The sequence below is a fragment of the Phyllobates terribilis genome, unplaced genomic scaffold (assembly GCF_046119375.1).
Source record: "Phyllobates terribilis strain yellow unplaced genomic scaffold, ASM4611937v1 Scaffold_2__4_contigs__length_985480577, whole genome shotgun sequence".
Classification (NCBI taxonomy): Eukaryota; Metazoa; Chordata; class Amphibia; order Anura; family Dendrobatidae; genus Phyllobates; species Phyllobates terribilis.
The window spans coordinates 479,228,915-479,301,003 of record NW_027362762.1 but is presented as its reverse complement, the minus strand read 5'-3'; the positions used below and the strand labels follow the sequence as shown (position 1 = coordinate 479,301,003).

The following is a 72,089-nucleotide window of genomic DNA, read 5'->3' as shown; positions in this document are numbered from 1 at the left end:
CTCTGACGCTGCGCAAGGTCCTGGAAGGGAGGAAGAGCGACGCTGACGTCATCGGAGCGCGATGCCAGGTCCTCAACCCCGACGATCGACTGCGGAGCCGCGGCCTACGGAAGAAGAGCATCGCAAGGTAGGCCACGGTCCACTAGGGGGGAGGAGGATGCCGGATACCGAGGGGAGCTCCACTGCCACAGCCACCACCAGCGCAACTGCTGCAGCAGTCATGCCATTCACTATGCCTATATCCCGGGGGCAACCTGGCTACCCCAGTACTCAGGGGAGTCACATACTCTAAATGACTTTAGAGAAAGACTGGATAGCCTCTTCCAGGTGTACCCCCTCACAGAAGAGCAAAAAGTGAGCATCTTGGTGGCCCAATTAATCGGGGCAGCCCAAAGGGAGGTAAAGTCCTGGCCACCTGGGAGGAAGAGGACTGTCAGAGAAATACTAGCCCGGCTGAAAGACACATTTGATACCCGCACCTCAGCCGAAATAAAGCTCAGATTTTACGGGTGTAAACAGCGGGCACATGAGAGTATAAGAGACTATGCTCTAAACCTACAAGAGGCCCTGAGAGCCATTAAGCAGGCAGACCCTGACAGCGTGGGAAATGAAGATAAGCTGTTGACTGAACAATTTATTGAGGGTCTACTGTGCAATGCCCACCGAACCCAGTTGCGGGCAATGGCCATACAGGACCCTGACCTGGACTTTGCACAGTTCAAGGACAGAGCCATCCGGGTGCTCCGAGAACCGGCACCAGGTGGCGCTGTGACCCACAGGCGCCCTGCTATCACTTACCACCAGGAGACGGCTCCCTTGTCTGCAGGGCCTGTGGGAGCTGATGCGCAGGCTTTAAACAGTGACCCGGCTACAGACCTGCACCATCAGGTCCAAGAGCTGACTAAGAGCGTTGCCGCGCTAACCAGAACTGTGCAGTCTTTACAGGTCTCTTCTCCAGGAAAGATCCAGCTGGCATCCGGACCGGAGGACGTCCCGTGGCGCCGACTGAGGAGGACCCCACCGGCCAGAGGAAGACCCAGTGACAGATACAACGAGGACGGACGACCCATCTGCCGCCGCTGCAATCAACCCGGACATGTGGAAGGTACTGTCATTTAAACGGGCACAACCTGGGGTAGAGGGCCAACCCCCAGGCATAAGACCATCAGGCCCATCAAACTGGCGTGATAAATACGTAGGGGGACGTCCAATCTTGCCTGTGGTACTGGATGGCATTCCTATGAGTGCCCTACTAGACACTGGGTCACAGGTGACCACCATCCCGTACGTGCTCTTTAAACAGTACTGGAATGACTCGGACATAACCCGCTACCCAGATGACGACCAGCAATGGTCAGCCCGTGCCGCAGGTGGGATTCAAAGAGGTGACCATTAAGATCGGTAAAGTCGAACTGGCGGCACAAGGACTGATTATAGTGGACATAGACCGTCATGAGAGTCACCCTAGAATAACCTTGGGAACTAATGTGATTGAAAATTGTCTTGCAGAGGTGATTCTCATTTTACAGCAGGTTGCCAAGAACGCCAGTTCCGGCCAGCAGCGTGTGCTCCAAAAAGAGATCCGGGCACTGATGAAGCGGCAACAGGTGGAACTGTCTGGTGGTGAGATAGGTAGCGTGAGAATGTGTGACCCGTTCCCTATTGCCATGCCCCCAAAAAGTGAGATGATGATTTGGTGCCGGGCAGCTATTGGTCTAAGAGGTAGAGACTACCAAGCAATGGTAGAACCCGTCTACTCAGACAGTAGGCCCACCATTTTGACAGCACGGGGGGTGGTCGATGTACGCCATGGGAGGGTGCCCGTTCGCATCATAAATATCGGGGAGAGAGAAGTACACCTGCCCCGGTATGCCACGCTAGCCAAATTGTTCACCATAAACCAGAATTCTGTACAGGCCGTGGAACCCTTGCCTCCATCTCAACCAGAGGAAGGTAACGGCTCTAAGAAACCAATGGAGGACTGGTGTCAGCAACTGCATTTGGTTACTGCCTCCACTCCCTCACACCAGAAACAGGGAGTCTATCGGGTGGTTCGAGAGTACGAGAGAGTGTTTAGCAAACACCCGCTAGACTTCGGGCGAGTAAAGGGGGTAGAACACCACATCCCCACGGGAGACCATCCTCCCATAAAGGAGAGATACCGACCCGTACCCCCGGCACACTACCAACACGCCAAGGGGATGCTTAGAGATATGAAGGAGGCTGGGGTAATCAGGGACAGCTGTAGCCCCTGGGCAGTTCCACTAGTCTTAGTGAAAAAGAAAGACAACACCATGAGAATGTGTGTAGACTACAGGAAGGTCAACCGTATCACACACAAAGATGCGTACCCGTTACCAAGGATAGAAGAGTCCTTAGCTGCATTAAAATCTGCTAACTTCTTCTCTACTTTGGATCTCACTAGCGGGTACTGGCAGGTTCCTGTAGCAGAGGCGGACCGGGAGAAGACCGCATTCACCACCCCGATGGGTCTCAGTGAATTTAACTGTATGCCGTTCGGGCTCTGCAACGCACCAGGAACCTTCCAACGGTTGATGGAATGCTGTCTGGGACACCGTAACTTCGAGACGGTCCTGTTATACCTGGACGATGTCATCGTCTACTCCAAGACCTACGAGGACCACCTGAAACACCTGGCAGAAGTGTTTGAAGCTCTGGCAAACTACGGCCTAAAGGTGAAACCCTCCAAGTGTCACCTCCTGAAACCAAAGGTGCAGTACCTGGGACACGTGGTGAGTGCTGACGGAGTGGCTCCCGACCCTGATAAGATCACTGTGATTAAGGACTGGCCAAGACCCTCCAGCAAAAAGGAAGTGCGGCAGTTCCTCGGGTTGGTAGGCTACTACCGAAGATTCATTCCCGGTTTCACCAAAATGGCAGCCCCTATGCAGGACCTCCTGATAGGTCAATCTCGGAAAGCCAAAAACCAGAAGCCGCCCTTTAGGTGGGAAAAGCTGGAAGAGGAGTCCTTCTGCCAGCTGAAGATGGCCCTCACGGGGGATGAAATCCTGGCATATCCAGACTACAGACAGCCCTTTATCCTCCACACGGACGCAAGCAACATCGGGCTAGGAGCCGTACTGTCCCAGATCCAGCAAGGGAAAGAACGGGTAATCGCTTACGCCAGCCGAAAGCTACGGCCCACGGAGAGGAACCCTGAGAATTATAGCTCATTCAAGCTGGAGTTCCTGGCAGTAGTGTGGGCAGTGACCGAACGTTTCAAGCATTACCTTGCCTCATCCAAATTTACCGTGTACACGGATAACAACCCGTTGACACACCTGGACACTGCAAGGCTCGTTGTCCTGGAACAGAGATGGATGGCCCGCCTGTCCAATTTTGAATTCACCATCAAATACCGGGCAGGACGCTCAAATGCCAACGCGGATGCCCTGTCTAGAATGCCGAACTTACCGGACGTAGGGGAATATCCAGAAGATCTGGAAGAAGTTGAGCTCCCTGCGTTCCACCGTCATGGGATTACCCTGTATTCCCACCGTGTGAAGGACAGGCGCTCCGTGACGTTCAATCCCTTGCCCCACTACAACTGGGCGGAGACGCAAGACAGTGATCCCGCAGTCCATTTGGTGAAGTAAATGCTGACCCAGGCCGATGCCCGTCTTGACCCAGATGCTCCGGAGGAGACCAAGCAACTGTGGAAGGAGAAAAGTAAGCTGTTCCTCTACAGGGAGAAGCTGTGCCGGAGAATGGTTAACTCTCGAACACATGAGTTGACCTGGCAGGTAGTGGTCCCAAGACGAGACGCGGCTATGGTTCTGGAGGCATACCACAACGGAGCAGGGCATTTCGGATGGAAGAAGCTGGAGTTCTTATTGCGTGAACGGTTCTACTGGGTAGGCATGAGAGGAGCCATCGAGAGGTGGTGCAGAGACTGTGGCCCGTGCCACCTGAGAAGAAAAGACCGAGCCAGCCAGAAGACTCCCCTGCAGCCCATCATCACCAGACAGCCACTGGAACTGGTAGCCCTGGACCATGTGAAACTGGCTCCAAGCAGATCTGGGTATGTCTACGCCCTCACAATCGTAGATCATTACTCCCGGTTCCTGGTGGTGGTCCCGGTCAAGGACTTAACGGCTCAAACAGCAGCTAGAGCCTTCCAGCAGCACTTCTGCCGTCCACATGGGTACCCGGACCAAGTGCTGACAGACCAAGGACCAGCCTTTGAAGCGGAGGTCTTCCAGGAGTTCTGCAACCTGTATGGATGCAAGAAGATAAGAACAACGCCTTATCACTAGTGTTGAGCCACCCCCGTAGTGTTCGAGTTCGGTTCGGTTCGTCGAACACCCGTGTGTTCGCCGAACTGTTCGTCGAACTGTTCGTCGAACACCTTCGAACACCGTTAAAACCAATGGCAGGCAAACAAAAACACATAGAAACACATAGAAAACACCTTCAAAGGTGTCCAAAAGCTGACTAACTGCTCAGAAGACACAACTAACACATGGAAAAGTGACAAGTACATATAGTCATGCGAAAATAAAAGAGGTGGAGGAGTAAAAGGAGAGGGAGACACAAATATAGGCATGTCATGCCCTTCTAAAATCCAAAAAGTGAGAAGCCGACACGTTCAGTCCGCTTCTGCCCGTGCCACCTCCGTGTCGCCGGGTTTGTGCCAGAGCCGCGGTGAACCCTGACGGCCATCCCCCCTCTCCCAATACTGGTGCCTGTCCGCTGGTGGGTCGAGCGAGCCCCCCTGTGGTGGAGGCAGCTCTAAGCTTTTTAATTTAAATTGTCTCTCTAATTTGAATGAATACACTTTAAATCCATTTACAAGGATCTATTGGAGGGCAAGTCTCATGCCAGCAGCCGCGGTAATTCCAGCTCCAGTAGCGTTCACTAAAGCTGCTGCAGTTAAAAAGCTTTTATAAGGATCGAGCTCGGCTGTCCACCGCAAGGCATCCTAGTGCCAGTCCCAGCCCCTATGCCTTGGGGTGCCTCCTGATGCTCTTCACTGAGTATCCCATGGTCCCGAAGCATTTCCTTTGAAAAAATTAAGTGTCTAAACTACAGGTGGTGTAGCTTGCTTAACAGCCGGGATAATCCGCTGACTAGCAGACACTGCTACTAGGCACAAAGTATTTCCTGGGCTAGATGCAGTTAAAAATTTGTAATTAGATACTCTCGTTGGATGCTGAGAAAGCATTCCATAGAGTCTCCTGGCACGGCATATATGATTCTCTTAAAAAGCTTGGGGTAGGGGTCTAGGGGACCCTTTTATAGCCAAAATCACCGCCCTGTATCGCAATACGTCACCTAGGCTGAAGATAAATGGAACTGTAGCACCCTGAGGGCTCGGTTGCTACAGACGTATTGCACCTCACCCAGAGGTGTGATATCTCACTCTCAGGTAAGGATGGAGTGTGGATCAGGACCCGACACCTGCATGCATTACACCACATTGCCGTGGGGCAGGGCGACCAATATGCCCCTGAGATGGGCATGACAGTCCCTGTCCCTGGCTGGAGTGGAGGGAGGGAACACTGAGGAAGGGGAACCCTGTAGTGCAGGAGCAGGGAGGAAGCAGTTCCTGGGTGCATTGAGAAGGGAGTATAAAAGGTGGGCACCATCTTAGTTCAGTGCAGAGAAGTCTGAGCAGAAGTGGCAGGGAGCAGGGGCTCTGCATGAGCTCTGCTCCGGAGGCGGGCCTAGTAACAGAGGCCCAGGCCTGGAAGAGGGAGAAGGAAGGAAGAGGAGCGGAGAAGGCTCCAGGAACGAGGAATGAAGGGATCCCAGGGGTGCGGACGGGCGAGTCGCCACCGCACGCCCGAATCCACCTGCGTGGAGGGGTCAGGCCAAAGGGGGAGACCGGTCCCCGAACTAGTGGAGGCAGGAAACAACCCTCAGCTAGAAACCGGAGGCTCTGACATTTTATGTGGCGCAGCCCCTCGCTACACCCGCTAGGAAGGCACCACATAGGGTCAGGGAAACTGGCGCCAAGTTTACCAAGAGGAGGCCCGAGGCAGCCGGACAGAAGTGTTGGTAAGAAAGGCCAGACAAAGGACACACAAAGGGGGTCCTGTGAAGTGCTCCAAAGTTATCTGGGAGTTGTCTGAGCCCCTCACCTGGTGAGCACAGTACGACGTGGGCAGCCGTTACCTGCAGACGTGGTCTGGATAATAAGAACTGTGAGTAAAGGCCCTGGACTGCATCACTGACTCCGTGTCGTTACTGCTGCTGCCCTGCACCATCACCCCCATCCTCCGCATACACTGCCCTGAGGCTATACTCCTCCCGTGGGGAGTTATGCTACGCTCTGCTGCACCCACAACACCAGCCTCAGCGGTCTGCCCTGTAGCGGTGGTTCACTCTGACCGCAATCCACGGGTGGCGTAGTCGGACATTTAAACATCAAAACCACATAAATAGTTCCGCCACTGGTTTGACCGGCCTGAGCCACGGAACCGGGTCGCCGCCACGAAGACTACAACCACCAGCATCCACCAAAAAGGGTCCGGCTCCGGGTGTCCCAAGGCCCAGGGGGTGCGTCAGAACATTTTCATCACCTTTCACAATCACCAATGGGACAAGGCAGGGATGTCCTCTGTCCCCTCTCTTATACATCCTAGTGACGGAGCACCTGCTCTCATCAATTCGCCATAACCCCAATATTAGGTGGATTGAGGTGGGAGGCACCGAGTACAAGTGCTCTCTATTTGCTGATGATGTCCTAGTATATATCACTCAATCACATATATCCATCCCTGCTGTTATGGCTGAAATAGATCACTTTGTTACATGGTAAAATTTTAAAATCAATGCAGCGAAGTCTGAGGCCCTCGATGTCTCCCTCCCCAAATCCATATAGGATTCCATCCAGTCCAACTTTCCCTTTGCCTGGCCCTCACAGGGTATCAAATACTTAGGAATTCCTATTCATAGAGACCTCTCCCATCTATGTTATCTTAATTTTGGGCCCTTTATTGAACAATTCCATACAGACCACGGTTGGCAAGTTAGAACTGTAAGATTCACTACGTGAACCACTGGTGTTTTGTGGAAAAGCACATGTACACTGCGTTCCAAATTATTATGCAAAAAGTGTTTAGGAGTGATAAGGGAAGAATTTGTTTGTTTGTCAGTTAAACTCATTGATGGTGATGTGTGTCAGGGCTCTTTATATCACTGTAAGCAATTGCAGACACCTGTGCTAATTAGTTTGGCAGGTGTGTCCAATGAAAGGCAAGACTACTTAAGAAGGCTCTCTCACATTATTAAGCAGCCTACATTTTCTGCCAAAATGGGAACGAAAAAGGATGTGTCGGCTGCTGAGAAGCAACAAATTGTGGAGTGTTTAGGTCAAGGCATGACTACAATCAACATTGTGCGATGATCAGGATGAAGTGTCTTGGCAATCAAGAAGTATGTAGCTGATTCACAGTACACACGTGTGCGTGCTGATAAGGGCAAATTGAGGACTCTTTCCTACAGGCAATTACGTCAGGTTGAAAGAGCAGCGGCAAAAAACCTTGTCATAGCAGCAGACAAGTTTTTGAAGCTGCTGGTGCCTCCAACGTCCCCCGAACAACAAGATGCAGGGTCCTTCAGAGGTTTGCAGCTGTGCATACGCCATCCTGTCGACCTCCTCTATCCACTTCACACAAGCAGAAACGGCTCCAGTGGGCCAAACATTACATGAAGACTGATTTCAAAACTGTTTTGTTCACGGATGAGTGCCGTGCAGCGCTCGATGGTCCAGATGGATGGAGTGGAGGATGGCTGGTTGATGGACACCCCACGCAAACACGGCTACAGCGCCAACAAGGAGGAGGTGGAGTAATGTTTTGGGCTGGAATCATGGGGAGAGAGATTGTCGGCCCCTTTAGGATCCCTGAAGGCGCTAAAGATGAACTCCATAATGTATGTGGATTTTCTCAAACAGCACTTCCTGCCATGGTTCAAGAAGAAGAACCGTGTATTTCACAGCAAGATCATTTTTCTGCATGATAATGCACCATCTCATGCTGCACATAAAACATCTGCATCTCTGGCTGATATGGGCATAAAAGGGGACAAACTTATGGTGTGACCCCCATGCTCCCCTGACCTCTACCCCATTCAGAACCTTTGGAGCATCATTAAAAGGAGTGTCTATGATGGCGGGAGGCAGTTCACATCTAAGCAACAGCTCTGGGAGGGTATTCTGTCCTCATGCAAAACAATTGAAGCAGAAACCATCCAAAACCTGACAAATTCAATGGACGAGAGAGTTCAGAAGCTCCTTTCGAACAAGGGGTCCTATGTGAAAATGTAACATCACCTAACATAAAGTTTTGAGTTGAAAACTGTTTGATTTCAGTTTCTAACAACCTGCTGATGCTTATAATTTCAAAAATGACCATTTTTTTGGTCTTTATTAAAATGAAAAGGTTGATCGAAAAGTTTGGGGGATCTAAGAGTGTGGCAACCCAGTAGTCATGATTACTTCGAATTCTGACAATATGAGGGTCATGCTGCAGGTAGTGCAGCAAGAAGGCACTTATGTGTCTTGCGCATCTCGGAGCCCCAAAATTATTTTCCGGGCTAGATGCAGCTAAAAATTATTTTTAATTTTAAATCTGGTGGAGCTTATTATAGATGGCCTAATAGGATCAGTGCTGCACACTGCTACAAAGCCCAAATTATTTTCCAGTCAAGATACAGATAAACATGATTAGTAATTTGAAAGCTTAAAACGGTTGGTAGGGTGATTTTAACCAATCATCAAGCTTTTACTCTCCCCAGGATGACACAGGGGTAGAAAAGTCGTTTCGGATCCATGATTTGTTCATCTTTATGAACGTGAGTCTGTCTACATTATCAGTGGAGAGCCGCGTGCGCTTATCTGTCAGCACACCACCAGCAGCGCTGAACACACGTTCAGACAGAACGCTGGCTGCGGGGCATGACAAGATCTCCAAGGCGTAAGTGGCTAGCTCCGGCCATTTATCCAGATTGGAAGCCCAAAAAGAGCAAGGGTCCAGTGACACAGTCGTGGCTTCAATGTTTACTTGGAGATACTCCTGTACCATCGTCTCTAGGCGTTGACTATGTGTCAGACTTCTTGTCTCCTGTGGCCTTGCAAAGGATGGGCTAAAAAAGTGGTGAAATGATTCCGAAAAATTGATGTTACCAGCAGATACTGTGGTTCTGTTACGGTTTGAGTGCTGAACACTTGACGGTCCCACGGTTGGCAAGTTGGAACTGTGAGATTCAGTACGTGCACCACTGGTGTTTTGTGGAAAAGCACATGTAAGATTCTGCAACAGTCTCTGCTGATACTCCTGCATGCGTGCATCCCTTTCTATGGCAGGAATAATTTCGGCAAATTTACTTTTGTACCGGGGATCTAACAGTGTGGCAACCCAGTAGTCAGGATTATTTCTAATTCTCACAATTCGAGGGTCATGTTGCAGGTAGTGCAGCAAGAAGGCACTCATGTGTGTTGCGCATCCAGGAGCACCAAGTCCCTGTTGTGTTGGTGGCGAGGTAACAATCATGCTTCCTTCCTCTGTCCTCTCCCCCCAACCTCGCACAACAGAAATGTGATCAAGGTCTCCCTCATCTGATGAGTCTTCCATCAGTTCGTCCTCCACTTCTTCCTGGGCTCCTGCACCTTCCTCACTAGTTTGGCTGCTACCATGCGCCCTGGTAAAACCATCTCCCCCACCCTCACATGCCTGCCGCCTTGGTGCTGCCGACCGTCTGGACCTTGCAGATGTTAGCCCTTCCGCATACAACTCCTCCTCCTCTACTTCCTCCACCTCCTCTTGTGCCACCACCTGACTCCGAATTCTGTTTAACATGTGCTCCAGCATGTAAATCACCGGAATAGTCATGCTGATAATGGCATCATCAGCACTAAACATCTTCGTCGCCATTTCAAAACTGTGCAGAAGGGTGCATAGGTCCCTGATCTGAGACCACTCCTCCAGCGTGATTTGCCCCACCTCTGGATCTCGTTGGCCCAGGCTATACGTCAGAACGTATTGCACCAGGGCTTGTCGGTGCTGCCACAGTCGCTGCAACATGTGCAGAGTTGAATTCCACCGGGTAGGCACATCGCATTTTAGCCGGTGAAGTGGCAGGCCCAACGACTTCTGTAGAGATGTAAGTCGCTGAGCTGCGGGATGCGAACGGCGGAAGTGAGCACACAGCGACCGTGCCCTCTGCAGAAGGCCATCTAGTCTGGGATAGTGGGCTAAAAATTGCTGGACAACCAGGTTCAACACGTGAGCCATACAAGGCACGTGTGTGACATTGCCCCGGCGAAGGGCCGCACCCAGGTTTGCAGCATTGTCGCACACGGTCTTCCCTGGTTTCAGGTCCAGTGGAGACAGCCATTCATGAAATTGGTTCTCCAGAGCTGACCACAACTCCTCAGCTGTGTGACTCACATTTCCCAGACATTTCAAAGTAAAAACCGCCTGATGACGTTGAGCCCTACTGCCAGCATAGTAAGGAGGTGTGCAGGATCCCTTCTGCGCAGTTAGAAAGCTTGTGGCATGACCAGACAGGCTTTGGGTGCAGGTGGAAGACCAAGAGGAGGTTGAGGAGGCAGAAGCAGTGGAGGAACTTTGACATAAAGAGGATTGACGCACAACTCGTGGGGACGGCAAGACTTGGACAGCAGCCCCTTGTCCTGCTGTCACCATAGTTACCCAGTGCCCAGTCAGCGACATGTAACGCCCCTGTCCATGCCTACTCGTCCAAGTGTCTGTGGTGAAATGCACCCTGTCACACACAGAGTTTCTCAAAGAAGCGGTGATGTTGTGTGCGACATGCTGGTGGAGCGCAGGCACACCTTTCTTTGAGAAGTAGTGCCGACTGGGCATCTGGTACTGGGGCACTGCGACGGACATAAGGTCTCGAAAATCCTCTGTGTCCACCAGGCGGAAAGGCAGCATTTCTGTAGCCAAGAGCTTGCAGATGGTGAAATTCAACCTCTTAGCTTTCTCATGGCTAGGAGGAAATGGTCTTTTACTTGTCCACATCTGAGGGACCGAGGGCTGGCTATTGTGCTTAGACGGGGTTGATAAGGGTGTCCCCGGCAAACTGCCGGTCTGTGAAGAAGATGCAGGCGGACATGTTAGGTTGCCTTGATCCAAAGGTGGTGCTATCGATGTCGGACAGCGCTCAACACCAGCTGGTGTTACCACCTCCAAAGAAAATGATGACCTGCCAATCACGCTGGCTGTTGCGGGTAAAGAGGTGGCAGGTCTGCGCCCCAAAACAGGTGTGACTGCTGTCCCCCCAGTCACAGAGGATGAAGAGGCCGCGGATGCACAAGATATGGCAGACGGTGGTTGGCCCGGCCGGCTAGGCCGCATTGTAGCACACTGAGCTTCCCACTGCAACTTATGCTTCATGTCCATGTGCCGGTTCATGCATGAAGTACTCAAACTATGTATTTTTTGGCCTCTACTTAGCTTTTGCTGACAAATGTTACAGATAACACGAGTTGGGTCATCTTTATCGATCTGAAAAAATGCCCAGGCTATGCAAGGCTTAGCACCCATGCAACCTGAAGAGCCACCACGACTTGTGGTGAGAGGCAGAGTTGTGTTTGAGGATGCAGTTGTTGACGTGCTTCCAGTACTACGTCTCTGTCCAGGAAGGCGCAACCTGACCTCGTCGTCACTAGCATCTTCCTCCACCTCCTCTGCTGACCTCATCTCTTGGCTGACTGTGGGTTGACAGTAAGTGGGATCTCCAACCTCATCATCATCACCCTGTGTGTTATCACACCCGTCGTCCTCAGAGCCAACCTGTTCCTGCCCTGACAAAAAACTAAAGTTGTCGCTCCAATCAGGTATTTGAGTCTTATCATCGTCTTCCTCATTGTCTCCACCAACAGGAGTTACAGTTTGGGAATGAGGGTCTACATTATGGTCAGAACCTTCTGCGTCTGGTCCTGGATCCGACTCATAAAGATTCTGGGCATCAGTGCAGATCATTTCCTCGTCTGGATTCACAGAAGCGCTGGAGTCGACCTCTGATTCCCAGGCTATAGTATGAGTAAACAGCTCTGCAGACTCAACCATCTGTTCTACCTCATACTCAGACGGGCAGCTGGAGATTTGGGAGCTGTGAGGAAGCAAGTGCGATTTGGGTGACACCTTTGAGGACTGGAGTATTTGTGATGTTGAAGTTGATGTGGAGGAGAGCCCACTTAAAGGAGCACTTGATATCCGTTGAAGCACCTGCTGTTTTTGTGCCTCATCTGGAATTTGTAGCAATTGGCGTGGCCGTAAGAAAGGGATCTTATCACATTGTCCGCTAAAAGAAGTAGACATTTTAGTTTGGCTGGAAGATGGTCTTTCTTCTGCAGATGTTACTGTTGCTTTAACACCTACCCCACGGACACAACCTTTTTTCCCCTTCCCAACACGCCTATTCCCCTTTCCACCAGCAGCAGGCCTTTTTCCACTCATTTTGGTGGTTAACTAATTCACAACTCTGGAGTTGTTTGCACAAATAAACAATGGATGGTAACCGAGCAGAGCTGAGTGGCCAAACTGTGGTATTAGGCCAAAACTATTGGCTGGGTTAGATGCAGAAAAAAATTATATTCAATTTGCAACCTGATGGAGGTCAGTAAAGATGGACTAATAGAGAAAGTCCGACACACTGCTAGAAGGCCAAATATTTTTTCAGAGCTAGATGCAGAAAAAAATTAGATTCAGTTTGCAACCTGATGGAGGTCAGTATAGATGGACTAACAGAGAAAGTCCCACACACTGCTAGAAGGCCAAATATTTTTTCAGAGCTAGATGCATACAAAAAATTATTTTGAATTTGCAACCTGATGGAGGTCAGTATAGATGGACTAACAGAGAAAGTCCCACACACTACTAGAAGGCCAAATATTTTTTCAGAGCTAGATGCAGAAAAAAATTATATTCAGTTTGCAACCTGATGGAGGTCTGTATAGATGGATTAATAGAACAAGACCCACACACAGCTAGAAGCCCAATATTTTTTCAGAGGTAGATGCAGAAAAAAATATATTCAGTTTGCAACCTGATGGAGGTCAGTATAGATGGACTAATACAACAAGTCCCACACACAGCTAGAAGCCCAAATATTTTTTCAGAGGTACTGTAGATGCAGATAAAAATTATTTTTAATTTGCAACCTGATGGAGGTCAGTATAGATGGACTAATAGAGAAAGTCCGACACACTACTAGAAGGCCAAATATTTTTTCAGAGCTAGATGCAGAAAAAAATTATATTCAGTTTGCAACCTGATGGAGGTCAGTATAGATGGATTAATAGAACAAGACCCACACACAGCTAGAAGCCCAATATTTTTTCAGAGGTAGATGCAGAAAAAAATATATTCAGTTTGCAACCTGATGGAGGTCAGTATAGATGGACTAACAGAGAAAGTCCCACACACTACTAGTAGGCCAAATATTTTTTCAGAGCTAGATGCAGAAAAAAATTATATTCAGTTTGCAACCTGATGGAGGTCTGTATAGATGGATTAATAGAACAAGACCCACACACAGCTAGAAGCCCAATATTTTTTCAGAGGTAGATGCAGAAAAAAATATATTCAGTTTGCAACCTGATGGAGGTCAGTATAGATGGACTAATACAACAAGTCCCACACACAGCTAGAAGCCCAATATTTTTTCAGAGGTAGATGCAGAAAAAAATATATTCAGTTTGCAACCTGATGGAGGTCAGTATAGATGGACTAATACAACAAGTCCCACACACAGCTAGAAGCCCAAATATTTTTTCAGAGGTACTGTAGATGCAGATAAAAATTATTTTTAATTTGCAACCTGATGGAGGTCAGTATAGATGGACTAATAAAGTCCGACACACTGCTAGAAGGCCAAATATTTTTTCAGAGCTAGATGCAGAAAAAAATTATATTCAGTTTGCAACCTGATGGAGGTCTGTATAGATGGATTAATAGAACAAGACCCACACACAGCTAGAAGCCCAATATTTTTTCAGAGGTAGATGCAGAAAAAAATATATTCAGTTTGCAACCTGATGGAGGTCAGTATAGATTGACTAATACAACAAGTCCCACACACAGCTAGAAGCCCAATATTTTTTCAGAGGTAGATGCAGAAAAAAATATATTCAGTTTGCAACCTGATGGAGGTCAGTATAGATGGACTAATACAACAAGTCCCACACACAGCTAGAAGCCCAAATATTTTTTCAGAGGTACTGTAGATGCAGATAAAAATTATTTTTAATTTGCAACCTGATGGAGGTCAGTATAGATGGACTAATAGAGAAAGTCCGACACACTACTAGAAGGCCAAATATTTTTTCAGAGCTAGATGCAGAAAAAAATTATATTCAGTTTGCAACCTGATGGAGGTCAGTATAGATGGATTAATAGAACAAGACCCACACACAGCTAGAAGCCCAATATTTTTTCAGAGGTAGATGCAGAAAAAAATATATTCAGTTTGCAACCTGATGGAGGTCAGTATAGATGGACTAATACAACAAGTCCCACACACAGCTAGAAGCCCAATATTTTTTCAGAGGTAGATGCAGAAAAAAATATATTCAGTTTGCAACCTGATGGAGGTCAGTATAGATGGACTAATACAACAAGTCCCACACACAGCTAGAAGCCCAAATATTTTTTCAGAGGTACTGTAGATGCAGATAAAAATTATTTTTAATTTGCAACCTGATGGAGGTCAGTATAGATGGACTAATAGAGAAAGTCCGACACACTGCTAGAAGGCCAAATATTTTTTTAGAGCTAGATGCAGAAAAAAATTATATTCAGTTTGCAACCTGATGGAGGTCTGTATAGATGGATTAATAGAACAAGACCCACACACAGCTAGAAGCCCAATATTTTTTCAGAGGTAGATGCAGAAAAAAATATATTCAGTTTGCAACCTGATGGAGGTCAGTATAGATGGACTAATACAACAAGTCCCACACACAGCTAGAAGCCCAATATTTTTTCAGAGGTAGATGCAGAAAAAAATATATTCAGTTTGCAACCTGATGGAGGTCAGTATAGATGGACTAATACAACAAGTCCCACACACAGCTAGAAGCCCAAATATTTTTTCAGAGGTACTGTAGATGCAGATAAAAATTATTTTTAATTTGCAACCTGATGGAGGTCAGTATAGATGGACTAATAGAGAAAGTCCGACACACTACTAGAAGGCCAAATATTTTTTCAGAGCTAGATGCAGAAAAAAATTATATTCAGTTTGCAACCTGATGGAGGTCAGTATAGATGGCTTAATAGAACAAGACCCACACACAGCTAGAAGCCCAATATTTTTTCAGAGCTAGATGCAGAAAAAAATTAGATTCAGTTTGCAACCTGATGGAGGTCAGTATAGATGGATTAATAGAACAAGACCCACACACAGCTAGAAGCCAAATATTTTTTCAGAGCTAGATGCAGAAAAAAATTAGATTCAGTTTGCAACCTGATGGAGGTCAGTATAGATGGATTAATAGAACAAGACCCACACACAGCTAGAAGCCAAATATTTTTTCAGAGCTAGATGCAGAAAAAAATTAGATTCAGTTTGCAACCTGATGGAGGTCAGTATAGATGGACTAATAGAATAATGCTATGCCCAAAAGATTTTACTTCACTAGGTGCAGTAAAAAAATTGGTATTCTATACACAGGTGGTATATCTTGCAACACAGATAGGCTACTCCACTGACTAACACACTCTGCAATAGGCCAAAAAGGATTAGCTTTGCTAGATTCAGCCAAATGCTGTGAAAAAAACTTGCACAGCACTGGCACAGACCTGCCTGGCAAAAACTGATAGGAACTGATGTAACCTAGTCCTGAAAAGGACTCCAATTACAATTAGTCTTTACTCCCACAACCTATCTATTTAAGAGCACAGACCTGCCTGATAAAAGTCGTAGGAAATGCTGTAACCTAGTCCTTAAAAGGACTGCAATCACAACTATTCCCTACTCCCAAGCTATCTGTATATTTGTGCGAAAATTGGCTTGAAATTAACAAGGTATAGCGCACACAGCAACAGCGGTGCCGTCTAACACGCAGCTGCAGCAGTGAGAAAATGGTGGCGACGGGGAAAATGGCTTGGTCTTATAGGGCAAGGACATGTGACATACACTGCCAATGACACATGCCCTTGCTTGTGTGAAAAAAAGCACTTCGCTCCGTGTGTGCGCTGCTGATAGGCTGACAGATTGCACCTCCCCACTGTAAATGCGGGAAAGAGAAAAAAAAATGGAGATCTTCATTGTTCCTGCAGAGATCCATCCCCTGCCCCTCCCCCCACCCCGCTGTACACTCAAACTGCGTATTAACATTAATTTTCATCATTACTGAGAAAAAATCCAGTTATGATTTTGGTGCACGAACAGTTATCGAACATAACCTCGAACAGCCGAATTTTTCTCAAATTGTTCGTGTTCGCCGAACGGCTCGAACACCGCCCAAAACAGCTCGAATTTGAGATTGGCGAACAGTTCGAGTAGAACAACGCTCATCTCTACCTATCACCCTCAAACCAATGGACTCTGCGAGAAGATGAACCAGGTGGTGATAGATCTGCTAAAAACATTGCCCCTGGAAGAACGCAGTCTGTGGCCTGAGAAACTGCCCGATCTGGTGGACCTGTATAACCACATCCCTGTAGGTTCCACCAACTGTACCCCGGCTTACCTAATGAGAGCAAGACCTGGTAAGCTGCCTATTGACCTGGATATGGGAGTCCTGACGCCTGAGGACACCTCGCCAGAGGCAGACTGGGATACAGAACGGCAGCAGCAGTATTGGAAAGTACAGGAGAGCGTCGAGCGAAGTCTGTCTCAAGCTAGAGAAAGGCAAGAGAAGGCTTATAACCAGTATGCTCCCGCTGTTCCCTGGTACCTGGAGAGCAGGTCTTGAAGAGGAAGAGACGGCTCCACAAGTTGGACGACCAGTGGGAGAAGGACCCGTACACCGTACTGCCATCAAGCCATGAGAACCCAAAAATCTGCGTAATCAGTAAGGATGGAGGAGAAACCACAGCCATTGTCTCCAGAGACCACCTGAAGAAGTGTCCCGAGCAGCTGCAAAGCCCTGAAGAAGATCAAGAAAACCCTCAACCCGCAGAGGAAAGGGAAGAAATGATCAGTACCGTACTCGGAGACTTCCCCCGGTCTTGGACACAAGTAAACGGCGCTGTCGTGGTACCCGTCCTCACCTTTCTCCAGCCAGCCACGCAAGTGCCTACAGAGGAACCGGTAGAGCTGGAAAAGCAGCCGGCCCAAGAGGCAGAAGAGTCCACACCAGCAGTACAGGAGGATCAACCCTCTGCTAGTAGTGAGCCTGCCGTGCCCCTAGTGAGCCAAAGAGTGCGCAGAAAGCTGCCCAGCTTGCCCATAACACCTCCTACACCCTGTAGTGCAGAACCAGTTAGTGAGCTCCATAGGTCCACTAGAGTCACTAGAGGTCAGATACCCGCTCGCTGGAGAATCTAAACCAATGCACTGTAAAGTTGACTGTTTATTGAAAAATGTTTATGGTTTATGTTTGTTGCCTGTTACTAATTATGTTTCTCAGTTACCCTGCAGATTTATTTGGACTAACAGGTTATGGACACTGGATAACCGGAACAGTATTGTAGATAGTTGCACCTTGGTGCCTCTTGTGAAGACGGCCGCGGAAGAGAAAACCTGTCTGGCGTGGCCTCCTTGCGGCCCAAAGTAGTTAGTCTACCCTTGCAGCCACGCCCAAGGACAACGCAAGGGGTTTGCTTTGGACAGGTCCCCTATTCTGTGCCAAGACTTCGCCTTGTTGGGTGATATGGACACCCGGTCACGGAAGCGCCGTGACCTCTACAGACTAAAGCTTCTTGTAAATATGTTGTCTTGTTATTGTTATACCTTGTATTTATGTTTCTTTAAAAAAATGTGTTTAGTCCCGGAGTACTAAAATTTACTAGGGGGGAATGCGACACCCCAGGGGTCTGGTTGCCGCAGTAATAGAGATATTATGTCTGAGAGCAAGTGGGAGGTTTCTCTGGTCAGGATCCCTAAGCATGCAACACGGGACCTGGGAGGGGAGGAATCTGCCCTTTTAAACTGGGTCTGGGGCGGGATTAGAGTAGTCAGAGCCTGGAGTTCAGTTCCAGACACAGGGAAAGCAAGAACAGGAGCTCTGTAGGAGCAGTAGCAGAAGTCCAGGGGCTGGAGCTGAGCAGAGTTCGCCCTGGACGAAGATACTAAAGCCGGACACAGGAGTCCGAGGCTGTGGGGACTGATATATACCCAGCGGCAGAAACCAGCCGGCAGGGGATTCCAGGTCCTCTGGCCATAGAAGCCCGGAGGCTCAGTCACAGAGACGGGACCAGCGCCGCCATCCAGGAGCGGAGGCTAACAGAAGGCCCCAAGTCACCAGCCATACGGGTGAGCACCACACGGTATACTCAGGGACGTGGGCTACTTGTAACCGCTGACAGCAAGGTAGCCAGGAAGAGTGCAGATAAACGGGGAGGCCTACAACTCCACCTGGCCAGGGGAACTCCTGCTTGCTCGCAGACTGACCAGGCCCCTTATACTAGCCAGTACTCCCGGGAGGGTCTGCCTTGTACCATCAGTAAAGACCCTGAACTGCACCACACGTCTCTGTGATTCCTTGCCGCTCCTGCACCATTAGCACTGGGACCCTCAGACCATCACTCCCATCATCTTCCACATTAGCTGCCCTGAGGCAATACTTCTCCCGTGGGGAGTCATCCCATACTCAGCTGCGCAAACAACATCAGCCTCAGCGGTCTGCAGCGCAGCGGCGGTCCCCACTGACCGCAATCCACGGGTGGCGTAGTCGGACACTTATTACAATACAAATAGACTGCCACTGGTTTGACCACCCTGGGCACGGACCGGGTCACCGCCACACAGAGACTGCAACCCCCAGCATTCTACAACAGGCCCGGTTCCGGGTTCCCCTGCACAACACAGGCCCAGGGGGCGCGTCACATACTCTGCGAAAGGGTTAATAGAACATACTCGCTCAACACTAGTCTGTACTGTATATATATATGGCTTCCCAGCCTGTGACACACAAGCCTAGGTTTCAGGATTCAAGGATATTAACCCCTTCCCGACATGCGCCGTACATGTACTGCTCTGCGGTAGTTGCGTTCCCGCAAAGAGCGGTACATGTACGACGGGGTGATTGGGCGGGGTCACGCTGAGCGCCGCCGCGATCACATGTGGGTGTCAGCTCTGTGTGAGAGCTGACACCCTGCAGCACCGCCCACGATCGGTGCTAGCACCGATTAGCAGGCGTTTAACCCCTGTGATGCCACTGTCAGTAGTGACAGTGACATCACAGGGCATCGCAGAGGGAGTGGGCTCCCTCTGTGATACCATCTGCACAACGCGATGTGATCGCGTTGTGTTGATGATCTCCATGGCGAACCCTGCTCCCAAGATGGCCATGGGGTTCGCCATATATACAAATATTTTTTAAAAAAATCCCAAAATAAAGAAAAAGAAAAGAAAATATATTAATCCAATAAATACATTTATCGTTGTAAAAGAAAATAAACAAAAAAGTATACATATTTGGTATCACCGCGTCCGTAAAGACCCAACCTATAAAACTGTCCCACTAGTTAAACCCTTCAGTGAGCACCGTAAAAAAAAAAAAATAAATAAGAAACAAGGCAAAAAACGATGCATCATACCGCCGAACAAAAAGTGGAATAAAACCCGATCAAAAAGATGCTTGTAAATAAAAATGGTACCGCTGAAAACGGCAACTTGTCCCGCAAAAAACAAGCTGCCACAAAGCTCCGTTAGCAGAAAAATAAAAAAGGTACAGCTTTCAGAATAAAGCAATGCCAAAATAATAATTTTTCCTATAAAATAGTTTTTATTGTGTGAAAGTGGCAAAACATAAAAAAATATATAAATGTAGTATCTCTGTAATCTTACTGACCCAAAGAATGAAGCTGCCTTATCAATTTTACCTCATGCGGAACGGCATAAAAAAAAATCCCCAAAAAACAATGCCTGAATTCATGGCTTTTATTCATTCTGCCTCCCAAAAAACAGAATAGAAAGTGATCAAAATAACTCACATGCCCGAAAATAGTATAAAAAAAAAGTCAACTCGTTCCCCAAAAAAACAAGCCCTCACATGTCCGACAGAGTCAAAATATGAAAAAAAGTATATCTCTCAAAATATGGTGATGCAAAAACTTGTTGTTCCAATAAAAAGCGTCTTTTAGTGTGTGACAGCTATCAGTCATAAAAATCCGATATAAATCTGGTATCGCTGTAATCGCACCGACCCGAAGAAGAAAGTCGTCTAACCGATTAAACTGCACGAAGATAGGCGCAAAAAATAAATAAAACCAATTCTTTTCCTGCTGCTTATTTGTTCAAAGATTGCAGTAAGGCTCGGCTCACATTTATCAGGCGCTCTGCGCTGAGCGCTTACACCGTGTAAATCTCTGAAAAACGTGATTCAGATGGAACCCTGTAATGAGGCAAATGGAGGCACTGTGGACGCCATCTGGCCTGTGATCCCACGGTGTCAGTCTCTTTATTAGGCGTGCATAAAAGTGCCGTCGGCCACAGTTCTGTGCACTTCTGTAAAGAAGGACAACACTGAACAGAGCCTTGATGGAGTCCAGAGTAACTCTGCTGCCTTATTATAGTGAATGGATCGCTTGGGGATTTAATCTGAATCACGTCACTTGGAGATTTAGATGGAAATAAGTGCTTAGCGTAGAGCTCAGGATAAACGTGATCCAAAATGTTATGTAAAATGTTCCCAATAAAAGCTTCAACTCCATTCACAAAAAAGCAAGACCCCACTCAGGTCCATCATCTGTTAACAATAATGTAGGGGCTTCCACATTACTGGTAGCACAAAGGCTCTGGAAAACAAAATGGCTCCTCGCCCTCCAAAAGAAATCAACAAATTCTGTGCTCCCAAATCCCAATGTTCCCCTCCCTTCTGGGCTCCAGTGTGTGTCTAAACCGCAGGTAACGTCCACATGTTTGGCATTTCTGTAGCGATGAGAGCCTGCCTAATTTACGGGTGCATGTCTCCAGAAGCACGAGCTGGGCATAATGTACTGGTAACCACAATGTACTGGTCACTACAACATACTGGTCACTACAACGGCAGTTTGCAATCTTCATTTAGCAACATCCACTGCTACTGGTTTGTGGAAAACACCCATGGAGTCAAAATCGTCACTGTACAGTCATGGCCAAAAGTATTGAGAATGAGACAAATAGTAATTTTTCCAAAGTTTACTGCTTCATTTTTTGTAATGGCAATTTGCATATACTCCTGAATGTCAAAGAGTGATCAGCTTAACAGCAATTGCTGTACTTGCAAAGTCAATATTTGCCCAGAAAATGAACTTTAACCCCCAAAACACATTTCAACATCATTGCAGTCCTGCCTTAAAAGGAGCAGCTAACATTGTTTTAGTGATTGATCCATTAATACAGGTGTGGGTGTTGATGAGGACAGGGCTGGCGATCAGTCAGTCATGATTAAGTAAGAATGACATCACTGGACACTTTAAAAGGAGGCTGGTTCTTGGTATCATTGTTTCTCTTCAGTTAACCATGGTTATCTGTAAAGAAACACGTGCAGCCATCATTGCACTGCACAAAAATGGCCTAACAGGGAAGAGTATCGCAGCTACAAAGATTGCACCTCAGTCAACAATCTATCGCATCATCAAGAACTTCAAGGAGAGAGCTTCCATTGTTGTCAAAAAGGCTCCAGGGCGCCCAAGAAAGACCAGCAAGCGCCAGGACCGTATCTTAAAACTGTTTCAGCTGCGGGATCGGACTACCAGCAGTGCCGAGCTTGCTCAGGAATGGCAGCAGGCTGGTGTGAGTGCTTCTGCACGCACTGTGAGGCGGAGACTCTTTGAGCAAGGGCTGGTTTCAAGGAGGGCAGCAAAGAAGCCACTTCTCTCCAGAAAAAACATCAGGGACCGACTGATATTCTGCAAAAGGTACAGGGAGTGGACTGCTGAGGACTGGGGCAAAGTCATTTTCTCTGATGAATCCCCTTTTCGATTGTTTGGGACATCTGGAAAACAGCTTATTCGGAGAAGAAGAGGTGAGCGCTACCACCAGTCTTGTCTCATGCCAACTATAAAGCATCCTGAAACCATTCATGTGTGGGGTTGCTTCTTAGCCAAGGGAATCTGCTCACTCGCAGTCTTGCCTAAAAACACAGCCATGAATAAAGAATGGTACCAGAATGTCCTCCAAGAGCAACTTCTCCCAACCGTCCAAGAGCAGTTTGGCGCCCAACAATGCCTTTTCCAGCATGATGGAGCACCTTGCCATAAAGCAAAGGTGATAACTAAATGGCTCATGGAACAAAACATAGAGATTTTGGGTCCAAGGCCTGGAAACTCCCCAGATCTTAATCCCATTGAGAACTTGTGGTCAATCATCAAGAGACGGGTGGACAAACAAAAACCATCAAATTCGGGCAAAATGCAAGCATTGATTATGCAAGAATGGACTGCTATCAGTCAGGATTTGGTCCAAAAGTTGATTGAGAGCATGCCAGGGAGAATTACAGAGGTCTTGAAGAAGAAGGGGCAACACTGCAAATATTGACTTGCTGCATTAACTCATTCTAACTGTCAATATAACCTATTGGTACTCATAATATGATTGCAATTATATTTCTGTATGTGATATAAACATCAGACAAACACTAATAAAAACCAGAGGCCAGCAGATCATGTGAAAATATAATTTTGGTGTCATTCTCAAAACTTTTGGCCATGACTGTACCTGTAGATAAATTCACAAAGGGGTATAATTTCCAAAATGGGGTCACTTGAGGGGGTATTCTGCTCTTCTAGCATGTAGGGGCTCTATATATGGAGTCCGCAAACTATTCTATGAAAATCTGTGCTCCAGGAGGCAAATAGCTCTCTGTCCCTCCCGAGTCTCACCGTGTGGCTAAGCAGTACTGTACAGCCACGTATGAGGTATTTCTAAATTTAGCAGAAATTGTGGGACAATTTTTGGTGCAATTTTTACCCATTTCCCAGTGTGAAAATGTAAAATTTGGGGCTGAAACAAAATTTCCATGTTAAAAATATAATTATTTTTTCTTCACTGCCCAATGGTATAAAATTACATGACCCACCTGTGGTGTCAATATGATCACTGCACCCCTAGATGAATTCATTGAAAGGTGTAGTTTGTAAAATTGGATCACTTATGGCGGTGTACAGCTGCTCTGGCACCTCAGGGGCTCTACAAATGTGACATGGCACCCTCAAACCAGTCCAGCAAAATCTGAACTCCGCTTCTTCCCTTCTGAGCTTTGCACTATGCCTCAAAAGTAGTTTTCGACCTCATATGGGGTATCTGCATACACAAGAGAAATTGCACAACAAATTTTGGGGTCCATTTTGTCCTGTTATCCTTGTGAAAATGCAAAATTTTGTGCTAAAAAACATTCTTGCGGGAAATTATTATTTTTTTTTTTAAGGAGGGGTGCAGTTTTTAGAATGGTGTCACTTTTAGGTATTTTCTGTCATATCGACCCCTCAAAGTCACTTCAAATGTGATGTACTGTATTTTTCAGACCATAAGACGCAATTTTTTTCCCCCAAATTTGGGAGGAAAATGGGGGGTGCGTCTTATGGTCCGAACGTTTCGTACCTGCGGTGGTGGTGGAGCGGGATCTCCCTCCTTCAAGGTGGCAGTAGCGGCAGCAAAGGAGGAGGAGGCGAGATGCTGCGGGTGTCTGGCTGGGTGCTGCGGGTGTCTGGCTGGGGGCCAGCGCGGGTTGGACAGGATGCGGACCGGGGCGGTGAGGGGCGCAGGTTTCCGGTGTGCGTGGCCTCTTCCTGGAGCTGTGATCCACAGGAAAATGGCCGCCCGAGCCAGCGCATTCGCTGACTTGTAGCTTGGGCAGCCATTTTCCTGTAGACCACAGCTTCAGGAAGATGGCCGCGCACACCGGAAACCTGGGCCGCTCACCGCCCCGGTCCGCAGCCATACACTGCCCGCATCCAGTCCAACCCCAGCCAGACACCCGCAGCCCCAATCCAGACACCCGCGGCCCAAAGCCACACACCTGCAGCATCTCACCTCCTCCGCCTTTGCTGCTGCCGCAGCAGCCACCACCACCGGTCCTGGTCCCCAGGCAGGCCTCGGCGGCACACAGCCAGACCTTGGTTCTGGCCCTCAGGCAGGCAGGCCCCTATCGCCAACCACTGGCCCCGGCCCTCAGCCAGGAGCAGGGCCCGACTCCCAGCCATGCACCGGGCCCCAGCCAGGCACCGGCCCCCAGCTAGGCATCGGGCCCCAGCCAGGCATCGGGCCCCAGCCATCTTTTCTGCTGCAGCCGCCAGGTTCCTGAGTGAGGGAACGGAGGGCCCTGCAATCCTGCTCCACTGCAACTCCCCGCTGCTGGAGCACCGGATTCCTGAAGGACCCTGCCTCCTGTGACCCTCGCTCTACCGCCCCCCAGGTAAGATACTGTACCTATTAAAACTATAAGACGGACCCCCATCTTATAAAAATATATATTTTTTCTATATTCCACCCCAAAATTTGGGGTGTGTCTTATTGTCTGGTGCATCTTATAGTCCGAAAAATACGGTAGTCCCTAAAAAAATGGTTTTGTAAATTTTGTTGGAAAAATTAGAAATCGCTGGTCAACTTTTAACCCTTATAACTTCCTAACAGAAAAAAAATGTTGGTTCCAAAATTGTGGTGAAGTAAAGTAGGCATGTGGGAAATGTTATTTATTAACTATTTTTTGTGACATGACTCTCTGATTTAAGGGCATAAAGATGAAAATTTTGAATATTGCAAAATGTTCAAAATTTTTGCTAAATTTACGATTTTTCCACAAATAAATGTAAGTGATATCGAAGAAATTTTACCACTATCATGAAGTACAATATGTCATGAAAAGCAGTCTTAGAATCAGGGGGATCCGTTGAAGCGTTCCAGAGTAATTACTTCATAAAGTGACAGTGGTCAGAATTAAAAAAATTGGCCTGGTCAGGAAGGTGAAAACAGGCTTCGGGGTAAAGGGGTTAAACTGCCCCCCTGGTTTGCAATTGTAGTGTGTGTGAAAAATGCTGTTATTAAGGTGAGGTTGTGCTGTTCTTGTAGTATATTACCGATCAATGAATTCACAATCACACTAACTATGCAAGTACAGCACTTCCTTTTGTATATCATAGTCTATTTTGTGGTATGTTCAGAATTGGATTATGACAACTGTACAACTATTTTTTTTACAAAATTTACATCTAGTGACATGAAAAAAGAGTAATTCAGCTGGCACATGTCAGCTGTTATATAACTGCACCTGCGCCTACTCTGTTCTTAACATAAAAGCAAAGATAAAAAGGATTCAGCGGGGATCTCACTGTCAGCTAAAATCATTTTCTGCATATTCCTATAATAGAGATATAAAGAATACAATCCACGCTGTTTTGATCCTGCTACACAAGTACAGGCAGATAATGACAAATATAAAGATTAGAGCAGCTCAGGATTAAGTTGCTACTCCAGTCATAATATGTGGGGAGTAACAATCTTTATACTCTAGATTTTTATGAATTAGGCAATTACAAAGGAAATGAGTCTGCAAAAACTTAATATGAGCATCACATTTAAAGGGGGCTTTTGTAATTTAGGGGCTCCAACAATCACAAAGTGGTTCCTAACTGCTGCAATCTTATCTAGCTGAGACGAGAGTAAAATGCACTCATGTACTCTAGATCCCTCACTTGAGGGCAGGGCAATGACCATCTCTGCTATACATGATTATTGTGAAAGATCAATTGGAATTGGTTCTCCACCAACCTTAATCTGATCCTGACAACCTCATAAATGCTTTTGCAGTATAATATGTTTTTAGGGAGTGCTAAGTAGAAGTCCCAGTCAATTTTTTGCAACTTACCCTCTTCCCAAAATTGTACTCACCAGTTTTCTGCCATTTTAGAGATCCCTGGAACAGACTGACTGCTTAGATATCAGACAATTGTTATTATGACCTACTGGGGAACTTCTAAAGGAATTTAAAGAAGTTGTCCACTACCTGGACTACTCCTTGTCATCCCCCACGCTTGGCCCCGATAAAATAAAAAAGCTTATACTCAGCTGGCGCCGTTCCTGTGGTATCGGCACTCGTTCTCCCCGGGGCTCTCGTGCTGTTGTTGTGACACGTGACGCCGCCCAATAAGCACTGGCATCACTATCCCCGCCTCCTGTCAAATTGAACATGAAGAGGGCGTCCGAGATCAGCTGTAGCCCGGACTTCCTCTTCATGTTCAATTTGTCAGAAGGCGTGGACAGTGACGTCAGCACTGATTGGGCGCCGGCATTACGTGTCATAACAGCAGCATGGGGGACCCGGGACCGCGATTGCCAGCACTGCTGGAACAGTGCCAGCCCAGGAGGTGATCTTTTTAATTTTATTTGGGGCTAAACAGTTATATCAAGAAGGGGATGTCCAAGTAGTGGCCAACCCCTATAAGGTATTTTCCTATTTCAGCATTCTGCACACCTTTGAGATGCCTGTGTTAAAAATAGGAGAAACAGGCAGTAATCACCCTTCCTGGGTCCAGCACTCTATCTCATTTGCTGCTCCAGCGATTTCTTTCAGGCTCAGCGGTAAAGTTGACGCGCCCCTGGGCCTGTGCTGAGTGGCGTTGCGCACGCGGGGGCCTACCCGGAGCCGGGTCCGATAGGGGTAGTAGTCTCGTGGCGGTGACCCGGTCCGTGCCCAGGGAGTCAAACTAAGTGGCGGTGCTTGGCATGAGATGTTATATTGTTCGACTACGCCACCCGTTGAATGCGGTCATGAGACCGCCGCTGCAGGGCAGACCGCTGAGGCCGGTGGTACGGTCGTGCAGCGTGGACGGTATAACCCCCAACGGGAGGGGTATGGCCTCAGGGCAGCGGACGTGGATGATGAAACACTCAGAGACGGTGCGATGTAATTCAGGGTCTTTACTGGTGGCAAAGATAGACCCTCCCGGAGTACTGGCTAGCGATCGGGGCCTGGTCAGTCCGTGAGCAGATGGGATCTCCCCTGGCCAGGCGGAGTTGTAGGCCTCCCCAACTAATTGTACTCTTCTGGCTACCTTGCTAGAGGCGGGTAAAAGTAGCCCACGTCCCTGAGTGTACCGTGTGGTGCTCACCCGTATGGCCGGTGACTCGGGGCCTTCTGGTAGCTTCCGCTTCACGACGGCGGTGCTGGTCCCTTGCGTGTGACCGTGCCTTCGGGTTTCTTGGCCAGAGGACCTGAAATCCCCTGCCGGTCGGTTTCTGCTGCTGGGTAAGGATTAGTCCCCACAGCCTCGGACTCCGGGTCCGGTGAGAACTCTTCAATCAGGGCGAGCTCTACAGCTTCCAGCCCCTGACCTCTTTTAGCACGGCTCCCACAGAGCTCCTGATCTCTCTTTCCCTATAGCTGCCTCACTCCAGACCAGACTGTGTCTCTGTCTGGGACTCCTCTTCTTCTCTTTCTCTCTTCTCTAACCCTGCCTCAGCCCCAGTTTATATAGGGGAAGTTCTTCCCCTCCCAGGACTGGGCAGGAGGTGTGGCATGCTTAGGATTCCTGACCAGGAGACCTCCCACCTGCTCTCAGACGTAATATTGCTATTACTGTGGAAACCAGACCCCTGGGGTGCCACATTCCCCCCTAGTAAAATTTAGTACTCCGGGACTAAACATATATATATATATATTTTTTTAAACATAACAAGTTATAAACAGAAACAGTACAATAAAGAAAAACACATTAGGATGGTCACGGCGTGTCCGCAACCGGGTGCAGTTTTTGAAGAAAACAAGGGTGTCCATTTCACCAAAGAACAGGGAGCCGTAACCAGGTAGGGGTCTGTCCTACCCCGAGTCTTTAACAGTCTTAGTCCTTTCCTGGGTTACGCTCCAAACATATATACAAAGGATTCCGGATAATCCATAAAAGACACCTATAAAATAACTAGAAATACATAATTATTTACAAGCAACTATAAACAGGTACATACAAATAAAACAGTCTAAACACTTTAGATCCTCCAACGTACGGGCAACTGGCCTCTAGTGGCCCTAGTAGACCTACGGAGCTGACTGACTGGTCCTGAGCTACAGGGTGTAGGAGCTGTCAAAGGTGAGCTGGGCAACTGTCTACGGGCTCTTTGGCTCACTAGGGGCACGGCAGGCTCACCATAAGCAGAGGGTCGATTCTCCTGGTCTGTTGTGTGGGGTCTTCTGCCTCCTGGACCGGCTGCTCTTCCAGCTCTACCTGTTTTTCCGTAGGCACTTGGGACGCTGGCTGGAGGAAGGTGAGGACGGGTACCACAACAGCGCCATTCACTTGTGTCCAAGACCGAGGGAAGTCTCCGAGTACAGTACTGACCATCTCTTCCCTTTCCTCTGCGGGTCGAGGGTTTTCTTGATCTTCTTCAGGGTTTCGTAGCTGCTCGGGACACTTCTTCAGGTGATCTCGGGAAACAATGGCTGTGGTTTCTCCTCCGTCCTTACTGATTGTGCAGACTTTTGGGTTCTCATGGCTTGAGGGCAGTACGGTGTACGGGTCCTTCTCCCACTGGTCGTCCAACTTGTGGAGCCGTCTCTTCCTCTTCAAGACCTGCTCTCCAGGTACCAGGGGAACAGCGGGAGCATACTGGTTGTAAGTCTTCTCCTGTCTTTCTCTTGCTTGACAGAGGCTTCGCTCAACGCTCTCCTGTACTTTCCGGTACTGCTGCTGCCTCTCTGTGTCCCAGTCTGCTTCTGGTGAAGTGTCCTCGGGTGTCAGGACTCCCATATCCAGATCAACAGGCAGCTTACCAGGTCTTGCTCTCATTAGGTAAGCCGGGGTACAGTTGGTAGAACCTACAGGGATGTGGTTGTATAGGTCCACCAGATCAGGCAGTTTCTCAGGCCACAGACTGCGTTCTTCCAGGGGCAATGTTTTCAGAAGGTCTATCACCACCTGGTTCATCTTCTCGCAGAGTCCATTGGTTTGCGGATGATAGGGTGTTGTTCTTATCTTCCGGCAGCCATACAGAGTGCAGAACTCCTGGAAGACTTCCGCTTCAAAGGCAGGTCCTTGGTCCGTCAGCACCTGCTCTGGGTATCCGTGTGGACGGCAGAAGTGCTGCTGGAAGGCTCTAGCTGCTGTTTGAGCCGTTAAGTCCTTGACGGGGACTACAACCAAGAACCGGGAGTAGTGATCCACGATGGTTAACGCATAGACGTAGCCACTTCTGCTGGGGGTCAGTTTTACATGATCCAAGGCTACCAGTTCCAACGGCTGCCTGGTGACGATGGACTGCAGGGGAGTCTTCTGGCTGGCACGGTCCTTCCTTCTTAGGTTGCATGGGCCACAGTCTCTGCACCACCTCTCGATGGTTCCTCTCATGCCTACCCAGTGGAACCGCCCGCGCAGCAGGAACTCCAGCTTCTTCCATCCGAAGTGCCCAGCTCCGTCATGGTATGCCTCCAGTACCATAGCCGCGTCTCTTCTCGGCACCACCACTTGCCAGATCAGTTCATGCGTCCGGGAGTTGACCATTCTGCGGCACAACTTCCCCCTGTAAAGGAACAGTCGACTCTGGGTCAAGGCGAGCATCTGGCTGAGTCAGCATCTCCTTCACCAGTCGGACAGCGGGGTCACTGTCCTGCGCTTCCGCCCAGTTGTAATGAGGTAAGGGGTTAAACATAGCGGATTGCTTACCCCTTACACGGTGGGAATACTGGATAGTCCCATGACGGTGGAACGCGGGGAGTTCAACTTCTTCCAGTTCCTCTGGATCTTCCCCTACGTCCGGTAGGTTTGGCATTCTGGACAAGGCATCCACGTTGGTATTGGAGCGTCCTGCCCGGTATTTGATCGTAAATTCATAGTTGGACAGACGGGCCATCCATCTCTGCTCCAGGGCACCGAGTCTTGCAGTGTCCAGATGTGTCAACGGGTTGTTATCTGTGTACACGGTGAACCGGGAAGAGGCGAGGTAGTGCCTAAAGCGTTCGGTGACTGCCCACACCACTGCCAGGAACTCTAGCTTGAATGAGCTGTAATTCTCAGGGTTTCTTTCGGTGGGTCGCAGTTTTCGGCTGGCGTAAGCAATTACCCGTTCTTTCCCCTGCTGGATCTGGGACAGTACGGCTCCTAGCCCGATGTTACTTGCGTCGGTGTAGAGGATAAAGGGCTGGCTGTAATCAGGGTACGCCAGGATTTCATCCCCCGTGAGGGCCATCTTCAGCTGGCGGAAGGACTCTTCTTCCAGCTTCTCCCATCTGAAGGGCGGCTTCTGGTTCTTGGCCTTCCTGGACTGGCCTATCAGGAGGTCCTGCATAGGAGCTGCCTTTTTGGTGAAACCGGGGATGAATCTTCGGTAGTAGCCTACCAACCCGAGGAACTGCCGCACTTCCTTTACGCTGGAGGGTCTTGGCCATTCCTTAATCGCGGTGATCTTATCAGGGTCAGGAGCCACTCCGTCAGCACTCACCACGTGTCCCAGGTACTGCACTTTTGGTTTTAGCAGGTGACACTTCGACGGTTTCACCTTCAGACCGTAGTTTGCCAGGGCTTCAAACACTTCCGCCAGGTGTTTCAGGTGGTCCTCGTAGGTTTTGGAATAAACTATAACATCATCCAGGTACAGCAGGACCGTCTCAAAGTTCCGGTGTCCCAGACAGCATTCCATCAATCGTTGGAAGGTTCCTGGTGCGTTGCAGAGTCCGAACGGCATGCAGGTAAACTCGCTAAGTCCCATCGGGGTCGTGAATGCGGTCTTCTCCCGGTCCGCCTCTGCTACAGGAACCTGCCAGTACCCACTAGTGAGATCCAAAGTGGAGAAGAAGTTAGCAGATTTTAAAGCAGCCAAAGACTCCTCTATCCTTGGTAAGGGGTACGCATCTTTGTGGGTGATACGGTTGATTTTCCGGTAATCTACACACATTCTCATGGTGTTGTCCTTCTTTTTAACCAAGACTAGTGGAGCTGCCCAGGGGCTACAGCTATCCCTGATTACGCCAGCCTCCTTCATGTCTCTAAGCATCCCCTTGGCGTGTTGGTAGTGTGCAGGGGGTACGGGTCGGTATCTCTCCTTTATGGGAGGATGGTCTCCCGTGGGGATGTGGTGTTCTACCCCCTTTACTCGCCCGAAGTCTAACGGGTGTTTACTAAACACTCTCTCGTACTCTTGAACCACCCGATAGACTCCCTGTTTCATGTGTGAGGGAGTGGAGTCAGTACCCAAATGTAGTTGCCGACACCAGTCCTCCATTGGTTTCTTAGAGCCGTTACCTTCCTCTGGATGAGATGGAGGCAAGGGTTCCACGGTCTGTACAGAATTTTGGTTGATGGTATACAATTTGGCTAGCGTAGCATACCGGGGCAGGTACACTTCCCTCTTCCCGATATTTATTATGCGAACGGGCACCCTCCCATGGCGTACATCAACCACCCCCCGTGCCGTCAAAATGGTGGGCCTACTGTCTGAGTAGACTGGTTCTACCATTGCCTGGTAATCTCTACCTCTCAGACCAATAGCTGCCCGGCACCAAATCATCATTTCACTTTTCGGGGGCATGGCAATAGGGAAAGGGTCACACATTCTCACGCTACCAATCTCACCACCGGAGAGTTCCACCTGTTGCCGTCGCATCAGTGCCCGGATCTCTTTTTGGAGCACTCGCTGCTGGCCGGAGCTGGCGTTCTTGGCAACCTGCTGTAAAATGAGAATCACCTCTGCAAGACAATTTTCAATCACATTAGTTCCTAGAGTTATCTTTGGGTGACTCTCGCGCTTGTCAATGTCCACAATGATCAGTCCCTGTGCTGCCAGTTCGACTTTACCGATTTTAATGGTCACCTCTTTAAATCCGATCTGTGGCACGGGCTGACCATTGCTGGCGATGATACTCAAGTCGTCGTCAGGGTAGCGGGTTATATCCGAGTCATTCCAGTACTGCTTGAAGAGCACGTACGGGATGGTGGTGACCTGTGACCCGGTGTCCAGTAGGGCACTCATAGGAATGCCATCCAGTACCACAGGCAAGACTGGACATCCTCCCACATATTTGTCACGCCAGTTCGATGGGCCTGGTGATCTTATTCCTAGGGGTTGGCCCTCTACCCCAGGTTGTGCCAGTTTAAAGGACAGTACCTTGCCATATGTCCGGGTTGATTGCAGCGGCGGCAGATGGGTTGTCCGTCCTCGTTGTATCGGTCGCTGTGTCTTCCTCTGGCCGGTGGGGTCCTCCTTGGTCGTCGCCACGGGATATCCTCCGGTCCGGATGCCAGCTGGATCTTCCCTGGAGTAGAAACCTGTAAAGACTGCACAGTTCGGGTTAGCGCAGCAACGCTTTTAGTTAGCTCTTGGACCTGATGGTGCAGGTCTGTAGCCGAGTCATTGTTTAAAGCCTGCGCATCAGCCCCCACAGGCCCTGCCGACAAGGGCGCCGTCTCCTGGTGGTAAGTGGTAGTAGGGCATCTGTGGGTCACAGCGCCACCTGGTGCCGGTTCTCGGAGCACCCAGATGGCTCTGTCCTTGAACTGTGCAAAGTCCAGATGAGGGTCCTGTAAGGCCATTGCCCGCAACTGGGTTCGGTGGGCATTGCAATGTAGACCCTCTATAAATTGTTCAGTCAACAACTTGTCTTCGTTTCCCACGCCGTCAGGGTCAGCCTGCTTAATGGCTCTCAGGGCTTCTTGTAGGTTTAGTGCATAGTCCCTTATATTCTCATGTGCTCGCTGCTTGCACCCGTAGAATCTAAGCTTGATCTCGGCTGAGGTACGGGTATCAAAGGTGTCCTTCAGCCGGGCTAGTATCTCTGCGACAGTCCTCCTCCTCCCAAGTGGCCAGGACTTTACCTCCCTTTGGGCTGCCCCTGTTAATTGAGCCACCAGGATGCTCACTTTTTGCTCCTCTGTGAGGGGGTACACCTGGAAGAGGCTATCCAGCTTTTCTCTGAAGTCATTTAGGGTATGTGACTCCCCTGAGTACTGGGGTAGCCAGGCTGCCCCCGGGATATAGGGCATGGTGAAAGGCATGACCGCTGCAGCGGTGGCGCTGGCGGTGGCAGTGAAGCTCTCCTCCGTATCCGACATCCTCCTCCCCCCTAGTGGACCGTGGCCTACCTTGCGATGATCCTCTTCCGTAGGCCGCGGCTCCGCAGTGGATCGTCAGGGTTGAGGACCTTCCGTCGCGCTCCTGTGACGTCGGCGTCTGCTGGGCTCCTTCCAGGACCTTACGCAACGTCTGGACGTGAGGCGGAGCTTCAGTTCTCGCGCGCTTTCGGAGTCCACGCCCCTCTTCTTCCCGCGCGGCGTCTTCAAGATGGCGTCCAACGGCGGGAAAACTCCACGGATGGCGGGAAGAAGGCAGAAGATGGCGTCCAATGGCGGGAAAACTCCACGGATGGCGGGAAGAAGGTAGAAGATGGCGTCGGATGGCGGGAATCTTCACTACAGGTGAGTTTAACAGTCTTTTTCAGGCACGCAGTACCCGGTGGTTGCGGGCACGGAATCCTGCCGACTACGTCAAAAGTTGACGCGCCCCTGGGCCTGTGCTGAGTGGCGTTGCGCACGCGGGGGCCTACCCGGAGCCGGGTCCGATAGGGGTAGTAGTCTCGTGGCGGTGACCCGGTCCGTGCCCAGGGAGTCAAACTAAGTGGCGGTGCTTGGCATAAGATGTTATATTGTTCGACTACGCCACCCGTTGAATGCGGTCATGAGACCGCCACTGCAGGGCAGACCGCTGAGGCCGGTGGTACGGTCGTGCAGCATGGATGGTATAACCCCCAACGGGAGGGGTATGGCCTCAGGGCAGCGGACGTGGATGATGAAACACTCAGAGACGGTGCGGTGTAATTCAGGGTCTTTCCTGGTGGCAAAGATAGACCCTCCCGGAGTACTGGCTAGCGATCGGGGCCTGGTCAGTCCGTGAGCAGATGGGATCTCCCCTGGCCAGGCGGAGTTGTAGGCCTCCCCAACTAATTGTACTCTTCTGGCTACCTTGCTAGAGGCGGGTAAAAGTAGCCCACGTCCCTGAGTGTACCGTGTGGTGCTCACCCATATGGCCGGTAACTCGGGGCCTTCTGGTAGCTTCCGCTTCACGACGGCGGTGCTGGTCCCTTGCGTGTGACCGTGCCTTCGGGTTTCTTGGCCAGAGGACTTGAAATCCCCTGCCGGTCGGTTTCTGCTGCTGGCTAAGGATTAGTCCCCACAGCCTCGGACTCCGGGTCCGGTGAGAACTCTTCAATCAGGGCGAGCTCTACAGCTTCCAGCCCCTGACCTCTTTTAGCACGGCTCCCACAGAACTCCTGATCTCTCTTTCCCTATAGCTGCCTCACTCCAGACCAGACTGTGTCTCTGTCTGGGACTCCTCTTCTTCTCTTTCTCTCTTCTCTAACCCTGCCTCAGCCCCAGTTTATATAGGGGAAGTTCTTCCCCTCCCAGGACTGGGCAGGAGGTGTGGCATGCTTAGGATTCCTGACCAGGAGACCTCCCACCTGCTCTCAGACGTAATATTGCTATTACTGTGGAAACCAGACCCCTGGGGTGCCACAATGTCATATCAACAGCGCTGCAGCCATTCACTGAGCTCAGCGGCTTTGCCGATGCGGATGGCATGAGGCGCTGATCACAGAAAATTCAACGATAATCAATTTGATATACTTCATACTGAACATGAGGGACCATTTGTGCATAGAGGCACATCCTGGTTCCTGGGCATCAAGGCCTGTCCTGTCCCTGCAGATCCCTACAATTCTGAGGTTATACAGAGTCGTAAAACAGCCATACACATGAATCCATAGTTTTACAACAGCTGGATTACCGCAGATTGGAGATCACTAAAATATCTGAATAAAATTGATGATTTTATTCAAAAGTTAGCAAAATGCCTTCACCTGGTGCTTTACATTTGGAATCTGTCAACAAATAAATGATCCTTATGATGGTAGCTGATCTTTATGGAGGTATACAAACATGCCGTCTCATGCTCACTTTATAACACCTGTTGTGCAACTTTAGTTCCCATATGGTATTTTGACTAGTGTTTCCAAAGTTATAATCATCATGTAATTACTGGTCTCTGATTTTTTTTGCAATAATCTATGCTGATTATATAGGAGAAAAATGTTTCATAAAAAAATCTATAATTTAAGGAGCAAAAATGATGATACTATAACAGTATATAAAGTAAAGGGCCAACATATATTCGGAAGGCCAAGTCAACTTTACTTGTCACTCCTCAGGAGAATATTATAAAAAGTTGCACAAATTGGGCACTTTTTCCAATGCGGGTTATAAAAGGGTGCATTTTACACCAAAAACTGGGAAAAAAAAGATGTTTTCTGGTATATTGTAAATGAAATTCATTTATTCATTGACAACTTTTTAGTATATGCTTTATTTCAGTTCCTTATCTTGATTAAAAGGGTTGTCCACCTTTGGGGATAACGTTTTGTTTTACTTAAATGCGTGTAAGTGGGGCTGACAATAAGTTTTGCAATTGGGTTTCATTAAAAAATTTGCACTGTTTGCGCTGCCTACTGCTGACTGCAGAAATAGATAACTTCTAATCCGTCAGTCATCCTGCTATGATGGTCTGATTGGGAATTTGTAGCGCTTTTATCTGTCTTTTTCTAAGCTCTTCTATTTTCTAAAATCATCCTTATGACCACAGACCACATCAAAGTTGAATGCGCAAGGAAACAAAGAGCCTGTAAAAGCCGAGCTGTGCAAAAATTTTAATAAAACACAATATCAAAATTGGTATTTAACCTAAATGAAAGCATTAAAGTAAAAAACTGTCAAAATTCTCTGATATTGACAATGTGAGCGGGCAGTCACGTGATTGCTGGGATTGCAGCCTTTTGTCCCAAGCCTACACAACCCCTTAAATTCGCATGCAGAGCCAATGACCAATCCACAGCGGAAATCTCACTTATATTTACAGACTTCATTTTATTTTCAAACTCCCTGGGTGATTTGTTCAGGTTTAATTTCAGACCATATAAACACGTAGTGACCCCAAATAGTACATCAACAAATACCCATTTCCTTCTGTTGTACCACCTTTATCTTTTGGCATCTCAGTTGATCCCTAGGTAAGGCGTGAGAATGTCTTTCTTATTGCTGTAAGGGAAATGCTTTGAATTCCCTATCACATGTCAAATTTTTTTTAAATTCTGATTTTATCAAAAAACTTCTGCTCTAAAACAACAGACATTGTGACATATTTTTGCAACAGAAGACAATAATGCCCCTAAACAACAGACAGCAATAATACTGACTGGGGAACTGTGCTATACACAACATAACCCATAACCTTATTTATGAAGGATTCAATTACTCATGTACTTTGAATATCAATTTCAGGATTTCTACTTGCGGTCAGTGAATGGAAACTTTCCCGTTTACAGCCAGAGGTAGTTAGGTTACATAACTTTCCATGATGCAATTCATAGATAAAATTACATAAAACTGGAAAACCCTTTAACCTTAGCTGGCATTTTCTGCATCTCCCATTTACGTATTTGCAATAGGCAACATGCATGTAATCATTGCAATTTATGCAGTCATCTATAGACAGGAAAATGGGGATTGGTGGGTATCAAAGTAGTGAACTCATACTGAGAAACATTTATACCCTATCCTGTGAATGGGTCACAACTGTTGACAACCAGGAGGCATATTTATACAGTTGCGAATTAGGATTATTCCATTATATAATAGTATTATCTAGAGATGAGCAGATAAATTTGAGGGGAATTGAATTGTACTTGAATTTTACCAAAATCTGCATTCACCAAAATTTGCTTCCATGCGGAATCAGCAAGATAGCAGCCACTGGCTGCCATTTTTCTAAACTATAAAGGCCATCAAAATGTTTAAAAAAAAACAAAGAAAAAACCTTATAATCACCTCTACGGCCCCTCTACCCTCTCCGCCACCTGTCGGACCTTGACGAACCTTCTGATCAGCGTAAACAGCAGTGAAATCTCCAGGTCTCAGCCATCAGACTGAAGATTCCTGGTTTTCTAGGCCCAGGAAACTTCTACGCATCCACCCTCAGCAGTAATTATAACAATTTTTCTATTTTTTTTACATATTACGTTTATCATGCTCTGTGGTCTGGAAAGACACAAGAGCATAATAAGGGACATTGCGTTCGAATTTCCCGGGAAGAACCATGAGAACAAGTGACTTCATACCATTTTTTTTGTATCTTCGTGTTGTTCATAGACATATGTTAAATGAGACTTTTCTACTTTCAAGGCATATTTATTTGCCCTTTTAACTAAATCTAAGTTATAAAATAACTAGAACAAATATACAAAGACAGAGAAATGTGATAAGACATGGTGTTGAAATGGTAAAAATGCATTTCTGCATCTTAAAATACAAATAACATAAAACATAAGCAAATATATACATATATAGTCTTGTAAAAAAAAATATAAACCAGCAATAAGAAATGTATAAAACAGAATTTGTTTTTTGATATTTGAAGGCCATTTAAGACAAAACTGGCAGCTGTTTAGCATATAAAAGTGTTAAAAATGTAATAATATTAATATCAGCAGCAAGGCAAAATGTAGACTAATGTAACAAACTGATGAGCTTCCAGACTTGTGCATAAGCAGCAGATCGGTGTCATATTAGTTAGTATGTGACCCCCACAGCATTGAGTATGCACAAATATTGGAGTATTGCTGGTAGATCTGCTTAGCTGAATAGCCAGGCAGCTTGTATAAAAGCAGCATATAGATGTAAATGGTATTGATATCTGCTACCCAAGCAGGCATACAGTATGTTGTAAAGAGTTAAAAGACCACACCACAATAGTACCATAGACTTGGCAGCTACTTAAAACTTTCTTTTCATGATGCATCAACTAAAATAAGTATTCATCTCCATTCTCAATCTGGGTGCATGTGGCCAACATCCATTCGGTTGTCTATTCAAGCCTTAAATCCACCAGAGTTATGGATACCATAAATCACTAATTCCATATTTTACAAAGTCTAATGTCATAAGACAGTCTTTTGTGACACAGAAGTCCCATGTCAATGTTCCCAAGAAGCGCTGGCTTCACAATACTTGGTGGTATGATGCACTGCTCACTTGGGTCAAGCGCAAGCATTGAGCAATGTTTTGAGGTTGGATTTGCTGAGGTCTTATCCCTTGGCTCAAGTCACAAGTCTTTTATGAGTGTCCAAAAAGAATGTTATAACTCTTTAAGCGTAACTTGTATATTCCCATTTATGTCTGTTAAGTCAATCAGGAAAGCCATATGGTTGCTGTAATGCTGGATGATGTTATTGTCCATGTTCACCAGGATTCTAAAGGAGAGAAGCATACAATAAATTATTTACAAAGTCTAATAGGGCTAACAATTGTCATAGAGATGTATAATCTAAAACATAAAAAATAAGCCACAGAAGATTTAATAAGGGACATAACTATAGTGAGTGCAGAGGTTGTAGTCGCAGCAGGGCTTAAAGGGAATCTGTCACCACATTTGACCTATCTAAACTATTAATATGGGCTTACAGGTTATAAACCGCTTAAAAAAGTCATCCCTGTATGCCTCATATCAGATGCCTTGTTCTGGATAAATCATCTTTTATCTCTTTATGTAAATGACCCCTTCCAGGCTATGGGGAGGACGCTCCCTGGAAGATAACTCTGCCTCCAGAGCTTATTATACATGAAGGGGGAGTTACCAGTGTGAGACAAGTAACTAACACAGAACAGGAGAAATGTAATTTGTCTTCTTGCAAACACATTTTTTGCAGCTCTTGAGCTCTGCTGTATTGTAACAATATTATACCCCTGTCTGCCTGTGAGGTGGAAGCTGAAGCTGAGAGGAACCTGCAGATGTATCAATGAGATCAGGAGAGCAGACAGTGGCCATTACACATCCCACTGGTAACTCCCCTTCATGTAAAATAGGGTCTGGAGGCAGCGTTTTCTTCCAGGCGGCGTCCTCCCCATAGTCTGGAAGAGGTCATTTACATATAGTGATAAAAGATTATTTATCCACAACACGGCATCTCATATGAGGCATACCGGTATCACTCTCTTCAGCAGTCTATAACCTGTATGCTCTTATTAATAGTTTAGATAGGTCAAATGTGGTGACAGATTCCCTTTAAGGGGTCCAAAGAGTCCCTCTGGCCAATACAAGAAGACCAATAGTATTAAAGGGCATCTATCAGTATGATCAACCCTCTTAAGCTGTCTACCTGGGCATGCAGGCATAGTAATGTCTTATTTTAGAAAAATCCATGGTTTTCTCATGTGTAAATGAGCTGTTCAAGACTATGGGCTGGACACTGATCTGTATGAGAATCTGCATCCAGAGCTTATTTTAAATAGAAAGGGGAGTTAGCAGTGTGATGTGTGATGGCTTCTCCCTGCTCTCCTGATCCCACTGCTATGTGTGGTTATACCTGACACATCTGCAGGCTCCTCTCAGCTTCCATCTCACAGGCAGACAGGGTTTCAATAGTATTGAAATACAGCAGAGCTGTGAGAGCTGCATAAAATGTGTTTGTAAGAAGACAAAGTTCAGTTCTACTGTTCTGTGTTAGTTATATGTTTCATATTGGTAACTTCTCCTTTTATTAAAAATAAGCTCTGGAGGCAGATTCTCATGCAGATCAGTTCTTGGCTCATAGGTCTGAACTGCTCATTTACATATCAGAAAAACGTGGATCTCTCTGGGATAAGACATCGGATCACAGATATCAAGATATTATTTTATTCAGGCTCCTATTACCTACATGCCCTTATAGACAGCTTAGGAGGGTTGATCCTACTGACAGGTTCCCTTTAAAGAACCGTGATAGATGCTTCATGTTACGCCATTGGGTAAAATGTAAACTAAATAAAGACCATGTTAAACCAAAAGGACTCTTTTCATATTTAAAGAGAACCAGTGACCAGGTCAAGAGGGGCCAGCTCTTTTTTTATTCCCTCTGTTCCTTTGACTATTGAACTTTTTTTCTTTTTTTTTTTTAAATCAGTCATACATTAATACAGAGATATGGGACTTTTATATAGTAGTCATTTTTATGGCCTTTACTAAGGGGGCATCGCTCACAGGTAATAATACAGAGCACCTTAAAGATACGCTCCCAAAGAATTCTGCATGTAATGCCCCCTTGATAAAGATCATAAAAATCAGGACTAAATAAAAAGGCTTATATCTTTGGACGTTATGGCCGTTTTAAAAAAAGCAACAAAAAGACCCCAAAACCCTGAATATTCAGGGAAGCGGCGGGAATAAAATAAGAGCAAAAATTGGCCACTTTTGACTTGGTTACGGCTTCTTTTTAAGTTCACACTGAGCCTGCTGAGAAGAATTTCATGTCTTCAAGATATCTTTAGGATGCATGACTTTTCTTGTGAAGACGATTGTGTAACATAGGGAGCCAGCTACTTTATTTCATTCTTCAATCTCATACTATTGGGAAGCAGACCTTTGGCTGGTGGCCAGTAACAACATTGCCTTAACTGTTCTTACAAAGTCATCAGGGCTTGCAACCCGATTACATCTTTCTGTCTTTAGCAAACGTTCATATTTTTAAGAATTCTCTACTTCCTGGTGTTGCAATTTTGGTAGTTAACCTTTGATTTTCTGGATATTAATATTTCTCTAAATGATTCTATGTAGCATAAGAAATTATATCTCGGTCCAAGCTTGTTAACATATCAAACAAACAGATATTTTTATTAGTTTAGTACAGATATAATAACTACACAGAAATAAATGTATTTATCCCCTTTTAGTGCACATTTACAAGAAGCCGCTAAGTTAATATATTGCAGAAGGAATGACGTTCTCAAAGACAGTACTATACTTGCCAGTACGATATGAGCTTTTTATGGGTTAAACATTCTTAAAACTCCACCTGACTCAAACATAACCTTTGATTTTCAAACACATATATCTCATCTGCCAAAAACATTGGCAATACAGTATTTCAGTTTATATAAAGTTTCCTTATTAAAGTTTGCTTGTTTCTACCTGCCCTTATCTGTTTGGAAGGTCTAAGCTGACAATTACAGAGTAGTTCTAGTGAGAATAAAAGTACAGCTTTCTAATAGGAAACCAATATGTCTGTACAAGTAAGACCAATATGATGAAAGAAAAAAAATCTTACCCTCGTTTACATTTCTTGTGGACCCTGCAAATCCTTTCTTCTGGTACACCATACTTTTCTGAGATCTGTAAAAATGTCAATATTTCAGCTATTAATGGGTCAATGCTTTCTTAAAATGGTAAAATAATCTATGGATAGTGTAGGGTAAGGGACAGGATTTAAGTAAGGAAGTAATGGGTGGTGAAAAAAACGCTGAAAAAACGCATAAAAAAATACAGCAGCTTTTTTTCAGCATTTTTTCAACTTTTTTGATGGCAAAATAAAATGAGGTTCTTTTTTTAAAAGAACTTTATGTACATGCAGAAATAGAGACACAAGGAGAGTGAAAAAAAATGCACAAAAATGCATCAAAAAAACGCAGCAAAACCTGCGTTTTTGACGCAGCTGATCTCCTGCCAAAGATACGTTTTGCTGCAGATTTGTGATGTAAAAAAACCCCAACAGTGAAAATAACCTTCAAGACAAGAACAAGGGTACTAAGTAGTCTTGAAGATCTCTGTTTATTGTTAGTAAACAAAAAAAAGTACACTTACCGCTTTCCGTAAACCTGGGAGATCTGGCGTTTTCAACATAAGGGCATCAAAAACTTCTTCCGTTTCTCTTCGTACATATAATAACACTACACATAAAACATAAAAAAATAATACAATAAATTACAAAAGAAGTCAAGTGAGGACCAAGGGGTAAGACCCTCAAAGTTATGGATTGAAAACCATTATTTTAAGAAGGGTGCAAAATTATTGTATGTCTTTTGGTCTAAAAAAATGTATACCTCTTTGAGAATCTCCTGTTGCCTGCTGCTTGGAAGGTGGTACATCAAAAGCATCTGTGAATGACGGACAACTTCTCTTCAATGCTAACCTGTAAAATACAAGTCAATATAAATGATACTTTAGCTACTTGTTAGGTATCAATGAGTGTAATAATTACACTTTATAATTTATAAAGAGTCTTAGAATTATTATACATTCTTAGGAAAAGTGACATCAGAGGAAGAATTCCTTACCTGTCATTATTATTTGTAACTGTCGGAAGAACCTGTGGTCAGCAGATAAGGAAAATGTGTCAAGTCACAATCATGAAAAAGCTGAAATAATCTGAGAATTATAACACATTCTCTAGTGCTTCCATGCTGTCTATGTTTAAAAGGGCAGCCATTGTGTTTTGTCCATAACTCTCCTAGCTAAATCCTACATTGAAAGATGTGTTTGTCTTGTTGAATTCCTGTGGCTACTATTGACTTGGAAGATGGTTTAACACAAGTGGTCGACATTCTAAACATAACATAGAAGAACGGACTAAAACTACTACAATTGAGAAAGCCTTCTGCCATGGCTACGTACATGACACTGGTAACATTTACATAGATATCACTAGTATAACAACAACTTTTATACAATCAATATCAGGCAGCACGGTCGCTCAGTGGTTAACCCTATTGTTTTGCAGCGCTGGGGTCCTGGGTTCAAATCCCACCAAAGACAACATCTGCAAGCTTTTTTTTTCTCCCAGTGTCTTTGTGAGTTTTCCCCCATACTCTAAAGACATACTGATGGGAAATTTAGATTGTGAGCCCCAATGGGGTCATTATAATGATGATATCAGGTGTAACTTGTTCCTAGGTCTTTTGTCCAAAGTCTGTAATAGCACCCTGTATCTTGTACCAGGGCATACTTCATTTATAATACTGGTGATTATTTATGTATAGAGGCTTTTAGCTCTCCTCAACCATTATGTATGATGGGACTGCAATGCCTTAAACATACATCTCTCATATCTATGCAAAAAATATATGTTTTGATAGAGCAAGATACTTACGATTCCACATCTTTGAAGATTGGAAAAGTGAACATTTGGAATGAACAAGACTGGTTGACTTTCCATATCCGTCACCGGTCTGAAATATGTAGTATCTGTCCCTCTATATCCAGGGAGCATATTTGTTTTAATATCTATAAAACAAAGGCACTGATTAGTATGGCCGCAGATACATGGCTCATATGGCAAATTTTGAAATTAGTTGTTTAGAGAGATGTGAAAAATACCTAAATTCTCAACAATATCACAATCAATCGCGGTTTCATTTATTAGTTATTCTGAAATTATTGGATTAATAAAAACTGTATTTATTATGTTTCCTTACATTGGGTTCTCACAGAACACTACTAGTCCTATCACAATAAAAATTACAATTTCAAGTTTTTAACACATTTTATTTGCATATTTATTTTTGCAGATTTTTGTAATGTGTATACCTTTGTTTGCCTCTACACCTTTTCCTTTCCTTCTAAACTGCTTTCGCTCCTCATCCCGCATTTTTCGTTCAGCCCCCTAAAAAATTAAGGAGTAGGAATGACCTTTACGCAGAACTGTGAAACATCAGCATTTATTCCTACAGAGGTTACCAAATTATATTGCTAATTCTGATAGACAGATCATCATACTATTTTCATACCATACTCGTGAACACAACCACTATTATAGGCTTCATTTGCTGCTAGTCATACCTTATCACAGAATATTTTGATCTGGCAGACGGCCCGGTGAACGAGTCTCTTCACTCCAGTGTCATAGTCATAAGTGTCAATCTGGAGGTTTAGAGGCACGCCCTTGACTCCCTTCTGAGATGAGAAGTCTGTACTTAGACAATTGATGCCAATAAATATCTGAAAGCAAGCATGAATTGACATGTTAATTCAATTTAATAAAGATTTATATATTAATATCATCATTTATTCTTCATGTCTTAGATATTTGGTAGCCAAATATATAGTTCTACATTACTATTGCCAGACTTGATAGCCCGGGAATTACTCCTGCCTTGTTGCTAAGACATGCTAAACACAGTCAATTCACCTGTGCATATGCCAATGTTTCCAACTGTTTCCACCCTTAGAGATAATCCTGACGAATCCTAACAATTCTCTTTGCCTGAGGCAGCAAACCCACCCAGAGAGAACCTCTCCCCACCGTGGGAACCAAGATTGTATCAAAAACGGTTTTCACTGATCTTTTTTCATCGCCAAGTAACTGTCTATTCACCTTAACTTCGGAGTAAGTGCATCAACAACATCTTTCTTAGGACAAACAGTATACTAATGTGGAAAGTGCAAGTCAATGATGCATGAATCCTAGATTTATCCAGATGAGCTAAATATTAACGCATATTTTTTTGGAAATTCGTTAGGCTTTAAGAGGACCTGTTAGCAGGTCAAAAGTGGTTAATTTTTTCTCTTTTTTCTTAATTCCTGCTGCTTCCCTGAGTAATCAGCTTCTTGTTTTTTTTATTAAAATCCACTATACAGTGTCAGAGATATGGGCCTTTTTATGGTCTTCACCAAGTGGGCGTCACTTGTTGCATTATCCAGGGGTGGATCTTTAGGCTGCACTGCATGCCTCTACTCTGTGAGCAATGCACCCTTGATAAAGACAATAAAAATTAGCACTTAATAAAAAGATCCATAAAAATGCAATACCTAGGGGAGCAGTGGGAATAAAATAAGAAAATAACAGCAAAAGCTGACCACTTTTGACCTGGTGACAGCTTCTTTTTAAGATTATTGGGTTTTCTAATGTAAGGCATTAATAGTGTTTTTATGTTTCTAGGGCAACCATCTAAAAAATAATTAATTATAATTACCCAGAAAGTACAGACCATGTCCCATAGTGCTGAATCACACTGCCTTCATATCCCAACGCGCGTTTTGCGTTCCGCTTTATCATGGGGTCAACAGTGTTTTGTAGGCTTTCTAGTTAGTCCATTATGGTCATAGGCTTCACCCCACTGATCAGACTTTCATGTACAATGGACAGCACAGTGGCTTAGTGATTAGCACTGAAGCTTTGCAGTGCTGGGGTCTTGGGTTCAAATCCCAACAAGAGCAATATCTGCAAGGCGTTTTTATGTTCTCCCCACATTTGTGTGATTTTACGCCCACACGTAAATGTAAATAGACATAATGATAGGGAACTTAGATTGTGAGCCCCAATGGGTCTGTGATGGTGATGTCTGTGGCGCTATATAAACGTGTAAAATAAATAAATTAATATCATTAGAGTCTCCTTAATTGAGAAGAACATTTTGGTTTACTATGAGATACTACTCAGTACCATCATCTAAAAATTTTCCCTCTTGATAGTATGAGTTTAGGCCTTTCATGAGTTTGCTATACACCTATTTTACAAAACAATGGATACTTTTATTCAAACTTTCATGCCACTAATGGTTCTGCTATAACCAAAACTAAGGCTGTACCTTAGCTTCTTCATTAATGTTCCACACAAAGGATAAAGCGTTGTATGCTACTTCTTCAATATTCTCTACAGTGTTGCAGTTTTCTTTGTAGTCAGCTGAAAGGAATGACATTTAATAGATATCAGATGTAAATTTCATATGTCCAAACAATATACAGTGTCACTGATCCAATAAGTTTGGAGGTATTTGGATCAGAAAGTATATATGATGTTACAGAATATTAGATTAACGTACCAACATCTATAACCCTCTGCTTAGCCGTTGGCTGCCTAGAATGCCAATGCTTCCAACGTTTTAGCTGTTCTTCTGGGTTCTTCTCATTGTCAAACACAATCATTACAACACTCTAATAAAAAAGGGATATGTTGTTAGCTACACAACAAACCATGTAATCTAAATAAATTATGTTATTTGTGTGAGTAACTAACACTGTTGGAAGGTGGAGGGATATGTTTTGATAAATTTACTGTGCGTCGGTGGATTTACTTGGTGTTTTCTACCATATTTGTAAAGTACATGTAAGCCGAGCTATACATTTGTATGCTTTCCAAATTCCTAAGTGCTCAAGAAGTCGCCTACAATCTCCTTCCTGGCTTTCATCGGCATGTTAATGCAGAAAAAAAGAACATTTTATGGGAGACTAGGTTTATCATGAGCGGAGATTCTGAATGCAGAGTCATAGCCCACTAGGACAATATGTATAGTTTCTAGGTACATATAAGTAGCTATTGATATTTATTAGTCTTTCTTTATAGATTGTTTTAATGTCTAAAAGGGTTTTTTACAGAGGCTGAAAAGCAGGTAGTTTGTCAGGGGAGACACGTCTCTGTATGTAAACGCCACTTGTGGACTCATTCTGTTTGCCTTGGAGAATAAAGCTTGTATTCTCAATGACTCATGTCATTTACTAGACTTTCAGAAATAGATGCATTTGTTCTATTCTGTAATGTCTTTTTTGTCCCTGAGTTTGTTTATTGTGTGGTCCTATTCGTCAATGTCCGCTATGTTTCTACCCAATTATTATACCTTTAATGTATTTTAATATATTTGCTTGAACTGTTTAGACTCATAGTATACCATCTAATATATATTCCCAGACTGACAAACATTAGTAATCGCAGTGTTCAGCATCTTTAATTGTGAAATGTAATAAATACTGAATTGATTATAGGCACTAACCCAAATTTGATCTTGAGACATACCTTGACTTTATTAGAAGACAACTGCAAACATTTCCTGGTGTCTTTCATTCTCAGGTTGACAGGGTAAAATTGACCTTTGTTGAGATATGCCATTGGAGAATCTCCAGACTTCACATGAATCGCTTTGGGGGATTCCAGTGTGTACTCAAAGTCACTGCAGAAATAACACAAGCATTCATATGTTCAATCAAGATGTCCATTTCGTAAGCATTTTGAAGACATAAAGGGTAAACAGAAAGTTCTTTTTACACAGATGGCTGGTGGCCATTCTCCAACCAACTGGACTTAGGAAATTGATTGGAACATAAGTCACCAATTGTCTGGACAATGATTAGTTCTTACAGCATGTGCACTTAAGAATATGGACGAAGTCAGCAAAATAGTTGTCTACATGGCATTTAGTTGTAATGTAGAGTGGTGGTATTCTAAAACTCAAGAAACTTACTGATTTGCTTCTCCAGGTAGGTAGTCTTCAGAGCAGGTGGACTCTGCTTGACTTCTAAGAATGTCACTGAACATAAGGGGCTAGAAAAAAAATGGATTTTCTATAGAGCAGATGTAGACTTTTATATTTGTTATATAAAGTTCTATAATGAACATTTATTATATGTACCTCTGGGGAGTCCTCTTTGAAGGTACTGTCTGGTTGCCATCTCTGTTGAGGTTGTGGTACATGTAACGGTTCAAAGAGAGTGTTCAGTGGATTCTTTTCATACACATCGCATGATGTAGTCATAAAGTCATCATGTGTGTTACTGGCTAGTTTGCTGCTAGTTGCTGATACAGTCAGTTTGTTGGGGTTAATGAGACAGTCCAACGTTAGATAGCTGTTCTTCTTGTTCATTTCTGTATATTCTTGAGCAGAGGATGAACTGTCAGTTAGAAATTTCAGAAGCTGTGTAGAATTTTCAAAAGTTGAAATGTCTGAATCATATTCAACGCAGTTCCTATAAAGAATAAGAAAAATGTAAAATAATGTTTTAATGTTATTAGATACTTAGTATGTCTAAATAGTATGCCCATGGTCCAGGTCAGCACACAGGTGATATGTCACCAGCCTGGCTAGTCATAAACTGAGCCCTGGATCCTGGAGTGGAGGGTTTGAGAATTCGCACAGCTTCTGTCCTTGACCAGAGACTACAGACCTGGATCATGGACCGGGGGGTTTCACGAAGCGATTGGCTCATCTCTAACTACTATACTAAAAATGCTATCACTAAGAAATATTCTTACAACTTGTTTTTGTATCGAAACTGAGTTTGTGATGACTGTTTGGTGAGTTTGAGACAAATATGAGTCACAAGTACTCAGAATTCGCATAAATGTATGCAAATGATGTTACTCTCGAGCTAATTATTATAATTATTATTTAGCCTCACCTTTTAACTTGTTCACAACGTTCTGTTGAACTGGGTGAAATTATTCTTTTTTCTCTTGGTACCTAGGAAATATAGTAATGATTAGTATATGATACCAATGCATTAAGGTACTAAATATTCCATACTCATGATGTAAAATACTGCCACCCATAAATATTAACCATTTTATAGGTCTTCTGTAGAATATGTTTGAGATTAAAAAACAACTAAACTCGTCAGTAATGCTACCAGTCTAGAGATGGATTAGACATGTCTCAGACTTATACATAGAAAGTAAGAGCATAAATGTTATCTCAATCATGGATGGCCTTCCAGTCTAGCCAGAAGATAACATGTATTGTTAGCATTGAATATAATAGAACAATGAAACTAATTACCCTGTAGTAATCATAGAGAAGACTCAGTGCAGCAACTCCATCATCGTCCCCATTTGCTCTCATCATTGCTTTGGTAGCAGCTGTCATAGGGTTGTCCAAATACTTTGACCAAGCGTCATCTTCACTGGAGTAGGGATGCTTTTGAAGGTTTATGTTATCGTTCTGTAGAAGCATAACTGGCCGATAACTGATAATAAGAGATAAATAGTGTTGTTAATAATAAAAATATGTTATTCTACATATTGGGAAAAATCTATAACTGTATACCATTACTTAGGCACTTTCTATCACGATGGAGCCTTCATGTCTCTGTTACACATGATCCGTAGGTGGGGAATATGGTTACCACACACCCTCAAGTCAGACACTTGCTGATGAGGGTGACAGGCTAGCATTGTAACTAATTCTCCTTCTTTCAGACCACAAGCTGAACCTTTATGATAAAGCAAACATAGGTTGCTCATGGCTGCCAGCTCTGCTTAGGGAGGTTACAAGTTTAACCAAGTGGAAAGGCACCTGCCTGTGTTATTTTAATGCCTTAGCTTCAATCTTCAATCATTCTTCTTTTCATATGTGTTTTATAGATTGTTCTCGCCTGTCATTTCTGTACTTTTTGCCGCTCCTAACTTGCTCCCTTTGTTTTCCAGGAAAACACTATTTTCAGTCCCTCCAGCATAATGCGTTGGATAAATATGTACTCTGTACACATGCCTATAGTTCAACCAACTGGGAAATCATGATCAGCGTTAATATACAGTATACCCATGCAAGGGTGGATACAGACAGAACAGGGCCCCTTGTGCAAGAACCGTCTATGGATGCTTAGCAGTCCAATAGTTCATTATAATGGACCAGTTTATGTGTCTGAAGCTGTTTGTTGATTAGGAGGTGGAACTGGGCCCCCTCACCTCTTGGACTCTTGCTCCACATTGCACCAATGGTATGTCCCCCCTGTTCCCATCCCTCTGGCCAGTGCACTGCTCACAGTTTAGTAAAAAAAAAAGAACTAACTATATACAGTTAAATTAACATATATATAGATATATAAGCACATATATTACCCATTTATTCCTAATAAATATTCCAATCACTTGCATCACAGAGAATTAAACCCAATCCATAGAATGAGTAAATGGGTATGATTTATTTGGCAACAATTTGTCTTGTCTTGTGATTAAACACATATCATATCCTCAACATATACAAAGTTAGACTCAAGAGCAATATAATGCTATTTCCTACTAAATGGCCATAACTGGATCCAAAATAAATATGATGCCAAAAGGTCATTGTATGGAACCTATATCGCTTGCAGTTAGAAAGAGTTAACAATCACACTTGTGTCTGGTGTCAACAAAGGCAGGCAATGAAGTCATTGAATGTTTGATGGACCAACTGAAGGTGTGGGCCAGGAGCTGAGGGTGTGTGTTCCCTCAAGAACATTGTGTAGGTGGGCTAAGCAACTGAAATGTTCATTTATGCTGAGCTGGGTGTATCTATTCTTTTCTCACTTGAAGAGGCTCGCTATTCTTGGCTTATATGATTTAGTGTCAATCTACAGCTTACTTCTTCTTTGAAAGGTTCTGAAGACCTTGTAGTCCAGGAAGCCTGCAAGATAGAGACCTCTGTTTTTCCGAACCACTACAGTCCATCAAATTTAGTTACTTTAGGCAGGTGCTCACGCTTCTTAGTCTTTGTTGAGTCATATCACATGCTAAGTCATGCAGAAATATTTATCACGTATGGCTCCATGGGTACTTTTAATAGATGTTGACACGTGATAAAACAATCGAGCAATAACTTTTAAAGGGACGCTGCTTTTTGGTTTTCACTTGAGTCTAGTTGTCTGTTACTAGGGAAACAATTCATGTAAGCCCATAAGGGCAGGGTCTTCCTCCTTCTGTATCGGTCTATCATTGTTTATTTGTTACTGTAAGTGATATCTGTATTTTGTGTGTAACCTTTTCCCATGTACAGCATCATGGAATCAATGGCACTATATAAATAAATAATAATAATAATAATAATGTCTTTGCACTTGCCTGATCTGACAGGTGTTATCTCATAGTACGCTGACCAAACATTAGTTTCTGGATTAAGGTGACATGTAGGCTAGGCTAGAGCTACGCAGTGACTTTGGTCACGAGACATCAAGTCTGAAGTTGAGGAACCAAAAAACTTGTGCTAGTTGTCTACAACTTGCTGTCGTCCAACTCTTATAGAGCTGTGATTTCACTGTAAAAAAACCCAACCAAGTTGCAGTTAGGTTGTAAGCAAGTTATTGTTCAAGTGGCCGATGCCAGTAACAGGCACCGATTGGCAATATGCAAGTTGTTTGTTGCTTGTTTACCAGTCTGATTACATTGGTAACAACCATTGATGAAGATAGAATGATCACCAATATGATAGTTGTATCCTGATATACAGTGCATGTTATCGGCAGCATGTCCCCCTATTTACACGTGGTGATGCGCTGCCAATACAGTGATTTTTTATGCCTATAAACACCCATTCACTGACTATTGGGTCATCTAAAAAAGGCCTTTACAGTGTATAATATGTGCAGTATAGTCATAAGTGCAGTGATGTGACATGTATAGCCTGCATGACTATTCTCACGAAATGGAAAATTCATCTATTTCTCTGGTTGCATATTTACATGTTTTTTGTATATTTCCTACCCATACAAGTTTAGACTAGCACAGTCTTGGATCTCAATAAGAGATCACCACATATATTTCTTTGTATCAATCATTATAAAGGCATGAGTGAAAACTACTTTGATGGTCTGGTCTATAGTCCATGTGTAAAGCATTAGTATTCTACTGCAGTATATTAGCTCAGGCTTGCCTTGATCTTACAGTTCATGATGAAATATATACAGACTTGCAACTCATTTATTGTATTTCCAATTGATTACTAATTATCCACAGTAAATTGATTACTTCCATGTGTTAAATGGACCTTTTTAATATGACATACCAAATACCCCAAATTTATTTCTCAACTTTTAATATTTCTCAACTTTTGTCCTCCAACATATATTTTCAGAATCTCCCTTCTATTGCAGACATATTATAATTATAAATGCACCAGGAATAGGTGCTCTCAAATTGAGATATGATGAAATCATGACCTTTTGGAGGTACCTGAAGACTGGTTTAGTTACTCCAATCATTATACCAGTTTATAAATAGAGAAAAACTCGGCACTCAGGGGTTGAGCAGTAGAATAGTGAAAATCTTTTATTTAGACAATCCAATTGCACTACAGTATATATATTACGTTTCGGTCCCAGGTTCCGGACCTTCATCAGAAAGCAACAGATTGTCGTAGACAGGTTATTTCTAGGAGAAATAGGAGAGTGGCCTTTTTTTCTCTACTTATGATATAGGACTGGATCCCTACTCAAGCACTGCCACTCTAATGGAGTGAGGCCTGGTACTATAAAATAACATTATACCAGTTTAGTTATCCCAATCCTAACATATCTTAGGTTAGGGATACACAGTGACGCGTCAAAACTGAAACCACAGTGACACATTGCACAATTAGATGTAATGATTTCCTATGGTGTCACAGTCGCATATGTTTCCTAATATGTTGGATTTTCTGTCGCTGGGCAAAAGTCACACATGACACAGTTGCCATAGACTTCAATGCAAGTGGCATATGACATGCAACTCTTAAATAATGGCGGACAGCAAGTTGCAGATGAGTTGCACAAATGTTTTTGAGAGCATTGCTGTCACGTGCCACATAGCCCCAGTCTTATCTGAAATATTGAAATATTTAGAGCTGGAAATCATATATTTGGCAGCAATATATAGATGTTTTCTCTAGAAGGTGAGTGGACATGCATGTAAAAAATAGGACATATAGTTTGATACCAAGTGACACCACTAAGCAGCAAACTTACTAACTGGGGCCAATTATGGCCTTCAGTGAGAACTGCCCAGTGATTCAGCCATGGTCCTATAAAGCCACATTGATTCCAAAAGGGATCTGTGTTACATTACAATAAAACCAATTAGAGCAACAAGGGACAAATTGTATGTATAGCATATAAAAGCCCCTTAGAGGGGATTCCAGAAGCTACATTTATTAGCATCTGACTACAAGAAGCTTTGTCGTAACCTTAGTATATGCAAATGGGAACAACCTTTATAATAATGAAAATAAAGGTAAAAGGATCTATAAGATGTTTAGAGTGAAACTCAGTTCAGCCAGACTGAAACATACAACAGAGACACCCAAACTTTTGTATTCCTGGTGCCAGCTTGTCTCACACCTTCTAAACTCTTTTGTCTTAAGGACACACACACATTTTCTTACTAGAACCTTTTTTTTGTCTCTTGAAGTTCAGAAAATATTGAAAAAAAACACAAGTTAATTCCCCTCTAAAAGAGCCACGCCAAAGAGTTTAATTGTTGCATGCGTCCTTTTAAGAGGCTCCAATTAGATGGATTATGCTCTCTTTATTTTATTAGGATTTCTTTTATTGCTGGAATTCAAATAAATTTCCAGTTGAGAGCAAGAAACTGCAAATAAAAATTCTTTGAAACGCAGGTCATCCTTTGAGCAATCTGTGTTATCAGCGGTGGACATCACTTGGTCAACACTATGGCTATACCGCCAGCTGTTCCACTAGATTCTCCTGCACTCTGATACAGACCCAGGTGACAGCAGACAGTCCAGTGTAAGCTGCAGATCTGGCCGCGCAGATTTAGACATTTTCCAGAATAGTGCCGCCATGTTTGTGCCTAGATGAAGACTTACTTGCTTTGCTTGCCTATGTAAAATCACAAATAATACATTGGGATGTAACATTCATTGTGCCAAAAGATAAACTGCTACTTCTCAGCTCCACGTCTGTATCACGTACAGTGCAATAACATCCAGCAATGCATTTTATTAACCCCCATATCTGTAATCTATTCATTTACCCATATGTAGACTATTTGTGAATCAGTCATTTCAAGCACACGAGGAACAATAATTATTTTTGCCTAAAACAGTTTTACAAACACCATTTAACTCAAGCTAATGAAAAAAATATTATTTCTTCTTTACTGAGAAACATAGGAAAACCATATCACTGATATTTCCGATTACATTATTTATCCCGGGTCACAGTTTCAATACTATCTCCTACTGTATACCTGATTTATGCAGAGGCCAAAACCACAACAGAATAAAACAGCATAAAATCTCACATGACACAACTAAAATATATATAATCTATACACACAACTAAAATATCTATAGTATATACACTCACACAACTAAAGTATATATAATATATAAACATAACTAAAATATCTATCATATATACACACAACTAAAGTATATATAATATACACACACAATCAATCAAAATATCTATAATATATACACACAACTAAAATATATATATAATATATATATATAATTTACATAACATACATTATTATTATGGTACATTGGAGGATCTGTATATATATATATATATATATATATATATATATACTGTGATTTCTTCTTTTTTCCGACACTCCAAAGACATACTGGGGGTGACTTTACATTGTGAACCCCAATGGGGGCAGTGATTACAATGTCTATAAGGCGCTGTGGAGTATGATGGCAGTATATAAATGAGTAAAATGTATATACACGGACACACACAAAGGTGTATATATAATAAGACAGGCACAATACTTACTCGAGTTCATTAGACATTGTCTCCCAAGGCTCAGCAGCAACAACGATAGGAGTTCTTACGACTTGTAGATTCTCTTCTATCTAATAGTGCTTAGCCTTAGACATCCCCTGTAGAATGAAGTGTTGGATTTATGCTCCAGGATTTGTGTACAGGTATTTTCTTTGACAGGTGGGCTCTTGTACAGCGATGAATCTCATTGGCTGATGAAACAGGTGCCTTAAGACAGGCACACCTCAGCAGGTGCAGTACTTAACTCTTTGTAAGCCAGGATACATATGAATGAACCATAGCTAAGCAAACACCTCCCCCAACACAGGTAGATAAAAAAAAAGTCTTAAAGAAACTCAGACTTCAGGCGAAACTTAACCAAAACTCCAGGCATGTCTTTGCACGCTGTTGGCTTGTGGTTGAATAATAAAAAGATTTAGCAACAGCCAAATGCTTACTCTCTGAGTTGGTGATCTATGAAAGCTTACCTTAAACTAACAGGCATAGATTCTTACAATATTACAGTTTACTTACACATTGTAGTAATAAATGTATTAATGCTACATAATGTGCCATTGATTTTACAGCAGGGGCAGAAGTGTTAGTTTTCTCTCCCATGATGACATAATTATGATCCTCCCTGTATGCACACATTATACATGATGTCCATAGATCCCATTCTTTATTCATTTGATTTGATCTGAATCATCCCAGTGGGTTTCTTAATGTTTTTCAATGGTTTACATTGAGGTCGGTTGACACAAGATAAGGTATTCATGCTAGAGACAGGATAGGACCTTCCCATTTGGGTTCACCTTGTCGCGGTGGGATTGCTTCATGCTTTTTTGATCAAAATAGTGTTAACTAAGTACCCGATGTTATTTACATTTACTATTACTATTTACTACAGAGTATATGCTCATTTTGTTTTATTGTAGGGATCTGTCTGTGAAATGGCCACAGTGTGAATGTGCTCTTGCACACTCCACTTATATCAACTTATGCTTGGGCTCATTTATTTGGTTTTGCTGTAGTTTCTTGTTCTTTGTACAAACTGGGGCATGGCACCCCTTTTAGAGCTGTGCATTTCATCTATATAGCTTATCATGGGCAGGTGTCTGAACAGTTGGGCTCCTGTCCTGCTCTGACCTTGTCTACATTGAGGTCGGCTGACACAAGGTACGGTTTTAACACTAGAGACAGGATAGCATTGTCCCAATTAGATACATCTTGTCGCGATGGGATGGCTTTCACTCTTTTTTTCTAAATCAAAATAGTAATAACTAAGTACCCTATTTTATTTGCATTTATTATTACTTACTACGGGATATTTGCTCAATTTGTTTTTTTCTTTTATTTTGTCTGTGAAATGGGCACAGTGTGAATGTGTTCTTACACAGAGCACATATCCCAATTTATGATCCGGCTCATTTATTTGGTTTTGTTAAAATTAAAAATAAATTGAATATGATGATTTTTATAAAACTGAAAATATGAAGGATTTTCTCCAAAATAGACATTTTTTGTTTACATTTTAATTAATCAATGGTTGATGCTTAAAAAAACAACACAATGCCCCCCACCCAGTTATTTTAAACAAATATTAACAAAAAATGAATGCAAATGCAAAATGACCAAATTACCCAGTTTTATGTTCCATAAACATGCATTAACATGTTTTTCTTTTTATTTCATGAGTGTTTCTATTTGCATTGATCCATGTGTATGCAACTGGTCCATAAAAATATGTATAAATATACTGTGACATTGTGCTCCAACAATTGAGCCTTTAGTTAGTTAACAAATTATTCTGTTCTAATTCAGTGTATTTTTGTTGCCAATTTGCACAATTTGTACAAGATATGCAGAAAAACACATTGAGAAAGTCGATGGCCAAAAGTCTATGGTTCATGTACTGTACCCTAGCTTGGTAGCTTGCTTAACTACTTCTTAGAACAAGCAGCATTGTTATAGCTGAAATGTGCACTGTAAGTAGATTATCCGTGTCATGATTGAGGTGATCTCGTTGCCCAGCATGAAGTAAAACCTTCCCAATTTGTTCTCTTTATCCATAAAATTGTCACTTAGTCCATAAAATTGGAGCAAGCAGAAAATGATGAGGAACAGTTAATCTCTTAATACCTAGTAAAAGGTAATATCTTTGATTTATTCGCTTGTTAGGGTGGCCAAGTCTTTATGTATTGTCACAATTTTTTTACTTTAAGGGTATATGCCACATGACCGACTTTAGACGCAAGCGTACCCGCTTCGCTTTTTGAACCAGAAGATGCTTCAGGAACACATCGGTATTGTCATCCCTGAAGCATCTTCTCTCATGTCAGTTGTGGATGTCTTTTGTGGTGTTCATTCCTTTTGGCGTTCTTCTTTTAGCGCTTTTCAGGTTGGTTCCTGGTGGAATCCGCCAAAAAAAGACGGCATATGCATATACCCCAATGTTTTTTTTTTTTTTTTTAGAACTGTGGGGGCTGTAACTCATGACAATGATAAAACCATCCTAAATACACTAATATGCTTTACTAATATACCCTGTTGGTTTCCTAATTTCTTGCTAATTTCAAGCTATAACATGTATAGTTATTATTATTTTGGATTTGGACCAGGGTTATAGATGTAGTCAGTTCAGGGAAATGATTACTTTGCTTTATATTTATTTTTTATCAAATGTATTCATATCAGATATGAATACACCTTAGCTGGACAGAAGAGTAACTCCAGCAATAGGGAAAATCTGTAATATAATGTCACTTTCTCTCTATGTCTTATTGCATAACGAATATTCTGAGGTGTGGTGAAATGAAATAAAGTATTTTAAGATGAACATAGACTTTATTTTCTTGTTAGTAAAAACTGCTTAAAAACTCTAGTGCCCTAAGGTCCTACCACAGCTGCTATTAGGGAAAAGAAGGATTGCGTAAGCTACATTTAACCTCTTGGATTCTGATTTGCCTTGTAGAACTTCCTTGTAGAATTTCTGTTACGGTGATAATTTGTATGGGTGACTAACCAATCATATTCAAACCATCTAGTTGTCCCCCATCCAGATCATCAGCTGTTAATGGCAACTCCATGGGGGTTGAATGGAGAGAGCACACGTGCGAGACATCCTCTCCATTCAAATTGAAGACACAGTGGTTGGACCATTGTTATACAACTTTAAGACTGGTGGGAAACTGACTTTTGTGATCCCAAGAATCATGGAAACCAAAAGACTGGAATTGGGAAACTGCATCACAGCCACGTTCAAGTCAACGGCTATGTAGTTCGCTACACAGGACGTTAGGAGAATCTCTGTACAGGGAAATTTTGGAAAGGAGCACAACACAACCACAGATGCAGCACCTATAATCCCATGATAATTAGGGTCACAACTGTTGAAATTCCACTATCAGTAGGTGATGTCATATCCTAGGGAAATACCATTGCTTACTATCAGAAAAATATAATTTCAAGGATTGTTACACAAAGGTAAATCACAGTATATTCAGTTACTTATAAAAATGCAGCCCTGAAGCATATGAGCTTTCAGTGCTGTGCCTACTGTAAGTAGTAGGGGTTTCCTTGGAGGTAGGGCTAAGCTATGAATGAATGGGAATCGCTAACATAGAATGTGAAATTTCTCCAGACCTGCATTTTGCCATAATCAGAACAGTTTTCCTGAAAAACTCTTGGCTGCTTCTAGTGAGTTAAAGAAGGGGATCGGATGGTATACAAAATCCTACAAATGTCACCATCCTGTCCTTGGTTCTAAATATACATTATAATAGTCAACCATTCTGTCACTTTGAATGTGATCTAATTTTTCCAAAAAAAGATCAATTACCCTGAATAACTCTTAAAGGGGTTGTCCACTACTAGAACAACCCCTTCCTAAACTAAATGTTCAGCCCCAATAAAATAGACAAACCTATAGGCACCGCCCAATCAGCGCTGGCGTCACTGTCCCCACCTTCTGTAGAAATGAACATGAAGAGGAATTCCGGGATCAGCTGCAGCCCTGACTTCCACTTCATGCTCAGTTCGTACGAAGGCGGGGCCAGTGACGCCAGCACTGATTGGGCGCCTTGCATCATATGTCATTCCACCGCATCACAGGCCCGGGACCACGGGTGCAAACATCGCTGAAACTGAGCTGGCATGGGAGATGAGTATAGGTTTTTTTATTTTATCGGGGCCGAACATTTAGTTTAAGGGGTTGTCCTAGAAGTGGACAACTGCTGATCAACTACTTGTTTGCTGATCGGCAGTTGTTTAATAACCTGTTTACACAGGTAGACCATTCAAAACCACCTGTAATAGATAGTCCGGTGATTTTTTTTGTAGTACAAAAGATCATTTCAGTTGAGGAACGAGCATTTTGCTTCTTCTTTCAGTGATCGTCAGCCTGTTTTAAGGTTATTGGGAGTATGCTAGGATTGCTTGGTCACAATAATCTTGCAGTATGAATGGACCCTTACTGTGAATTCATTTAGTGTGATGTAATAGCGAATAGTCAAAGTGTGAGAAGCAAGTGAAATGATAAAATGTAGCACAGGAACAGAACATGTACTCTGTGCTTGATGCAATAGAGAAGGGCAGAGTGTGTGAGTCAGACAGCAGATGGGTTATCTTGGGCAGGATGAGTTTCTGTAGGACACACAAGCTCAGGCTTGCAGTGAGTTTGTTGTCCTGACTGTTCACCGGACCGATTTTTCTGTTCCTTTTTCCTCAGATTGTATTTTTCTGTTTTGCTGGGGAAGATTTGTATACACAGTGGTCATCAAACAATGTGATGTGTATACATGTTTACTGATACACACAGCCTGCTGTCTATATACAGAGACCCTGGGACCAAGTGACACTAACATATACAGTCTCACACTGGATTCACACAGCAATTTGCATTTTTTTGCAGCATTTTTCTCGACAATTTTATAGTTTTTTTTGGATCAAAAATGCTGCAGCGAAGTGTTTAGAATACACCACATATAAGGCATTTTTGTTTGTGGCCTTTTGGGTGAAAGTGTTTTTTAGTTTAGAAACAGAAAATGCAATGAGTATGATTTTATTCATAGCATTTCTCCTATGGGCTTCTTTATAAGACATGTCAGAAACAAATGTAGGAGATAGGGCTGAGAGCAGAGGAGCAACGCTGGTCCTGGAGGTAAATATAGATTGTTTTTTTTTTTAATTTGTGTAGCACTCTCAATAGACAGTGTAATACAGCAGCTATATGAGGCAAATGGTGCAACATTTTTAATGAAGCCCAATTGCAAAAAATTTTTTTAGCCCCAATTTCATGCATTTAGGTAAGAAAAAAAAGATTGTCTCCAAAGGTGGGCAATGTTACGAATCGTGCTTCTGTGCTTCCACCTGGTAATAGAGCTGGTCCGGTATGGCTCTACTTCGGTCGCAAGCGCCGTCATTGTCCTGAACCGGGAGGTAGAGTTACCACACATGCAGGTAAATTGTCCCAATCTCGAGGAGAGTTGAGTTCTGGTGTTGTGGCATGTGTGAGGACATGGGACACCGTGTCCCTCAGTGATTTCTCTGCCCAGGGAAGATGGAATGCTGTCTTTCCTGGTTGCCAAGCAACGCAGGATGCTGTTTTGTTTGGCAATAAGCAAAGGTGGGATTTTGTCCAGCCTGCTGTTGACGATAGCAGGGAGTGGCTGTCTGGGGATGATTGCGAAGTAGTCAGCACCTGATCTTTAGGCGGGCTATATAATCCTGCTCCATGATCAGTCCTTTGCTGTTTATTGCAGTTTCCCATGTGCTTGGTGGTTTGTGATGTTAGCATTAGGTTTTGCTATTACAGCAGGGTTTTCTCATTTTCTCTTTTGATTACACTTTCTGGGGTTCCTGCAGGGTTACTCACCTGATCCTAGACTGGGCACCAGCCGCGTCACCAGAGGCCAGCTGTCCGGTGACAGTGGGCCTGGGAAGGGATCTGCCAAAGTCCCCTTTCCATTTAATGGGAGCTGGGTCCCGTCCCTCAAGGGCTCGCTTAGATGGGTAGCTTGTACCAAGTGCATCAGTGGCTGCGCCTTTGCTGGTTTGGTTCCAGTCTTTTTGGGTTCCTCTTTGAAGCGCATAACAGACAATCACTTTAAATACCCCAGAGTGCTGCATAAATTAAAAAAAAAAACAATCTATATCCAATTGTAAACAGCTTTAAAATAATACACATTAAAGAGGCTGAAAACTTCTATATGCAGTAGATTAAACTTGGCAGATCTTGATAATTTCACTGGGACCATCTAATGGGTATGGGGGCTCTAGCTCCCGAGAAGGACAGCGGGATCAGGTTTGAATTGAAGCATTGTTTTGTTTTTCTGGAAGATAAGCCACTGATAGAGGTGTCCAGCCACTGCTTATTCATCCCTTTTGAAAACATGTTCACACCCAGCCAAGTGCTCATATGTGTGGGTTTTAGCTTTCTAAGCCTTTACTAACCTTTAGAACTGTATAGCTATTAATCTGTCAGTATGTTCAGACACAAGGGTTTTGGGAAACAATAGTCATATCTGCTATCACCAAAAATGATTGGAAGTTTAAATAATGCAAAATTGTAGTATTTATATTATATAGAAACTTTGCACCAATCGGGGCTGTGGAGTTGTTAATCCATGGTTCCGACTTTATATTTCCATACTCTGACTGTGACTCCAACTCCACCCAAAACTAGCTCTTACTCAGTTAAATACATTTTTAAATGATGATTAATAATATTTTACTTTTTTCTTAGAAATATGAATAACAAGTCAGTAAGAGATATAAATCTATTCTTCATTATCTGTGTTTGTTAATTTCATTGTAAGTGTCAACTATATAAGAAAGCACCTTTGACTACCTTTCTTAACCCCTTCACGACATCCGCCGTACATGTATGAGGCAAGTCGGAAGTGGGTGTATGCTGCAGGCTCACGGGTGTGTGTTACAGCTAGGACCTGCCCCTAACAATCAAGGGTAGAGCGGAGCTGTGATTGTTAACGTGTTAAATGCTGCTATCTATCTCTGATGGAGACATTTAGCACACTTCGACATGCGGGCGTGTCATTCTTTGTGCCCATCGGCGTGACCCTGATGTGATTGCGGGTTGCCAATGGGTTGCAACGACAGTTAGGGGTCTGTTGAAGACCTCAATGCTTGTAATTATTCAGCACATTTGAAACCCAACCTGTGGCCGGGCTTCAGAGGATGCTATGCTGTATATACCACAAACGATCAGTGAATTGCAGCTTCATATACCCTAAGGCAGGGGGTGGGGAATCTTTTTTCTGCTAAGGGCCATTTGGATATTCACACCATCCTTCAGGGGCCGTACAAGTTGCGCGATAACTCCTCCCCCAAGGTACATCCTGACGCTGGCACTGGTGTCAGGACGTAATCTTTCATTGCACGTGCCTCAGCATTTAGTAGTGAAAACAGCGTGTGTGTGCTCACAGAGTGAGAAGAAATTCTAATTCCAACAGCCGTCAAAATACAGCTGCCGGCCCAAGCATTGTGGTCCCCAGGAATCTGCCTGGGGTCGCAGAGAAGGTCATCGAGAGCTGGTTCCCCACCCCTGCCCTAAGGGGACTATTAAGAATAGTGAAAAGTGAAAGAAATCTGAAAAAAAAAGAAAAAAAGCATAAAGATTCGAATCGCCCTCCTTTCTCCCCATTAACAAAAAGAATTAAAAAATACTATTAGTATATATATATATATATATATATACATATATACATATATATATATATATATATATATATATATATATATATAGTATTTGGTAATGCCACATTCAGAAAAGTCCGATCTATCAAAATATAAAAATAATGTACCAGTCGGTAAACACCGTGTATGGAAAAAATTCAAGAAAGTGCCTGTTGAGTAGAATATCATGAAAGATCGGCATATTCTATTTCCCTTTTATATTATAAGCCACTGGATATACTTATGCTATATTACCCCCATAAATGGAAGATATGGATAATTATAAGGAATATTGTGTAACTTTTAGGCATACAAAATGTAACTATACCTACTCATGTGGCCACTGAGGGTCATCATTATAGTAATTGCATACTCTGGACAGGACTATTGTGACATAATAATGGCTGAAGGATGGTCGCCAACGGCCTCAGGTGTAGCTGAGGGAGGTCTTTGGCTGTTTGAAGATTCACAATCTGTCTGTCCACAATGGCAACTATCATTAAGCACCAATTCTAGTTAATGGCCCTTCACAAATCACTCTACAATTCAGATCAACTGCTAAAATAGGCGCAAAATATACACATGTACTGTTTTTATTTCCAGTCTTTTTTCCCTCCTTTATTGTTCTTATTATGTGCTTCATTGTAAACTGCTTCTCCTTTAGGTTGAGGGGGGAAAAGACAATATTTTTTTTTACTTTTACCAGTAAAGCTGTAACAGAATACATGGTATTGCCAACTAATTTAAAGCTGACTAATAATTTGACAACTAGCATATTAATGTTTTACATTTATCACACCCAAACTAAGGGAATTTTGGGGTAAAGGTTCATAAGAGAATTTAAGGCCAAGAAGATTTCCCTTTTGAAAGAAGATCGATAGGAATGCAAAAGTAGACTAAGGGACCCAATACACATTAAACTAAAGTCGCCTAAAGCTTCCGATAATGAAAGGTTCTGCTGACGGTCTAATGTGTATGGGGACTAGAAATGTCAATTGCAGTGCGTCCGATTTAGGACTGCCAATCACCTTACTCACCCTGAGATAAGCCACCAGTTGCTTTCTCATAGACAATACAGGAAGACTCAGCCGAGCAAGCGCTTCTGTGTAGTGTTGGTTGAGATGGCCGTCTGCCGAGATATCATTCAGGCGACAGCTATCTAATGATCTAATGTGTATAGCCAGCCTAAAGGCCCCGTCACACTAAGCGACGCTACAGCGATCCCGACAACGATACGACCTGTCAGGGATCGTTGCTGCGTCGCTGTGTGGTCGCTGGTGAGATGTCAAACAGTCAGATCTTCCCAACGACGCAGCAACGATGCGGCGACCCGTAACGATCTGTATAACGATGCACGCCTATGTGTTTCTGTGTCTGAGTTGTCAACAAGGTCGTTGGTAAGGTGTCAAACACACCGATGTATGCTACCCAGCGGAGCCTCAACGATCAAAGAAATGTTCAGACCATTCCGACACGACCAGCGATCTCACAGCAGGGGCCTGGTCGCTGCTAAGTGTCAAACGTAGCGAGAACGCTACTGAGGTCGCTGTTGCGTCACAAAACTTGTGACTCAGCAGCGATATCGCTAGCAATCTCGCTTAGTGTGACGGGGCCTTAAGAAGCTGTTCTGAAACCACAGGACACCCACATTTCCCCAAAACAAAGGATACTAGTTCTACTTTCAGTAGCAGATACAGGTATTGTACAGAACAAGAGATTGCTCCAGTGACTGTTTATATAAACTAGGGCATATATATACACTGCTCAAAAAAATAAAGGGAACACTTAAACAACCAAATATAACTCCAAGTAAATCAAACTTCTGTGAAATCAAACTGTCCACTTAGGAAGCAACAATGATTGACAATCAATTTCACATGCTGTTGTGCAAATGGAATAGACAATAGTTGGAAATTATTGGCAATTATCAAGACACCCTCAATAAAGGAGTGGTTCTGCAGGTGGGGACCACAGACCACATCTCAGTATCAATGCTTTCTGGCTGATGTTTTGGTCACTTTTGAATGTTGGTTGTGCTTTCACACTCGTGGTAGCATGAGACGGACTCTACAACCCACAGAAGTTGCTCAGGTAATGAAGCTCATCCAAGATGGCACATCAATGCCAGCTGTGGATAGAAGGTTTGCTGTGTCTGTCAGCGTAGTGTCCAGAGTCTGGAGGCGCTACCAGGAGACAGGCCAGTACACCAGGCAACGTGGAGGGGGCCGTAGGAGGGCAACAACCCAGTAGAAGGACCGCTTCCTCCGCCTTTGTGCAAGGAGGAACAGGAGGAGCACTGCCAGAGCCCTGCAAAATGACCTCCAGCAGGCCACAAATGTGCATGTGTCTGCAAAAACATCTAGAAACCGACTCCATGAGGGTGGTATGAGGGCCCGACGTCCACAGATGGGGGTTATGCTCACAGCCCAACACCGTGCAGGACGCTTGGCATTTGCCACAGAACATCAGGCTTGGCAAAGTCGCCACTGGCGCCCTGTGCTCTTCACAGATGAAAGCAGGTTCACACTGAGCACATGTGACAGATATGACAAAGTCTGGAGATGCAGTGGAGAGCGATCTGCTGCCTGCAACATCCTTCAGCATGACCGGTTTGGCAGTGGGTCAGTAATGGTGTGGGGTGGCATTTTTTTGGAGGGCCGCACAGCCCTCCATGTGCTCGCCAGAGGTAGCCTGACTGCCATTAGGTACCGAGATGAGATCCTCAGACCCCTTGTGAGACCATATGCTGGTGCGGTTGGCCCTGGGGTCCTCCTAATGCAGGACAATGCCAGACCTCATGTGGCTGGAGTGTGTCAGCAGTTCCTGCAAGATGAAGGCATTGAAGCTATGGACTCGCCTGCCCGTTCCCCAGACCTGAATCCGATTGAGCACATCTGGAACATCATGTCTCGCGCCATCCACCAACGTCACGTTGTACCACAGACTGTCCTGGAGTTGGCGGATGCTTTAGTCCATGTCTGGGAGGAGATCCTACAGGAGACCATCCGCAACCTCATCAGGAGCATGCCCAGGCATTGTAGGGAGGTCATAGAGGCCACACACAATACTGAGCCTCATTTTGACTTGTTTTAAGGACATTACATCAAAGTTGGATCAGCCTGTAGTGTGTTTTCCACTTTAACTTGGGGGGGGGGGGGACTCCAAATCCAGGCCTCCATTGGTTAATAAATTTGATTTCCATTGATGATTTTTGTGTGATTTTGTTGTCAGCACATTCAACTTTGTACAGAACAAAGTATTCAATGAGAATATTTCATTCATTCAGATCTAGGATGTGTTATTTCAGTGTTCCCTTTGTTTTTTTGAGCAGTGTATATACAGTACAGACCAAAAGTTTTCCTTTAAAGATTTTTCTGTATTTTCATGACTTTGAAAATTGTACATTCACACTGAAGGCATCAAAACTATGAATTAACACGTGGAATTATATACTTAACAAAAAAGTGTGAAACAACTGAAAACATGTCTTATATTCTAGGTTCTTCAAAATAGCCACCTTTTGCTTTGATGACTGCTTTGCACACTCTTGGCATTCTCTTGATGAGCTTCAAGAGGTAGTCACTGGAAATGGTTTTCACTTAACAGGTGTGCCCTGTCAGGTTTAATAAGTGGGATTTCTTGCCTTATAAATGGGGTTGGGACCATCTGTTGTGTTGTGCAGAAGTCTGGTGGATACACAGCTGATAGTATTACTGAATAGACTGTTAGAATTTGTATTATGGCAAGAAAAAAGCAGCTAAGTAAAGAAAAACGAGTGGCCATCATTATTTTAAGAAATGAAGGTCAGTCAGTCTGAAAAATTGGGCAAACTTTGAAAGTGTCCCTAAGTGCAGTTGCAAAAACCATCAAGCGCAACAAAGAAACTGGCTCACATGAGGACCGCCCCAGGAAAGGAAGACCAAGAGTCACCTCTGCTTCTGAGGATAAGTTTATCCGAGTCACCAGCCTCAGAAATCGCAGGTTAACAGCAGCTCTGATTAGAGACCAGGTCAATGCCACACAGAGTTCTAGCAGCAGACACATCTCTTCAACAACTGTTAAGAGGAGACTTTGTGCAGCAGGCCTTCATGGTAAAATAGCTGCTAGGAAACCACTGCTAAGGACAGGCGACAAGCAGAAGAGACTTGTTTGGGCTAAAGAACAGAAGGAATGGACATTAGACCAGTGGAAATCTGTGCTTTGGTCTGATGAGTCCAAATTTGAGATCTTTGGTTTCAACCACCGTGTCTTTGTGCGACGCAGAAAAGGTGAACGGATGGACTCTACATGCCTGGTTCCCACCGTGAAGCATGGAGGAGGAGGTGTGATGGTGTGGGGGTGCTTTGCTGGTGACACTGTTGGGGATTTATTCAAAATTGAAGGCATACTGAACCAGCATGGCTACCACAGCATCTTGCAGCGGCATGCTATTCCATCCGGTTTGCGTTTAGTTGGATCATCATTTATTTTTCAACAGGACAATCACCCCAAACACACCTCCAGGCTGTGTAAGGGCTGTTTGACCAAGAGGAGGAGTGATGGGGTGGTACGCCAGATGACCTGGCCTCCACAGTCACCAGACCTGAACCCAATCGAGATGGTTTGGGGTGAGCTGGACCGCAGAGTGAAGGCAAAAGGGCCAACAAGTGCTAAGCATCTCTGGGAACTCCTTCAAGATTGTTGGAAGACCATTTCCGGTGACTACCTCTGAAGCTCATCAAGAGAATGCCAAGAGTGTGCAAAGCAGTCATCAAAGCAAAAGGTGGCTACTTTGAAGAACCTAGAATATAAGACATATTTTCAGTTGTTTCACACTTTTTTGTTAAGTATATAATTCCACATGTGTTAATTCATTGTTTTGATGCCTTCAGTGTGAATGTACAATTTTCATAGTCATGAAAATACAGAAAAATCTTTAAATCAGAAGGTGTGTCCAAACTTTTGGTCTGTACTGTATATATATATATATATATATATATATATATATATATATATATATATATATATATGATTGCACAAAAACATTATGTCATTATATATGCTCAGGAATATTTGCATACCATAGATTATACATACCTCAACACTGAAATTGCAACATCAAGAACGAAAAGTCGTGGAGTAATGGAAATCACAGGAACGATGAAAATATTAATGATCTACATATGATGAAAAAATGAAAACTTAATTTTTAAAACATCTTGATTCATTCAGTATTACGTATGAATGCCATGAGCAGATATACAGGCACTTACACCTTGTCATGCTACCAATGCTGTCATTATGTAACGGGCTGGGTGATGGAACCACTGTGCCGAGGACCGAGGAGAGCCAAGAGGGGCATGACTAGGGATCTCCCCAAGTCCGACCTCGGATGTACGGCGGCTTGACGACTCCGTGATCCGAGGAGAGACGAGGGAGGCGGGACCAGCTGCTACTCCAGCACTGACCTCGGATGGATGGCAGCTGACCCCCAAGGGACAGGAGGCAGACACGGTCAGGGATGGTAGAGTTGGCAGACACAGACAGGCATGGCTGATGAACAGGCACGCTGGCACGGCTGATAGGCAGATGGGCACGGCTGATAGACAGGCAGGCGAGCATGGCTGATAGACAGGCTGGTGGGCACGGCTGATAGACAGGCAGGTATATAGGAATACAAGCACTGGGACCTGAGAACTAACAAGAGTGTTATGACAAATTTACAACATTGCGAGAGCGGGACACTCCAGCCAGGGGCCGTGGCAGTGAGAGAATCGGCGCCTCTGCCGGGGGAGGGAGGCAGAAGGCAGTTATGCCGGCATTAAACATTAATGGTTGTCTGAGGACTGTTCTGTTATGCTGATTGTATTTGGGCAGGAAAATCATGACAAATTCACTGCTGGCAGCTCCCTGTGCAATTGCTATCAAATGTCATCCCAATTGTGCTTGATGAGAGAAAAGTCCGGAGGTGCTGCAGATTATGGTAGCATGTTTAGGCCATGCAGATTGTTCACAGTAGCACAAGCAGTATGTGGACTGGCATTGTCATGTTAAAAAATTACTTCTGAGACAAGTTGGAGAAATGACCGGTTCCATGGCCACATTAATGCAACGCCAAGCTGATAGTGTATCTGGACTGGAGACTAGAGGTGTACAGATCTTATACTTTATGGCACCCCACATCATAATCCTAGGAGTAGGTGTGACTTTCCCTTATGAAGGTCTCATCAAGCTGCACAGGGATCCAAGAGGTAGGTATCACATCCCGTGATGTCCATTCCAGTATCTGACTATCATTTAATCCATGACAAAAGCGTGAATCATCACTGAAGAAATAAATCACCATTCAAGCCTCCATTGCTCCAATGCAGCCTCAAGTCTCCATCTGGAGTCCTTGTTGAAAATACCATGAAGAGGTCTTCACGGGGGAATGTCACACTGGTCCTACTCCTGGGATTATGGTGTAGTGTGGCGTAATAATTAGTAATGATATTGTGTATACAGGGTGGGCCATTTATATGGATACACCTAAATTAAATGGGAATGGTTGGTGATATCAACTTCCTGTTTGTGCCACATTAGTATATGGGAGGGGGAAAACTTTTCCAGATGGGTGGTGACCATGGCGGCCATTTTGAAGTTGGCCATTTTGGATCCAACTTTATTTTTTTTTAATGGGAAGAGGGTCATGTGACACATCAAACTTATTTAGAATTCCATAAGAAAAACAATGGTGTGCTTGGTTTTAATGTAACTTTATTCTTTCATTAGTTTTTTACAAGTTTATGACCACCTATAAAATGTGTTCAAAGTGCAGCTCATTGTGTTGGATTGTCAATGCAACCCTCTTCTCCCACTCTTGACACACTGATCGCAAAACACCGCAGAAGAAATGTTAGCACAGGCTTCCAGTATCCATTGTTTCAGATGCTGCAGATGATTGCATTGACAATCCAACACAATGGGCAGCACTTTGAACACATTTTATAAGTGGTCATAAACTTGTAAAAAAACTCATGAAAGAATAAAGTTACATTAAAACCAAGTACACCATTGTTTTTCTTATGAAATTCTCAATAGGTTTGATGTGTCATATGACCCTCTTCCCATTGAAAAAAATAAAGTTGGATCCAAAATGGCCAACTTCAAAATGGCCGCCATGGTCACTTTTCCATCCAGATGCAGCTAAACAGGCCCAAACCATGATACTACCACCACCATGTATCACAGATTGTATGAGGTTTTTAATGCTGTAATGTAGTGTTTTTCTTTCTCCAAAGATAACACTTCTCATTTAATCCAAGAAGCTCTATTTTGGTCTCATCCATCCACAAAATATTGTTCCAATAGCATTCTGGCTTGTCCAGATGATCTTTAGGCAGACAGGAAGCATGGTTCTTTTTTGGGAGCAGTGGCTTTCTTCTTGCAATCTTGCCATTCCCACCATTCTTTTTCAGTATCCTCCTTATGAAGATTAATATTAGCTAAGTGAAAAAGGTCTTTAGTTGCTTAGATGTTACCTTCGGTTCCTTTGTGATCATGCAGAGTATTATATGCCTTGCTCTTGGAGTAATGTTTGTTGGTCAACTACTCTTGTGGAGGGTTAATAGTAGTCTTGAATTTCTCCATTTGTGCATATTGTCTAAATGTGAATTGGTCCACACTCTTCAGAGATGGTTTTATAAAGTTTTGCAGCCCAATGAGCAACAACAACTCTTCTTCTGAGGTTCTCAGAAATGTCCTTTGTTTGTGCCATGATAGATTTCTACAAACATATTTTGTGAAGATCAGACTATATAGATACTTATTGTGTAAATAAAATAGATCACTCACTTTTGTCATCCCATTGATTGAAAACACCAGGCTCTAATTTTTCCTTCCAATAATCTGTTAATCCTAAAGCTTGACATACTATTGCCGCTCACAGACGTGAAATTGGATTATTTTCCTCAATTAAAAATGACAAAAGTCTAATATTTTACTCAATTGTTTGATTTAGTTCTCTTCATGTACTTTTAGCACTTATGTGAAAATGTGATGTAGTTTTAGGACAAATGTACGCAGAAATATGGAAAATTCGAAAATGTTCACAACTTACAAGCACCATTGTATATACAGTATATCTAATATTACTGACCAACAACTGATGTAACTTATGATGTATGCAACTTTATTACAAGAAAATTATTGGCTCAGATGACTGTAGATATTGTATGAATATGAACTGACTTATGGTGGGTTTACAAGTCGTTAAATGACTTCTGATAGGCTATATACAAGCTTATATGTGGTTGTTTACTGACCTGTTAACACAAGTGGACAAATGTTCTATGAACATATAATGATTGTTAATATCATCATTCTGTGCACATTAAATATTGTGTTATCAACAGCACAAGTCTTGTCTACACGGGGTGGATGTCATGCCGATAACAATTATTTTTTTGCTAGCTTAAAAATCATTGCACAAGTAGAATGAGCTTTATGCCTGGTTAGATGGAAGGATCAGCTTGATCCCTTACTATTAGCGTGTCTAAATGGTCCATTCATAAAGAATTGTTATTTATATGTTGTCTTGGGGCAGAACATAAGTAAAATCGACAATATCTGATACATACATGCTATAATGTATAGCAAACCTTTTAATGACATTTTTTTTTAGATGATTATCTAAGACAAGTATCTGTGGGTCATTTGATGGTCATGGGACACATAATTGCCCAATAGTTCAGTGTAGGTTATCATGAGTTTCCCATGTCTGCAGTCAAGAGTCTCTCAGTCACTGTATATATTAAGCCTCTTGTCTACAGAGGTGTGGAAAATGTCATAGAGCTTTATAGTAATAGATTCCGATCTCTGAAATCTTGGATGAGATGGAAAAGCAGAGGGTTAAACATTTTACATTCCTTCATACTATAGACATTTACTGTTCCGTGTCCCCCTCCCATTCTCCACCCTTCCCAGACTTTCTTTTATTTTTGTACTCTATTGTCTACACGCCCCTCTGTATCTATCTCTTTCATTTTCCCACTCTTTTCATAGATATCCCTCCAATTCTTCTACTTCCCCCATAACTCAATGATGTATTTCCCTCACTTTTCTCATTGTCCCTCCACTGCTCTGCTATATATTTCTGACTCCTGCAGACTAATAAAATGTGTAATTTATTTTGTCTGCTTAACTGAAAAATCTTTGACATCAGTCTGATTATTTCTCTACAGTCCAAATGAGAACTGTAATGGTACGATTACTTGCAAATTCTGCTAAGAATCTTGGGCATGATCTGCAAAAATTGTCTATCATAGGTTTGTCTCGGATTTTCTGTGGATTTCACCCTAGACATTAAAGAGTGAAATCCACTGTAAAAATGCACATATACAATTGACATGTAGCAAATTTAAAGTCTGCGTTGCATGTAATTTACTGCGTGGATTTGTTTTACTCGCCGTATAGATGAGATTATTAACAAATTGAGTACACTTTGCCACTACTATATTACGAAGCTGATTTTTTTACACTCAAATCCGGATGGAAAATAAACAAAGTACCTACTACATGTGGTCATAGGGATTACTATTAATATTTTAGGTCTATTTAAGCTGCCCTGGTATTGAATATACAGAAGACAAAACTGCATAGAGCACCATATTAAAACATATTTAAAAATATATTGCATAATAGTAAATGGATCTATAAATGTATGTTCAGCAAACAGGACTTACAGATTATTAAAGTGATAATGCAAGTAGGATATTTTATGTACGCATGTATTCCTGACATTAGGTCACTGGGAGGTAGACATGAATGTGAAATCATTCAGCAACTGGTTAGTTCAAGATATAATTGGCTAACAATACAATCTCCCCTGGGATGGTTGTGGGTAATTGGGCACATAACCTTGTAACAAATTAGTGGCAATTAGAGGGGAATGGCTGGATAAAACTGTTGCATAGAAATAGAGTCAGATAATGATATCATACTTGCTTCAAACCTTACGTGAGCTGCCTACTAGATACCTTCAATAGCGAGAGAACAGGTATCTCACTATACAAGTGATTTGTTTAGTATTATGCTGTGTAGCTTTTATATAATATAATCTCATTTTTTTTATAAGGCAGCCTTCAGGCTACCCTCTATGGCTCCTTTAAGATAAAAAGCTACTTAATATACAGTATTGGTTAAAGGTTTAGACACACTTGTTCATGTAATGGTTTTCCATGCTCTTATCGAAATGTGCATGTTGAAGATAGAGACTAAAGTAAAACACAAAGGAACACATATGGAAACAAGGAATAAAGAAATACATGTGAAACAAACCACAA

At 43.7% G+C, this 72,089-nt stretch overlaps 1 protein-coding gene across 1 annotated transcript; it reads right to left on the bottom strand.

The window, feature by feature from the left end:
- Window positions 1-35,752: 35,752 nt before the first annotated feature.
- Window positions 35,753-54,304, bottom strand: GRHL3 (grainyhead like transcription factor 3). The gene is made up of 16 exons (XM_073665805.1): window positions 54,106-54,304; window positions 48,405-48,591; window positions 48,028-48,089; window positions 47,262-47,595; window positions 47,094-47,173; window positions 46,649-46,802; window positions 45,681-45,792; window positions 45,447-45,541; window positions 43,699-43,857; window positions 43,447-43,522; window positions 43,010-43,143; window positions 42,198-42,229; window positions 41,964-42,052; window positions 41,725-41,810; window positions 41,192-41,256; window positions 35,753-38,362 (listed from the first exon to the last, which is right to left on the bottom strand). The coding sequence occupies exons 1-16, from the start codon at window positions 54,120-54,122 to the stop codon at window positions 38,248-38,250; spliced, it is 1,797 nt and encodes a 598-aa protein (XP_073521906.1). The 5' UTR covers window positions 54,123-54,304; the 3' UTR covers window positions 35,753-38,247.
- Between the last annotated feature and the right edge of the window lie 17,785 nt (window positions 54,305-72,089).

What these genes read in the sequence shown, in the direction of transcription:
- GRHL3 (XM_073665805.1), bottom strand. An exon ending in AGGTGTAGAGGCAAACAAAG is followed by an intron (nt 43,144 to 43,446) that starts GTATACACATTA and finishes TTTGTTTTATAG; the next exon opens with ATATTAAAACAAATATGCTC. An exon ending in CACAAGAAATGTAAACGAGG is followed by an intron (nt 38,363 to 41,191) that starts GTAAGATTTTTT and finishes TCTCTCCTTTAG; the next exon opens with AATCCTGGTGAACATGGACA.